Raw genomic sequence first — 72,089 nt, 5'->3', positions numbered from 1 at the left:
TCTCAGCACAGTCGGCTCTTTGTGAATTACTCTTTCTCTGTGGCAATTCCCATCTTTATACATCGGCTCTGTCTAGGCGGCAGGCAAGGTGAACCCATTGGGCAGTTATAGAACCTCCTATCAAAAGGGGTTATGGGTTATTCTGTGGAGGGGCATTAAATGATTACCAAGATAAAAATGAATGTGTATTTGGGAGAATGAATGAAAATTGCGAACAGAGATAGACTTGTAAATGGTTCTCTTTGGAAGCTGAATGAACCAGGCAGACAGGTATTATTTTGTAAAATGGTTAGGCCAGATCTGGCTACACTCTTCCGTTCCTTTCCTGCAATAATGAGACAGCAGAGAAGAGAAGGATAAAGCAATCGTGCTTCTTGATGGGCCCAGCTGATCCTCATGAAGATAATGGAAAAGTCTTCCCCAAGACCTGTGGATTTCAAAGGGTTTTTCAAAATATTCATTATACCAGGGAGCCATATTTGGGGATGAAATTCTCATTGCTCCTTCAATTCGATCTTTGTCAATTAAATATTTGAAAAGAAAATGTTTTAAGAGATTCTATCACACAGGTCTTTGCGGGTCTTGCCTCGGAAGCTGAGCCTGTTTCCTTGCAAACCCCTCGCCGGCTTTGCCCACAGCTGTAGTTCACACTCTTTCCTACCATATTTTGCTTCTTTGCTCTCAAAGCAGTGAACACGCCTCCCTGGCCAGTGACACCACCTTAATTGAGGTCACCATCATTCTCTCACCTGGATTATTTCTAAAGCCCTCTCACAGTTTTCTACTCCAACTCTTGACCCCTCCGTGTTTCTGCCAGTGATCTTTCTACAAGCAAAGCTGATGGTTTCACTGCCTGCTTAAAGCCCTGCAGAGCTTCCTACTCTTCCCAGTGCTGAGCCCAGGATCCTCACTGGCTGTGCAAAGCCCTCCTGGCTCTGCTCACCCTGGGCACATGCATCTTTCCAAGCCTTGTGCTCCATCCACTGTGGACCATTAGCATGTCTATAAATGCTCTGTAATTTCTTCAGCCACTGGACTTTGTGTATGCCACCCTCCTATCTTCAGCCAGATCAAAGTGCCATGATGGGAAGAAATATTGTTAGACAGAGTGAATTCCAAGTTTCTCTTCCTTGTAGTTTGCCTATCTTCAGCAAAAATCCTGTTACATCAGTTGAGCCAAAACTCCCCTTACCCCTGATGTTTTCTCTTAGTGAGTTTCTATCTACTAACTCACACTCTGCTCTGTGGCTATATATGCTGCTTGTTCCTACTGGATTTGGAACTGAGCCAGTCTCTCCCTTTCACTGCAAGTCCCTGTTGCAGTGGTCTTCTTTGCAGGGGACATCTTGGTGCCTTGTTCAGTGTTGAATGAAAGCCATGAAACAGGTGGGGGTCCAGCACTATTGCGATGGTCCTAAATAAAGTCTTTCTTATTATGCTTTAACAAGTATCACTGAATAATTTTTCTTTAATAGTCCATAGCATAATGGTCTGAAGACTTCACTGCCTCCTTCTCCTATTTACCTTTTACAGGTAAAGCTCTTGTCTTTCTTTTCTTTCTCTTTTTTTTTTTGAGACAGAGTCTCACTCTGTTGTCCAGGCTTAGAGTGCAGTGGCGTGATTTTGGCTCACTGCAACCTCTGCCTCCCATGTTCAAGCGATTCTCATGCCTCAGCCTCCCAAGTAGCTGGGATTACAGATGTGTGCCACCACACCTAGATAATTTTTGTATTTTTAATAGAGACGGCATTACTCCATGTTGGCCAGGCTGGTCTCGAACTCCTGACCTCAAGTGATCCACTTGCCTTGGCCTCCCAAAGTGCTGGGATTACAGGTGTGAACCACTGCACCTGGCCCAAAGCACTTGCATTTCTAACTACATCTTGGCACCTGCTTCCCAGAGGACCTGAACAGATACAGTATCATTTACAGATTAGGATACTGAGATCCAAAGAGACTAAAGAACATGCCATAGGTTGCTATCCAAGATAATAGAGAGCAGATAGAATTTATGTCTTGAGAGATGAATATCATGGTCTAATGCACATCAGCTTCCTCTCTGCTAGAGGATGAATTCTTTAAGATTCCAGATAAGGACAGTGGATACTGGACCTCGTGCGGTTTGGGCTGAAAAGACATGAAACCCAGAAATATTCAGGCCAGTGCCAGAAATCCATAAGCAGGCAGAAGGCCCAGTCTGTCACCCTGGGATGAAAGAGTCAGCACCGGTTTTAGGAGATCAAGATCACCAGTATTAGGACTCGTCAAGAATCAGGCAAGGAAGGCTTTGAAAATCCTCATCTGTAGCGACAGTCTAAAATAAGAAGTAGGAAATAGCAAAACAAGAAAACGGGCTAGCTACATGTATGCTTCTAACTGGGACTATCGGCCAGGGTCTTTCTCATCTCAGGCTGCTTTTGAGAGGCATCCTGGCTGAGCCAGTTCTCACCCCATGTCAAAACAAAGGCAGACCTGACAGATGGGATCAGAGAAAAGCCAATTTCCCTCTACCTTAGTTCCTTCCAGTTAGAGCAGCAGGATTCAAAAGCACAATGTGGATTACCATGGCTGGGCAGACATTTCTTGGCCATTTTCCAAGTTGAAGGACCTCTCAGAGAAGTGTATCATTTATAGGCTCCTGGACCATGCAGAGCAGAAAAGAGACTGGCTTTAATCTTTAAAGTCAGTCTCTCCCACTGTATCTTCAATGTCTCCCTAAGTTTCAGAGTATGGTGTGCCATTCTGATATGGTTTGGCTGTGTCCCCACCCAAATCTTATCTTGAATTGTAGCTCTCATAATTTCCACATGTTGTGGGAAGGACCCAGTGGGAGGTAACTGAATCATGGGAGCAGTTTCCTCACTACCCCTCTTGGTAGTGAGTAAGTCTCCTGAGATCTGATGGTTTCATAAAGGGTTTCCCCTTTTGCTTGGCTCTCATTCTCTCTTGCCTGCTGCCATGTAAGTGTAAGGGTGGTTGCCTCGCCAAGAGCTCAGAGGCACACTCCCCTCCTTTTTCTTTTTTTCGAAAGCTCGGACATGCTCAGACATGTTCCCTTCTCCCCTTCTTGCACAGCCTGGCCTTCCCTTAAAGAGCCCAGTATGCAAACGAGGTCTTGTACCTCTAGCCAATAGCAGCCAAGTTCTGTATGCAAACAAAGGCTTGTAACCCTACACAATAGTAGTCCTGCTTTGCCCACACCCTGCTCTCCCACAACCAATCGAGCTTCTTCACTCCCTATAAGACCCCACGTCTGAGAAGAGTCTGTGCGACTTCTCTGGCCCCTCCTGTTGGACCGCAGAACCTCACCTGGGAGCCTGAATAAACCCTTCACATTGGATCTTCTTGTGCTGGCCTCAGTTTCTTCGTTTTAAACTCGGCGAGAACAAACCTTACAGTAAGATATACCTTTTGCCTTCCACCATGATTATGGGGCCTCCCCAGCCATGTGGAACTGTGAGTCCATTAAACCTGTTTTTCTTTATTAATTATCCAGTCTTGGTTATGTCTTTATCAGCAGTGTGAAAATGTATGAGTACACCTTTCTATTACCAAATGAATCTAAAAGACCTTCTCCCCCAAAATAGTAGCAATTACACTTTTCAATCCATTTTTGGAGGAAGTGAATAACAGTTTCTATGAAAAGATACAATCAATGAGCCGATTCCTTAAAATAAAAATGTATGTTATTAATCTCAACGTCTTCAAATATTAGAAAATGAATAATACATATATGTACAAGACGTCTTACCTATTAGGTTCATAAGACAAGGCTTTTCTAAATGTGATCTTTACACACATGGTGTCAAGCCTGATCCTGAAAATCCCCATTTTACAGAGGGGTTCTGATGTCCTCAAATTTCAAAGTTATTTTCACTCTGCCAGATTGGCACAGTGTGTTTTTAACTCCTTTCTTACCTCATGTGTAGAAAGAAATAGAATTTCTATTGCCTTAAATTACATTCTCTGAAATCCTTTTTCTTTTCTCTTCTTTCTTTTTTTGAGACAGGGTCTTACTCTGTCACCTAGGCTGGAGTGCAGTGGTGCCATCATAGCTCACTGCAGCCTCCATCTCCTGGCCTCAAAGTATCCCCTACCTTGGCCTCCTAAGTAGCTGAGACTATAGGTGCACATCAGCACACCCAGCTAATGTTTTGTTTGTTTTCTGTAGAGATGGAGTTTTATTATGAGGCCAAACTCCTGGCCTCAATCCATCCTCCCACTTTGACCTTCCAAGGTGCCAGGATTGCAGGCAAAAGAGACTGCACCTGACCAACATTGTGTAGATTCTAAATCAGAAAATGGTCAATTTCCAAAAAGGAAAATACCCCAAAGTCTCCCCATCAGCCTCTCCTATTGCCCAAGCTGTGTTGGCCGCCTGCTCTCGACTGCCTTCCTCCATCTGTGTCTCCATGCAGCTCAGACTTCTGCCAAAGCCCCAGTGTGAGCTCCCAAACGTTAGCAACGGTGGCCTGTTTCTCTCCATACCCTTAGTGTCTAGCACAGAATAAGAACTCAATGCATGCATCTTGACTGCGTAATAAAGAAGTCTGAGGAATAAAGTCAGGAGAGAATTTCCACGGAAGGGGACAAATATGCGGGGTAAATCTTAGACGTTAATTAAAAGAACCAAGGCAGAGACTCCTGCATTTTGCTAAGACAGAAACCGGGTGACCAAGCAAAAGAATCCAATCCCTGGCTATGAGTCGATCAGTCGATCAGTGATTGTAAGACGAGAACCCGATCTCATCATGATCAAAACTACAGCGGATTATGTTCTGCATACAACAGCAGCACCAACTTTTTTTTCTTTTAGATGGAGTCTTGCTCTGTAGCCCAGGCTGGAATGCAGTGGTGCAATCTCGGCTCACTGCAACCTCTGCCTCCCAGGTCATGGTTCAAACAATTCTCCTGCCTCAGCCTCCCGAGTAGCTGGGATTACAGATACCCACCACCACGCCCAGCTAATTTTTGTATTTTTAGTAGAGATGGGGTTTCATCATGTTGGACAGGCTGGTCTCGAACTCCTGACCTTGTGATCTCCCTGCCTCGGCCTCCCAAAGTGCTGGGACTACAGGCATGAAGCACTGTACCCAGCCAGCAGCACCAATTTTTAAAAAATGATTTGCAAACTCCCTGCAATACTGGGCTATGCCTACCAAATGCCAAGCAATAAATAACAAAATAGAGGGGAGAAGCATCAAACAAATGGGTGTTTGAGCACCATACAGAAAAAGTAATTAGATCCAGCCATATCCATCTGTGTGTTGAGACACACCAACCCATTCTGTGCTTTCATTCTGAGCAAAGAGTACTGATTAACTGCCAGGTTCTCAAACAAGTCTGTTTTTAAACTCAAAGGTCTGACATTTCAAAACATAAATGTTATGGGTTTTACACATCGTGGCCTGGTTGTGTTTGTCATGCACCAATTCCAGATGCATCAGCAATCCCCCACAAAAGGCAAAAATGGAAGGCATGGCTTTCTAGCCAAATGATTCCGCATTCGTGTGCTGGCCTTTGGATGGAATATATATATATATATTTTTTTTTTTTGAGATGAAGTCTCCCTCTGTCACCTGGGCTAGAGTGCAGTGGCATGATCTCAGCTCACTGCGACCTCCACCTCCCCAGTTCAAGCGATTCTCCTGCCTCGGCCTCCTGAGCAACTGGGATTACAGGCACGCACCACCAAGCCTGGCTAATTTTTGGAATTTTAGTAGAGATGGGCTTTCACCATATTCACCAGCTCAAACTCCTGACCTCATGATACACCTGCCTCTGCCTCCCAAAGTGCTGGGATTATAGGCGTGAGCCACCATGCCTAGCCGGGATATACTCTTTACTGGAGGGTTTAGGAAAGATGAAGCCACATGATCCCCTGTTGAGGAGGATGCAGAGGCAGGACTGCCACCTGGACCCTGGAGAAACATGGCAGCTGGGTTCACTTCTCTTTACATTGTCCTCTTGTTCCCCTGAGAGCTGAGTCCTAGGCAGGGGACTCTGATCCCAGCAAGACAGAAGCTACAGTTCTCTCAAGACGAGTTGTCACGAAGAAAGATGTTCACTTGTCAATGCCACAGAGAAATTTTCATGGGGATTACAATTAAAATATGCCATCCAGTGTGGATCGGCTTCTCTTTAGCTGTTAAGCTTCCATGCCCACTCTCTAACCGACACACATTCAAGTGACTGAACTTTATAGAAATAGAGCAGCCAGTTACATTGATAATAAAAATAGCTGACATTTATTGGGTACTTACCAACTACTGAATTCCTTCCGCCATCTCTCCGCTGCATGCAGCTCAGAAAGCAGCCCATGCCAGGCAGTGCCATTGTGGGAATTAAATAACGGGAAACTAGATATGACGCTTGGAAACTGGGAGATGAGCTGTCCCAGAGACCACAGAGAGCAGGAAGCTGCTGTTCCCTCTGACTTTTTCATTCAATCCCTCCAGCCACACTCAGAGTAGATCAGGCCAATGGTGATATTACCAGCTATGATCTTTGTGCTGTTTGCAGTTCAATATCTTCCTAGTCCTGGCTGCTCCTTCTCTGTCTGGAGAAATTCTACTCATTTGGTTCCCCATCTCCTGCTTTCTTACATTGACTTAGTTTGTTTTCTCTCTGTGCTACCAAAACTCCCAGAGAGGCAAAACTAAGTTAAAATTCAGCATGGGGTCTTCCCACCAGAATAGAAGCTCCCTGAAGGTAGGGACCTTGGGTAAGTTATCTCTGGTTCCTTGAAGAGTGTTGCTTTGTTCAAGTCAGGTGCTCACTAGTGAATGAATAGATGAACTAAGGCCTATGGTATGTGACTTTACTGATTATTTTAGATGTAGAAAAAGCATTCCTCTGACTTTTTTTTTTTTTTTTTTTTTGAGGCAGAGTCTCGCTCTGTCCCCCAGGCTGGAGTGCAGTGGCACAATCTCCACTCACTGCAGCCTCAGCTTCCCAGGTTCAAGGGATTCTCCTGCCTCGGCCTCCCGAGTAGCTGGGACTACAGGCATCCACCACCACACCCAGCTAATTTTTGTATTTGTAGTAGAGATAGGGCTTCACCATATTGGCCAGGCTGGTCTTGAACTCCCGACCTCATGATCCACCTCCCTCCGCCTCCCAAAGTGCTGGGATTATAGGTGTGAGCCACCATGCCTGGCCTCCTCCAACATTTTTTAGGCTCCAAAGCATTGCCTAAATATATGCTAATAAAACTTTAAATTAATGCAATAATGCTATAGTAAACAATTCGTTCTTTTTGTACCCTTCATCTTTTATTTTATTTATTTGTTTGTTTTTTTTTGTGGTGAAGTCTCATTCTGTCAGCCAGGCTGGAGCACAGTAGCATGATCTTGGCTCACCACAATCTCTGCCTCCTGGGTTCAAGCAATTCTCCTACCTCAGCCTCCTGAGTAGCTGGGACTACAGGCATATGCCACCACACCCAGCTAGTGTTTTGTATTTTAGTAGAGACAGGGTTTCACTGTGTTGTCCAGGCTGGTCTCGAACTCCTGAGCTCGGGTAATCTGTCTACCTCGGCCTCCCACAGTGTTAGGATTACAGGCATGAGCCACCACACCTGGCCTCTCTTCCTCTTTAAGGTGTGAAAAGATGCAACTCAACAACTACTTTATATGTCAAATTGCTCCTCGGTGTTCTTTTTCTTACCTTTGCTACTGTCCTAGTTATTCACCCACATAAATTTGTTGGAAAATTCCAGAATTCATTGAAATAGGCTAACAGCAAATAACCAGTTAATAATGGCTGTTAGTAGTCATTTAAAAAGAAAGTATAATTTTTTTAAGCTATTTGAAACTATTATTTGGCTTTTTGAGTTTCTTTTAAATTTTTTATTTTTTTAGAGAATTATCTCACTATGTTGCCCAGGCTGGTCTCAAACTCCTGGGCTCAAGTGATCCTCTTGCCTCAGCTTCCCAAAATACTGGGATTACAGACATGAGTCACCATGCCCAAAAAAGAAAGCCATTGTTAAGCCAGTATTAGTTCAGGTTTTGTTGGATTTCCTTGCTGTCTGGGGAGGCAGTCTGTACATATGCATGGCCTCTATAATTATTCTCAAATGCAATCACATTTCCAAAGGGAAATCCTTCTCTAGCCTCGGCATCTGGACCAGCAAGTTCATGGGACACTGGGTGAGAAGGTCGAGAACTGGTTTCCATCACAGTGATGACTGTAAAGTGAACATATGTTCCAAAATGTTAATTGCAGTGGGATTAGAGCTGAGCTGTTTCTTGTTTGTCTAAATTTTCCACTTTGCATATTGTGCTATCTTGATTATAGATCTGATCATAGATTATACTACAGAAATAGTATCCTGTAGTATATTACGGATACACTATGTACATAGATTTGCTTGTAGATTTTACTACACCATGGTTTATACTATGTATTTTCAAATTTAAAACATTATTTGTAGTTGGGTGCAGTGGCTCATGCCTCTAATCTCAGCACTTTGGGAGGCCAGAGTGGGAGGACTGCTTGAGACCAGGAGGTAGAGGCTGCAGTGAGTTATGATCATGCCACTGCACCCCAGCCTGGGCAAGAGAGTGAGATCCTGCCTCAAAAAAAATTAAAATTAAAATTAAAAATCATTTGTAAAATCAAGAAAAATCACACTTAAAACATTTTTCTTTTTATGTCAGAAGCAAGACCCAACATTTTTCAAGTGTAGGTAAGAAAGACAAACCAGAGTCAAAACTTAAATTCAGGACTGAATCTTAAACACACAGACCCCCAGAGACCATGCATGTGCTCTGAGTGGGTCATATATTTGGCTCTAAGGTTTCAGCAGCCAAGTGAAAAAAAGGATCCCTGAGTAGTTCCACCACTCCAAGCGTCAGACAGAAACAGACCAATTATCCCAGAGAGGTGTCTCGACTCTGGGCCCAGACAGAAACTTATCTTGTAAACTCTCAGAAGGCAGATTCTGGTAGTAGCAGGTTGCATTGTTCAAATCGGCTGAGCTTACGGGCCAAGTTGCTCAGACACCATCTCACCATTGCCCCTTGGGTTTGCCAAACCAAGGCAGAGCTGCTCCCGGGGCCACCTTCTCCATCACTGGTACCCCACCCTGTTTCCTGTTGTCCTTATGCTGACACTTGATCCTTCTCCTGGCTCTCTGCTGCTCAGTCCTCCCACTTCCATCCAACACTTAGCTACTTCCCCAGCTCAACGTGGTAGGTTTGGTTCTCTGAACTCAATGGAGTCTTTTTCCTTTACAGTAGCAGCTCTGAAAATCACCTGTCTTCAAATTCCCTGTGCCTATGTATGGCCTTCATGCCAGCTCACCCCAGGCAGGGCCCTATTACCTCTGCCCTCTTGGCCTTCTAACCAGTCACCCATGGGTGAAATCAGAGAGAGCAAACAGCTACTGCCCAGCATGATCAGATGGCATCCAGACCAGTGCCAGTGCCCCTCACAGCTGGTGCCAATCCACGATTGCTTGTTATTGGACCACAAGAAAAAGAGCAGAAACTGACGGCAAGTACGTCAAAACTGTGATGGCATTGCCACCATCGCCGAGCGCAGAAACACCAGACTTGCCTTGTTATGCGAGGTATCGACAATTTCAGGTATGGCTGACTCAAGGAGGAGTCATATGTGGGCTGAGCTGCCTGCCAGTCACATCCAGCAGGACCACGTATCGGTGGCTGATAGACTGGAAATCTTTCACCAAGTTGGCTTGGGAAAAACCATCTAGAGTCCTGCAATCACAGACCGTCTCTTGTCTCGGTATAATAGCTCTATTAATTATTGCCTTCCCATTACTCTCCAGGCATTGTACTAGACAAATAGCATATGTCCTTCCATGTAATTACACCAAATCTCGAAGATAAATACTACAGAAAATCCCATTTCATGATTAACACAATGGAGTCCCGGGGATGTTCCGTAGGTTACCCTAGATCTTGCAGATGGCAACGTGGCGAATCAGGAATTCAGACCCAAGAGTCTGTTTGAACCCAAAACTCATGCATTTACTATTGTCCTTCACAGAGTCGCACGGCAACATCTACTGAATATATGGAATTGGCAGGAAACCCCAGGCTATTTTCCCCTAACCGGGAGGAAGTGAGAGGTAGCTTCTCCCCTGCCTTCTCCACCTTAGCTCTTAACCGTCAGAGCCTGTTATTCCCGATTTTAAAACAATTGTTCCCATGGCAACACCCTGGCAGCTTCTCTTAGCAAGCATGGCTATCTTTCACAATTTTAACAAAGTTGGTTCAAACACAAAATTGCCTTTAGAAAGAATTGGCAGAGGCGAAACCAAAATGACCAGTTAACCAGCGCTGAACTTTTCATACCTCTTAAGAAATTCATAGCAAAGTTTGAAAACAACTAGAAAGCAGTTCTTCCAACCTGTATGAGGCATGAAAAGGGAAAAGTCCAGGCTTGCAGAGTCCAGGAGACAGTTTTGAATCTGAAAAGCAATAGTATGAAAGCTTTAAAATGTGAATTGACAAAAGATTCGCAAATCGAGCATATTTAAGGTTTTTGTTTGTTTGTTTTTGTTTGAGATGAAGTCTCGCTCTGTCGCCCAGACTGGAGTGCAATGGCAAATATCGGCTCACTGCAGCCTCCGCCTCCTGGGTTCAAGAGATTCTCCTGCCTCAGCCTCCCAAGTAGCTGGGATTACAGGTGCCCACCACCATGCCCGGCTAATTTTTTATATTTTTAGTAGAGGCGGGTTTTCATCATGTTGGCCAGGCTGGTCTCAAACTCCTGACCTCAGGCCAACTGCCCGCCTTGTCCTCCCAAAGTGCTGGAATTACAGGCATGAGCCACCGTGCCCAGCCAATTGTGTTGCTTTTCTATTGCCGTTGTTACCAACTGTCACCAACTTAGTGGCTTAAAAACAATACCAACTTATAAAGTTCTATAGATCAAAAGTCTGCCTTGCAACTCACTAGGCTAAGATCAAGGTGTTGGCAGGGTGCAGTGATTTCTGGAAGCTCTCAGGAAGAGTCCTTTTTCTTATCTTTTCAAGTTTCTAGAAGCAGCCAGCTTTCCTTACCTCATGGCCCCTTCCTCCATCTTCAAAGCAAGTAATGTTTAGCCGAGTCCTCAAACCGCCATCTCTTCGACACCTCTTTGGATTCCCTCTTCTACTGTTAAGGATAATCTCTCTATTTCAAAGCCTCCCAATGTGAGATGCTTTTTTAAAAAGCCAGAGGAGTTTGGAGGGAGGCAGGGGTCCCTGTGGCCTGGGGAGAGAGGGAGAGAGGTCAGCAGAGACAGGTGAGAAAGCAATAAGGCATTAGGGGTAGGCTCTGCACTCACCAGCTATGTGACTCAGGGCAAGTGACTTAACCTCTCATGCCTCAGATTTCCTCTCTGTGGAGAGGCAATGATGTTAGGACTCTCAGGCAATAGCTGTGAAGCAAGCCTTGTGCACAGTGCCAGGAACATGTTAAGCATACTCCATGTCAACTTTTAGGCTACAGTTGTCACTCTGAGGACACTGAAGGCTTTGTGGAAAGAGTGGCATTGAAGCTGGGACTTAGAGGGTTGGCCAGGCAGGGACGAAAGCAAAGGCCATGACAAGCCATGAGATGCATTCAGGCTCAAGAACAGCCCAGCTGGCATATATGGAGGAGCCTCAGAGCCTCTGTTAAACAAGGAGGCTGGAGTCAGATCATACAACGGTCCTAACGGCTGCCTAAAAATCCCCCCGAGAGTCTCCAAATGGATGGGATCAAAAGAGAGACAGCAGGCCATTTGCAGCTTGCAGGGAAATATTCTGGAATGTGTTGTTTTCTAGAAACAGATCAGAGATCCTGGGTCTCAATCATGCTTGATAACACTCTGAGCCTATTTCCTCACTTTTAATATAAGGGTGACGGTCACCTTCCTCCAAGAGGAGTGAGGAACAAATAAGGAAACGACTTTGAAGTGCTCAGCACAGTGTCTAGGTATAGTAAGGGCTGGAAAAGTATTGCTATGATTATTCCAAAGAAGCCATTCTCATCTTTCTAGTGGTTTTCCAAATGTGTTTCTGGTGGTTTTAACAGAGAAACATTTTTTTCTTAAAGAAACCTTATATGGTAAAAGAGGCAGGTCTGGTGGATTTGAGGGTTCAAAGCCCAGAATCCTTTTGTGCTTAGGCCTCTCTCTCCTCTGTGTTAAAAGAAAAACCTTAGCCAGATTAAATGCAACGGAGTTTAGCTGAGAAAAGAGTGATTCATGAATCAGGCAGCATCTAAAGCTGGAGTAGGCTGAGAGAGGCTATAGTGCAGCCACGTAGTGGGAGATTTGTGGACAAAACGGGAAAGTGAGGTACAGAAACAACTGGATTGGTTACAGCCTGGTGTTTGCCTTGTTTGAACACCGTTTGAACCATTGGCTGCATTTGATTGGCTAAAACTGGTTGATTGGCACAAGAGTAAGTTACAGTCTGTTTACACCCTCATTTAGGTGATAGTTCACTATGTATAGAGAAACGTTTAGGCCAAACTTCAAATATGTAAGGAGGCAGCTTTAGGCTAAACTTGACTTAACATCTGTAAAACAAAAACAATATTCTAAGAACCTGCTAGCTGACTGAACAGACGCTTTCTGGGCTAAGAGGACTGCAGAGAAACCTGAAAAAATGGAATCCCCAGCCATGGGGTAAGATTGGACACAACTCATTACACCCCCTCCCTTTGGACTTTGGGTGTAACTGTCTAGCATTAACATTAAAATAGAGATCATAAGACTGACAAAATGGACTCTGTGGCAATAAGATACCAAATTCCAACCTGATTCTGATACAGCATCGCATGTCACATAGCAGATCCTGAAGGAAATACAAATGTTTTACCCCAAAATATATTTCTTCAGCATATTTTGAAATAGCCATGCAAAGCTGTCTTTGGTGGAGGAAATTTACATCTGTAGAGAATCTCCATTAATGCAACCGGCCCTTTCATGGGTCTAGGAGACATTAACTAAGATCCTGACACCTTTTTAAGTCCAAAAAGAGACATTTACCATCCATTCTCTCTGATGCCTGCTACTTGGAGGCTTCATCTACCTAGCAAGAACCTTGGTCTCCACAACCTCCCTCATCTTAATGCAAACATTTCTTTCTACTGACTTCAAGTCTTTAGATAAAGCATAACTCATCAAACAAAATCTTTGAATCTACCTATAACCTGCAAGCCTCTGCTTCAAGATGTCTCGCCTTTTCAGGCCTGAACCAATGTAAACCTGCCATGTATTGATTTAAGTCTTCTTCTACAACTTCTGTCTCCCTAAAATGTATAAAACAAAAGTGTAACCCAACTGCCTTGAGCACACTTTCTCAGGACCTCTTGAGACTGTTCCCTGGGGCCATGATCACTCATATTGACTCAGAATAAGCCTCTTTAAATATTTCATGGAGTTTAGATTCTTCATCAACACCCCCAAGGAGCCTCCCTGGAGAAAGGCCTTCCAGTGATCTTCCAATCTGGTCCAACTCCTGCACTGAGGAGGTCCATAGTGGAGGATGCATTGGCTAGAGCCACATCTTGTGGCCTCTTCACCTGGGACCAAATCTGGTTTCTGAACCACCAGTTCAACAAATAGCCACTTCACTAAGTCAGTTTAATGAAAATCAATGCATGTTACATTAGTTTACTGAATGCCAAGTCACCAAATGACTAATTTCTGAGTTTTCCAAATCATCAATAACTTGCTATTTAAACTCTTAATTATGTTTGCCACAATTCATGTTGGACCAACGGGCAGGAATACAGGGAGCCTGGACTCAAGCCAGATACTTATAACCCAAGGGGGTCGTTTGCCTGCTGCCCAGATAAAGCCAATTTATCAAGACAGGAGAATTACAATAGAGAAAGAGTTTAATTCATGCAGAGCTGGCTGAAAAGGAGACCAGAGTTTTATTATTATTCAAACCAATTGACTTGAAATGTTGAAGACTAGCCTTTTTAAAAAATAGTTTAGTGGGCAGGGGTCCAGGGAGTGGGGCATGCTGATTGTTTGGGTCAGAGATGAAATCCTAGGGAGTCAAAACTGTCCTCTTGCACTGAGTCGGTTTCTGAGTGGGAGCCACAGCATTGGTTTGTGAGTCCAGATAGAACCATCAGTCATCAGAAATGCAAAAAACCCGAAAAGTCATCTCAAAAGGCCAATCTTAGTTTCTGCAATAGTGATGTTATCTGCAGGAATAATTGGTAAAGTTGCAATATCTTATGATCTCTGGAATAATGGCTGGTAATCATCTAAATGTACTTACATCTTAGAGAATTTAGGCCCTTCTCATCCTCCTGACTTAGTGGCCTTTCATTAGTTTTACAAGGGCAGTTTAGTTTTGGGGATTGGCTATTTTATAAACTATAAACTAAATTTACCCCAAAGTTAGCTTGGCCCATGCCCAGGAATGAGCAAAGATGGCCAATGTGTGAGACTAGAAATAAGATGAAGTCAGATTTTGCTTACTGTCATAATTTTGTAAAGATGGTTTCACACCTTCACATCCTTGGCATATCCCTTGGGTCTCCCTCTCACTGCCCCCAGTTCCCACCCACTCTACCATTAGTCTGCCTGTTCCCCCACCCCAGTATCTTCCTCTACCCCTCAAAGTGCTGGGCTCCTCATTCTATCCTCCAGCCTCTGTCCTCTCCATTTACCCTGCCTTAGCCTGTGATACTATGATATAATAAAAAATAGATATTTGGTCTTTGTCTCTGGTTCTTGGCACAGATCTTATAAAACCCTTAGAATTTTCTGAATGATGAGGGTAGGAGGAGCATCTTTTGTTATTCTTAGCAAGCCCATCAATCATACCTGAGTTTATGCTAATGAGGTGACTGTTAGATGATGGGAGCTGGTTGTCAGAGAAACCACCTATGTGATTAGAAGGTTGGAACTTTCAGCCCCACTCTCCCATTTTCCCCCAAATCATCAATAACTTGCTATTGGAAGTGGAGAGTGGCTGGAGATTGAGTTCAATCACCAATGGCCAATAACTTCAGCAATCATGTCCACATAATGAAACTGTTATAGGACCACCAGGTTCGTATGCCCACTGCACAGTAATGTACTAATACACTGAGACAGAAGGGTTTGCAGCAGAGAAAGACTATGATCACAAGGAAGCCAAATGAGGAAATGGGAGGAACCCTCAAATCCATCTCTCCAAGGAGTTCTGGGCTGGGAATGTTAAGGGGACCATGACAGGCAAGGGGCTGGAAAACTGGGGTCATTGATTGATTGAGGAAAGAGGGATTAAATTATCAGGAAGTGGAAACTGCATTCTTTGGTGAGTCAGCTCCTTATGGGAGCTTCAGACCAGCTGATGTCAGTAGTTTCATCAGTATGCAAGACCTGAAAGAGTATCTCAAAGGGAAAATGTAGTGTTGTTTCACCGTGCTTAAGTTGTTATCTATAGAGCAGTTAAGAGGAACTATGATTTTATGGCAGAGTCTGTGTGATTCTGGGGCAATAGTCACCAAGTAACTATGAGGAAGCAGGTCAGAGAGCAAGGTGACCTAATGATGAATGCCAAAGATGCTACAAGCTTGGTTTAGTTTTACTTGTTACCCTGTCTTCTTTCCTGATTAATGTTACAAAGTGCATGGGGATGGTTTCAGAACTTCCATAAAAAACCCCAACGAACAGGAATCAGAGCTTCTGGACTGTTGAACTCATTTCAATACTGAGAGGATAGTGTATCTGAGAGGGTATCAAAGCTCAGCAAACCTTCCGTATACCTTGCTCTATGCACCTCTGCATCTGCCTGTTTATTGGTATCCTTTATAATAAACCATTAATGTAATTGAAGTGTTTTCTTAAGGTCTGTGAACCTTTATAGCAAAGTATCAAAACTGAGGAGAAGGCTGTATGAGCCCCAATTTGTAGCCAGGTCAGACTGGAGGCCCAGTACTTGCCATTGGCATCTGAAGTAGGGGCAATCTTGTGGGACTGAGCCCTTAACCTACTGGGTCTGCGATAACTAAAGGTAATTAGTGTCAGAATTTAATTAATTATAGGATACCAGCTGGTGTCTGGAGAGTTGGAGGTTTAGTTGATGTGGAAGGGAAAATCTACACATTTGGTGTCAGATGTATGTGCAGAAGCCAGGTGTGGTGGCTCATGCTTGTAATCCCAGCACTTTGGGAGGTCAAGGTGGGTGGATTACCTGAGGCCAGGAGTTCAAGACCAGCCTAGTCAACATGGTGAAATCCCATCTCTACTAAAAATAGAAAAATTCTCCAAGCATGATGGAGTACACCTGTAATCCCAGCTACTAGGAAAGCTGAGACAGGAGGATCACTTTAACCTAGAACGCGGAAGTTGCAGGAAGCCGAGATTGCACCACTCAACTCCAGCAACAGAGTAAGACTCTATCTCAAAAAAAAAAAAAAAAGTGTGTGCAGAGAAAAAGTTTTCTTTGGAAATTTTGTCTCTGCTTACTCTATGGTTTCTGCTCTTTAGTGACTTCCTTACTGGATCAGCAGCCAGGCTGTGTTCTCAGCTGAACTTTTTCTCTGCCTTTCTCCATCAGAGCGTCCCCTCTTTGATCCTGACTCACTAAACTCCAGCCATGGGGAGGTGGGATGAAGGCAAGATGAATTGTTTTTAAAATCTTATTCTGAAGGCAAAATGAACGCTGATCACCTAAAATGTCACTGATATTTTCTAAAGCTTAAGAAAGAAAGAAGAAAAAAAAACTTTTGGTCAGGCACAGTGACTCACTCGCACTTGTAATCCCAGGACTTTGGGAGACTGAGGAGGGCAGGATCACCTCAGGTCAGGAGTTTGAGACCAGCCTGATCAACATGGGGAAACCTCATCTCTACTAAAAACTGCAGCCGGGTGCAGTGGCTTATGCCTGTAATCCCAGCACCTTGGGGGGCCAAGGCGGGCAGATCATAAGGTCAAGAGATCGAGACCATCCTGGCCAACATAGTGAAACCCTGTCTCTACCAAAAATACAAAAATTAGCTAGGTGTGGTGGCAGGACCCTGTAGCCCCAGCTACTAGGGAGGTTGAGGCAGGAGAATCGCTTGAACCTCAAAGGCAAAGGTTGCAGTGAGCTGAGATCGTGCCATTGCACTCCAGCCTGCAGCAGAGTGAGTCTTCATCTCAAAAATAAATAAATAAATAAAATAACAGCAATCACTGTCACATCACATTCCCCCTTGAGCTAAATAATTACTTCTTGAAGCCATTTGCTCTGTGGTCTCTAACTGATGCCGAATACCACACAGTGTCATAAACTGGACACCATTAAACTTACCCTATAGTTCAATAATACATACCCCATCAGGAATCAATGTTATTTCTGTAAACCAATGAGAATTCCTGTTAAACGGCTTCTGTAATCACCCCCTCTCCTGAATTGTCCTTTTATCTCTAAAGACTTGAGTCTCTTTTGTTCACCGTTACACTCCTCTAGGCAAATTGAAAGTGTGTCCCTGGCTGCAGTCCTTAACCTTGGCCCGAATAAACTCCCCATATTAATTTTCCATTTGCATCTTCCTTTAGGCAGATATAATGTTAAAAAACATTTTATCCAACAGTTTAAAATAAATACTATTGTTTTGTAAATTTAGTAAATACTTTGAATTTGTTATTTGGCAAATGGACCGTATTGTGACTCAAATGACAGCAAACTGATTTATGGAAAACTGACCTAGAACTAGAACTCAGACCTCAAATTTCTAGTCCAATTTCCTTTCTTTGAAATAACAATTCTCAGTAATTCACTGTAAACCAAGTATGTCTTTCATAAAATGGTTACGTTTGGTTTCTCTTCTCTATTTTTGGCAACTTTTTTTTCCAAACATTCTGAAAAAAATTTTTACTCTCCCAATATTTTGCAGACTTGCTTTCTTTTTAAAAATGCACTGTATTTAAGATGTTAATGGCCTCATTTTAATTTGCATATATTCTTGTTAACGATGAAATCTACTTAATGTGAGTTGAAACTAAAAGCCTGTCAGGGTAATTCACAAACATTTAAAAACTCTGTAGCAATTCTAGGAGGATTCCCTGTGAATATTCTTAAGGACTTTCAATGGATATATTAAGTAGGTCTTGGTATTAACAGAAATAGCAAACAAATTAAAATTGGACTCTCGGTAACAATTGGGAAAAACGAATACTCACACACTTCAGCATGAAATTGAATCTAGTTGTTCGGGTGCCTCTTGCACATTCAAGGAGAACATCTTTATTGAAGAATCATCATGCTAAGTGTCACTTAAGACTAGTATGGAGTCACCTGACTTCAGTACATTTCTTTCAGAAATGCGCAAGAGGACAACACCGATCGAATTTAAAATAATACAGTAAAGAGCGGTGGCTCACACCCATAATCCCAGAACTTTGGAAGGTCAAGGCAGGCAGATCACCTGAGGTCAAGAGTTTGAAACTAGCCAGGCCAACATGGTGAAATCCTGTCTCTACTAAAAATACAAAAACATTAGCCAGGTGTGGTGGTGCACACCTGTAATCCCAGCTACTTGGAGGCTGAGGCAGCAGAATCTCTTGAACCTGGAAGGCAGAGGTTGTAGTGAGCCAAGATCACGCCACTGCACTCCAGCCTGGGCAACAGAGCAAGACTCCATCTCAAGAAACTAAAATAATAAAATAATATAACCTTCATTTGCCATTGATGTTACTACCAATGTCTATTTGGAGTGTGTAGCACATTTTCATGTGGGCAAAGTAATTTATAAGGAATATACATTTTATTGTAATTCCAGCCCAGGAGACATCTCAAAAGCCATTCTCAGGCCTTTGAGACTGTCCTGAGGATCCAGGAGAAATGTCTAAATGATCCCCTATTTCCACACTGGATCACAACTTCAAGAACAGTGCCCACCGCTGTAAGGATAAATCTCTCTTCAGGTTTAATCTCTTTGAGAATTTAGTTTGTAGTCAAAGAAAAACACTTTGCTATGTATTTATACATAAAAAAATAGGACGTAGAGTGGAGCTTTAATATGTGATTCTGTTTAATCTTCACAGTCTTTGGCGGTAGGTATCATAATCTCCACTCAGGGATGAGGGGCCTGAAATCTTGGAGAGGAGAAGTGATGTTTCTAAGTCCACACAGCTAATGAAAGGGAGACAGGCATTACATTCGTCTCCAGGCTCTGAGACAATCGTCAGTAAGTTCAAGCAACAAACGTGCATCACTCGTTATACACACAGACTCTCCCCGATTGGACTTTCTGTAGGGAAATGGGAACTACACTGACTGACATTGATTTGACACCTCATCTATCACTGGAATCATTTCAAAAACTCCCTAACATGTCGCCTTCCCTAAACCATCCTATTCACCCCTTGGTGCAACATCAATCTCTAGGAAATGCTCATGTCACACCCCACTTAAAATCCCTTAAAGGAATCGCAATCATCCTTAAGATCAAGTTCAGTTGTCCCAACAAGATGTTCAAAGCCATTTGCAATGTAACCCCAGCCTCTCACCCTTCCTACTCCTTAGCCCGCTAGAGTTCTGCCAGGTCTGGTTTCCTCTACCTGAGATGGTCTTTTACCCAAAGCCAACTCACAGTTCTCTCTGTGAAGCTTTCCCAGATATCCCACTCATGGGCTCAGACAGAATGTGTCTTCCCCTTCCTGAGTGACCACCTGTTATAGCACAGCCACAGTGCTTTATAACCAGGTCTGTCGTCCATCTCTCCAACAGCACCCTGAGCTTCCAACTAAATAAATCAATAATTTAATTCATTTTTACATGTATGAGTATGCTCTCTTCCTCCCAACCCATAACCCACTTGTTTTTTGGAATGCTAGAACAGAGGTCAATCAACTACACTCCGTATACCAAATCTGGCCCGAGGCCTATTTTTGTAACTAATTTTGTGTTGGAACACAGCCATGCTTACCTGCTTACATATCGTCTATGGCTGCTTTGCACTACAAGCCCAGAATTGGATAATTGCAACAGAAACTATAGAACCTGAAAAACTGAATATATTTATGACCTAGATCTTTATAGAAAAGGTTTACCAGGGCCGGGCGTGGTGGCTCACGTCTGTAATCCCAGCTCTTTGGGAGGCCGAGGCGGGTGGATCACGAGGTCAAGAGATTGAGACCATCCTGGTCAACATGGTGAAACCCTGTCTCTACTAAAAATAAAAAAAAAATTAGCTGGGCATGGTGGCGCACACCTGTAGTCCCAGCTACTCAGGAGGCTGAGGCAGGAGAATTGCCTGAACCCAGGAGGCAGAGATTGCAGTGAGCCGAGATCGCGCCATTGCACTCCAGCTTGGGTAACAAGAGCGAAACTCCGTCTCAAAAAAAAAAAAAAAAAAAAAAGAAAGAAAGAAAAAGTTTACCGTTCCCTGTGCTGGAAATAAGGTCAAGAATTAAAGTCAACATGTAGCACTCTTGAGTGGAGGAAGATAAAGACACACTGGGGTACTGGGGACTTGAGTTCTCATCTATGTTCTGGGACGAGTTTACTATTTTATACTGGATAAATCATTTCCCCTATGTGGAGCTCAGTTTCCCCATCTGTAAGATAAGAAAGGTAGATGAGACCGGTGGTTTTTAAACTTTTTTTTTTTTAGCCGAGAACTTTTTCCCCCGAAAGCAGACTATGGCAAACTCCATGCATAAAGCAGATTAAAAAAAAAGAGCTATTCTGATAAGGGATGGATGGGAGGTATATTAGTCTGTTCTCATGCTGCTAATAATGACATACCCAAGACTGGGCAATTTATAAAGGAAAGAGGTTTAATGGACTCACAGTTCCACATGGCTGAGGAGGCCTCACAATCATGGCTGAAGGTGAATTAGGAGCAAAGTCACGTCTTACGTGGCAGCAGGCAAGAGAGCATGTGCAGGGGAACTCCCCTTTAAAAACCCATCTGAGCTTATGAGACTTATTCACTATCATGAGAACAGCACAGGAAAAATCCACCCCCATGATTCAATTACCTACTGCCGGGTCCCTCCCATGATATGTGGGAATTATGGGAGCTACAATTCAAGATGAGATTTGGGTGATGACACAGCCAAACCATATCAAGAGGCAAGAGTGCTGCCCCACCATCTCACTCTTTTCCTTGCTCCACAGGAGATCTTAGAGGAGTCCCTTAGATTTTCCAACAGTCTCAAGCATAAAGGCCACTGATCTAACCCCTTGCCTCTAGTCCCTTCCACAACACGGTCTACAATTCTGTGTCTAAAGCACCATATAAACTTCCAAGATTCAAAACCACTCAAAGTCAAATCCATCTTTAAAAAAATTTTTTTTCATAACCAAATCACAGCTGAGAACTGTCAACCTGAAAAAATTAAATATTATCAGATATTTCCCCCATGTATTCACAGGAGAGCCTAAAGTATAGCAGAAAGTTGCTGGAATGAACTGGCACTTTCTGTGATCTATCCTGGGCGTTTTAAAACACAAACACAGAGTGTCAGCTTCTGGGAGATGTACAGCATGAGGGACTGTCACTCCAATGATGGAGCACTCCTGGGAATGGTGCTGCTTCAAAAGACATCAGGCAGGTAATGACATTGTGAGTTATTTGTTGCCAGAGCAGGGAATATTTTGAGTGACTCAGGTGTGCATTGGGGCAGCATCAAAGAAGATTTGGGTCCCCAGGCAGGAGGCTTCCAAAAAAAGACAGCTGGTCAGAGGTCTCAGCATTTTATGCTCTGGGCCAGGAGTCATGGAATTTGGACAGTCTTCCCTCTGACACCTTGTGTGCCTGTGACAAGTCCCCTGGGTTCTCTGGGGCCTGGTTTCCTTCTCTGTAAAATGATTGGGTTGTACCAGATAATTAATGAGCCCTTAATGTGTGTCAGGCTCTGTGCCTAGGGGCTTTGCAGACAATAAGTCAGTTGATACTTACATGCTCTACCCATAGAGTCTCCATTTTATGAAAAAGGTACATGCTAAGTCTCAGAGGTGTTGAGTTACTTACCCAGAATCTCACGGCTAGTTAATAGGATGACAAGGCTTTAAACTAGCTATAGAAACATTCTTTCAGAATGATTAAGGTATGGCTCTTAAGTCAAATAGCTTCTGTTAAAGTCTTGGTTCTGCCACTGATAGGATATGACACTAGTCAGTTTGTTTCAGTGCTTTAAGTTCGATCTCTTTATCTGTAAAACGGGTATGATGGCTCTGCTTCTACTTACTTCACAGAGTTGTCTGGATGGTTAGATGAGACAGTTTTCATAAAACATCTGGTAGATTCTGAGTCATAATTAAGGGTAGATATTATTGTCAACTGGCTGGCTAAATCCAAAACCCATGTTATTAGCCACTCTGTAAAAACCAGGGTTTCCCCCGACCTTTACTCTGTTAGAATTCCTGTCAATGTCACTGATGACCTATGTCAGATCAAAGCCAGTGATTTTTTGTTTGTTTGTTTGTTTTGTCTTCATCACACCCCTTAATCTGTCAGTAGCATGTAACATTGCTGACCACCACTCCGTGCAATATCTTCTTCTCTAGGCTCTGGGAAACCACATTTTCCTGGTTTTCTTCTATCTGTTCCCTTGCTATGTTCTCCTCCTTCCCTAGACTCCTAAAATTAGGCAATCCCAAGGTCCTATTCTCATGCCCTTCTCTTTCCCATCAATACTTTTTTCTTACATCAGGTGTTTGGTCCTACAACTTCCAGTGAACTCACGACTCTCAAATTTCTTTTCCAGCCTTGAACTTGCTGCCTCTGAGCTTCAGATGTCCTCATGTAAAAACAGGAATGACTCAAAGGTTTTTAAAATGTGACACATCCCAGACAGAATGACTGGCTTCTTCTCGATGCATATTGCCTTCTTCTTTCCAACTCTTGTTCATAAATAGCACCACCAGTTACTCAGGCCAAAAACCTAGGTGTTATCTCCTATTTCACACACCATTTCAAATTCGTAAATAAGTTATTTCTGTTCTTTACTCTTTCCTTTTCTTTCTTTCTTTCTTTTTTTTTAGACAGGCTCTCACTCTATTGCCTAGGCTGGAGTGCAATGGCGTTATCATAACTCACTGCAGCCTTGAACTCCCAGGCTCAAGTGATCCTCCTGAGTAGCTGGGACTACAGGTGTATGTCATCTTGCCTGCCTAATTATTTTATATTTTTGCAGAGATAGGGTCTCACCTTGTTGCTCAAGCTGCTCTCAAACTCCTGGGCTCAAGCAATCCTCCCACCTAGGCCTCCCAAAGTACTGGGATTTACAGGCAAGAGCCACCAAACCCAGCTTGTAAAACATATATTGACTCTAAAACATGTATTGCCTGTGACATTTTTCACCACGCTCGCTGCTGCAAGCCTAGTCCAAGTCACTATCCCCTACTGCCTGGGTGACTTTACCAGTCTACTCCTAACCCAGCTACGCCTACTTTTAAGTATTTAAATACAATTTTGTTTGTTTCCAAAAAGTGTACTGGATTTTAACCCTAAGTTTCTTTAAGGGCTCAAGAACTCTTGAATCAATAGAGTCAAGCCGCCACTTTATTTTTCTATATTGAGATGTAACGAGTCACAAATGAGGTGACTTTGTCACATCTTTTTCCAACTGGAGGAGAATCTGAGGTCAGCTACAATTCCATCTACCTCCTCCTCATTCTGCCTTAACTACCTGACTCTAATGAACCAAGTTACATGTTGAGCTTTCCTAGACTTGTGGGCATTTGGCTGGTCATAAATGATGAATCGTGATAGGCCATGATAGAGGCTCTGGCCCAGGAAAAAAAAAATTAGTAAATTGGACTTAAGCAAAGACTAAGCCAAGACACAGAAATGGACCCAAGTGGAAGCTAAGCTAACGAAACGCCAGGTCTACTGAGGTATGACAAACTCAATTCTTTCTTACTTTTTTTTTTTTAAGACAGAGTCTTGCCATGTCGCCCAGGCTGGAGTGCAATGGTGCAATCTCAACTTACTGCAACCTCTGCCTCCCAGGTTCAGTGATTCTCCTTCCTCAGCCTCCAAAGTAGCTGCAACTACATGCGCATGCCACCATACTAGGCTAATTTTTAAATTTTTTAGTAGAGACAGGGTTTCACTATGTTACAGGGTTTCACTATGTTGGTCAGGCCAGTCTTGAAGTCCTGGCCTCAAGTGATCCGCCTTCAAGTGCTGAGATTACAGGCATGAGCCCAGCCAACAAACTCAATTCTAAACTAGGAAAATATGAAGAACCAGGGGTCCTATCAGAAAGGCTGGGAGCATAGTGATTCTGGGTTTTCACGGGGTAGTGATTCTCTGTGTTAATGCTCATTCAACACGTATGTTAAGGATTTACTATGGTTCTTTTGAAATGAAACTGTGAACCCAACATATCTGAGACAGGTCTCAACCAATTTAGAGAGTTTGTTCTGCCAAAGTTAAGGACACATCTGTGACACAGCCTCAGGAGGTCTTGATGACATTTGCCCAAGTGGCTGGGGTACAGTTTGCTTGTATACATTATAGGGAGACTTGAGACACCAATAAATATGTGTAAGATACGTATTAGTTCAGTATGGTAACGTGAGACAACTCGAATTGGGGGCTTCCAGGTCATAGGTAGATAAGGGACAAAATGTTGCATTCTTTTGAGTCCTTGATCAGCCTTTCACTGAATACACACCATTCAGTCTGACTTAGTGAATCTGCATTTTTACATAAACAACAGGACAGAAGCAATCAGACATGCACTTGTCTCAGGAAAGCAGAGGGATGACTTTCTGTCCTGCTCCTGTGAAGATAAGCTATTAGTTTACATTGCCAGGATGAAATTCAACAGAACTGTTTTAGGGTAAAGATCTTAAGGGACCCAGGGAATTTCCTTGTGGGCATATTGTGGGGGAGGGATGTATCTCTATCCTTTTAGTTATCTTATTTAGGAATTAAAATGGGAGTCAAGTTTGCCTGATGTAGTTCTCGCCTTGACTTTTCCCTTGGCTTAGTGATTGGGGGTTCCTGAGATTTGTTTCCTTTCAAAAACTGTTTTCATCTCTCTAGTTGAAACAAGAGCATGCATATTGCAGAATGAAGCCACATCAGGCTGAAAGAAGACTAAGTATCAAACCACATCAAAGATCTCATTTGAGGCCCAGATCTCTAGTTGGTCTGCGAATTATTTTTTAATGCATTTCATAAAAACATAGCCAAACCGATGCAATGACTATTGCAAAAGCTAACTGGTTTAAATTTCTTTACTTTTGTCTGTAATTGAATCAATTCAGCTACATATCATTGATCACATTGGGATCCCTTATTCTATTTCTGAGATTAACAAAAATAAAAGGCAAATATTTATTTGTTAAAGTATAGTCTTCAAAAATGTTTACTCGCAATTTATGCAAATATAAAGTAAACACTTGTCAACAATTTTTTTTTCTATACACTAATTGCTGAGGGCAGCCGTAAGATCCCCTTTAAATCCCCTGTTGAAATTTGATTCCCAGTGTTGAAGGTGGTGCCTGACGGGTGGTGTTTTGGTTCTGGGGGTAGACAGACTCTCATGAATGGGTAGGTGCCATCCTCAAGGTAATGAGTGAGTTCTCACTCTCTTAGCTCCCTCAAAAGCTGATTGCTGAAAAGAGCCTGGCACATCTTTCCCCCTCTCTCTCTTTCTTCCTTTCTCTTGCCATGTGATGCCAGCCCCACTCTGTCTCCTGCCTTGATTGGATACTTCCTGGAGTCCTCACCAGAAGCACATACTGGCACCATGCTTCTTGTACTGCCTGCAGAACTGTGGGTCAAATAAACCTCCTTTCTTTATAAACTACCCAGCCTCAGGAATCTTTTTACTGCAACATAAATGGATTAAGACACCAAACAAATAACCAGAGTTAACTTTCCCTCATCAATCTATTCAGTCCTACATAATTAATTCTCATTCTGCTGGGTTTGGGGTGCCGTCTGATTTCATGACATAGACTAAAAAGCATTACTGAAATGCTGACCCTGTCTGCTGAAGCAATTTGAAAATTGTTTAAGCTCTGTCAGCTCAGAAGCCTCTACCCAAGAGTTCACTCTTTTTTTTTTTGAGACAGAGTCTTACTTTGTCATCCAGGCTGGAGTGCACTGGTACAATCTTGACTCACTGCAGCCTCCACCTCCTGAGTTTAGGTGATTCTCCTGCCTCAGCCTCCCAAGAAGCTGTGATTACAGGCAAGTAGCACCATGCCTGCCCAGCTAATTTTTTAATTTTTTGTAGAGATGGGGTTTTACCATGTTGGCCAGGCTGGTCTTGAACAGGTGATCCGCCCACCTTGGCCGCCCAAAGTGCTGGAATTACAGGCACTACGCCTGGCCCCAAGAGTTTACTCTTAGACATAGCAATAGTTTAGGGTAGTTGGTACTGATGGGAGTATAGGAAACATTACCCTAAAATATGGCGCTTTGGTGTACTGAGTATTGTATGCTAAAAGAAAGATCACTCTGACCTTCTCTGACCTTCTCCCACCTTTCTTCCCTGGAGCCATAAAAAGAATTCTTTGACCTAACTGCCCTGAAAGTAAGTCCTAAGAACTTTATTCCTGAGGAGTCCTACTCTATACTCAGGAAGGCTGGGATATCATAAGGTGACACATAAAAGAATCTGAACAAACAGGCCTTGCTAAGTTCCCTTCCCCCTGCCACCAAGCTTGTTACCATTAAATCATATAGCTTTTTGTCTAATCATGTTTCTCCACAGTTATCTGCTTCTTTCATCATCCTTAATATAAAAAATGCAGTTTTCACTGGGTCTATAGGTCCTTATTTCTGAAGGCTCCTGGGTCACGTAAGACATATTAAATAAATTTGTTAGGCTTTTCTCTTATTAATCTGTCTTTTGTTATAGGAGTGTCTGCCATGAACATAAGATTGGTGAGAAAAAGATATTACTTTTCCTACCATACAGTGCTGTCCCTTTCCAAGAGGATCTGAGGCTGACCTTCCTGCCAGAAACCTATTTTATTATGAAACTGAATGTCTGTGGTTCATTTGTAAAATAATCAACAATATCAGAATGGAGGAGAAAATTTTATACTGGACTAGAGTGAGTGACTACTTCATCAGGGTTTGATCACTGCTCCCCCTGAGGGTAAGAACCTATTATACTAACCTGTGGATAGTATGGTAATGACCAGTCTCCAGAGGCATTTCTGGAACTTGTACAATTTCTGAAATATTTAAATTAATATTTCAACTATAGAAGCCTAACCTAGGAAAAGCTGAACATCTCTTTTGCTTTGACAATTTTTTCCCATGAAGCTATAATAATAATGCTGAGTTAATTTGGAGATACGAAGAAAAACAAAAGAAAAAAACTCATTTTTTCTGGCATATGTGTTTTCATAAGGTGAAACAGAAAATCTTTATGACATTCAGGGGACCTCTTAAAAATCTAAAATACAGTTTTAGGTGTATGAAATATTCTGAAAAAGTTGTTTTATTTTTCTTAATTTAGGATCCAAATTTGGGCAAAATCAAAAGAGTTCTTAAATCAGATTTGGTCACTTAATTAACAGAGAATCATGAATGTCCATGGAAAACCATTTGGTTGTGTATTTCATCACAGTGATAATAAAATATTATAAAATGTTTTAAGAGCAACATAAGTGTAAGAAATCTGGGCTTGTTTACAGTGAAGCTCTTTGGTTCTTTGTGGTTATTTTTAAATAATCAAAGATGTGATAAAGTCAACATAAAGACCAGAAAATTATTTTAGTGAGACACAGACCCTACTATCTAGGCAAGAAGAGCTGTAAACACAATTCATCATTTTAACAGTAAGAAAGCCAGATTCAAGTTATGAGTTAAAATATTCGTTAGCAAAAAAGATTTCATGAGCCTTCTTTTTTTTTTTTTTTTTTTTAGATAATCTTGTGAAAAAGTCCATCAAATCAAGCAAACTTTGCCAAATTGTTAACACATTTTGTATCTTCTTCTCAGACTCTGGTGTTATGAGCCTGAACGAATAAATTTCATTTCCTTCAAATCCTCTGTATCCTGTTATACATACCCACCAAGCCCTTGTATTCTCAAACAAACACATTTCAGGACAAATCAACTCTACTTTTCTTTAAAAACAAAACCTAATCCCATTATCTTGCATATGTCATTGTATTTCTTTATCATGATGGTTCCTCATCTATCTTTGAAAACTAATATTATTTTATTGAGGTATAATTTACACATAGTTAAATTCACCCTTTTTAGTATACAGTCCTGGAGTTTTGGCACATGCATTCAATCAGGTAACCACCACCACAATGAAGGCATAAAACATTATACTACAACTTCAAAATCCCCTAATTCAGCAGTCCCCAACCTCTTTGGCACCAGGAACCAAAAACTGTCTTCTGTGGAAGACAATTTTTCCAGAAACCAGGAGTTGAGGGATGGGTTCAAGATGATTCAGTTACATTACACTTATTGTGCTCTGTATTTCTATTATTATTACATTGTAACATATAATGAAATAATTACACAACTCACCACCATGTAGAATCAGCGGGAGCCCTGAGCTGGTTTTCTTTCAGCTAGATGGTCCCATCTGGGGATGATGGCAGACAGTGACAGATCTTCAAGGGTTAGATTCTCATAAGGAGCCGGCAACCTAGATCCCAAGCATGCGCAGTTCACAACAGGGTTCATGGTTCTTTGAGAATCTAATGCCACCGCTGATATGACAGGAGGTGGAGCTCAGGCAGGAATGTGAGTGATGAGGTGCAGCTGTAAAGAAAGATGAACCTTCACTCTCTTGCTTGCTGTTCACCTCCTGCTGTGCAGCTGGCCCGGTTCCTAATAGGCCATGGACCAATACCAGTCCAGAGCCTTAGGGTTGGGGACTCCTCCCCTAATTCCCTTTTTAAATCAACCCTTCACCCCATTCCCAGCCCTTTCAATCACTGGTCTGTTTTCTGTCCTGTATTGGTCTGTTCTTGTGTTACTATAACGGAATACCTGAGACTGGGTAATTTATAAAGTAAGGAGGGTTATTTGACTCACAGTTCTGCAGTCTGTACAGAAAGCACGGTGCTGGCATCTGCTTCTGGTGAGGGCCTCAGGAAGCTACAATTATGGCAGAAGAGAAGGGGAACTGGTGTACCACTTTGCGAGAGAGGGAAAAGGAGAGAGAGGGGAAGTGCCACTAAAAAACCAGATCTCACAAGAACAAACTCACTATCATGAGGACAGCACCAAGACGTTCATGAGGGATCCACCCCCGTGACCCAAACCCCTCTCACCAGGTCCCACCTCCAACATTGGAGATTACATTTCATCATAAGACGTGGAGGGGATACACATTCAAACTGTATCATTCTGCCCCTGGCCCCTCACATCTCATGTTCTTCTTTTATCAAAAAATACAATCATCCCTTCTCAATAGTTCCCCAAAGTCTCAACTTGTCCCAGCCCCAACTCAAAGGTCTCAAGTCCAAAGTCTCATCATCAGAGGCTCAAGGCAAGTTCCTTCCCCTTGTAAGCCTGTATTTGCTCCTAAGTTATAATGAGCTATTTACACCTAAGATACGAATAGTAGTGCAGGCATTGAGTATAATATTACCATTCCAAAAGAAAGAAACTGGCCAAAAGGAAAGGGGTAATAAGCCCCACACAAGTCTGAAACCCAGGAGGGCAGTTATTAAATCTTAAAGCTCCAAAAGAATCTTCTTTGACTCCATGACTTACATCCAGGGCAGTGGTGCAAGGAGTAGACTCCCAAGGCCTTGGGCAGCTCTGCTCCTGTGGCTTTGCAGAGTATGGCCGCTGTGGTTGCTCTCGTGGGTTGAAGCTGAGTGCCTGCAGCTTTTCCAGTTGCAAGGTGCAAGCTGCTGGTGGGTATACTATTCTGGGTCTGAAGGCAGCAGCTCCCTTCCCACAGCTCCACTAGGCAATGCCCCAGCAGAATTCTCTATGGAGCTCCAACAACACAGTTTCCCTCGGCACTGCCCTGATAGAGGTTCTTTATAAGAACTTTGCCTCTGCATTAGGCTTCTGCCCCATCGCCTAGGCTTTTCCATAAGCCTGAAATCTAGGTGGAAGCTGCCAAGCCTCCTTCACTCTTGCATTTTATGTATCCACAGGCTAAATACCACATGGAAGTCACCAAGGCTTATGGTTTATGCTCTCTGGAGCAGCAGCCTGAGCTGTACCTGGGACCTTTTGAGCTGCAGCTATAGCTGCAGTAGCTAAGATGCTGGAGCAATGTCCTGAGGTTGAGCAGGGAAGCAGCATCCCTGAGGCCTGGCCCCTCCAAATGGCTATGGGGCCTTTTTCCCATTGGATATTAGTACTTGGCTCCTTTTTAGTAATGCAAATCTCTCTAGCAAGTGGTTGCTCCATAGCCCGCTTGGATTCTTTCTCTACCACATGGCCAAGCTGCAACTTTTTCAAACTTTTATGCTCTGCTTCCCTTTTAAATATAAGTTCCAATTTAAGTCATTTCTTTGCTCCCGTATCTGATCATAGGCTGTTATAAGAAGCCAGGTCATCTGTTGAATGTATTGATGTTTAGAAATATCCTCTGCCAGATAGTTTTTAGGTCATCACTCTGAAATTCAAACTTCCACAGACTCCTAGGATATGAACTCTAAGAAATTACTGCCTCACTCAAGATGACAAAATTATTCTATGCTTTCTTCCAGAAGTTTTGTAGTTTGGTCTTTACATTTAGTTTTATAATCTATTTTTGTATACGGTAGAAGGGTTGAATTATGATTCATTCTTTTGCGCGTGGATATCCAACTGTTCTAGCATTTACTGGAAGTACTATAATTCATTATTGTCCTTGCATCTTTCTTCAAAATCAGCCGGTCATATACGTCAGTCTATACCTGGACCTGCTGTTCTGTTCCACTGATGTACGTGTCCATTCTTTTGCCAATACCACACTATTTTGACTAGTGTAGACTTATAAGGTGTTGAAATTAGGTAGGCCAAGTCCTCCTACTTGATTGCTTTTATGAGTAAATGTTTTAACTCTTCTATATTTATTTTATTTATCTATATCAATTTTAGAATAAGTGTGTGACAATTTCTACCAAAAAAACTCACGGGGATTTGATTGGCATTACATTGAATTTATAGATCAGTTTGGAATACATATCGAGTCCTCCAACCCACAAATATGTCTCCATTTATTTAGAACTTATTTCATTTTACTGATCATTTTTGTGTATTGTTGGCATACAGTTAGAATACATATAGAAGAGTAAATGATTTAACTCTTCTATATTTATTTCCTTTTTCTATATCAATTTTAGAATCAGTGTGACAATTTCCACAAAAAACCCGCTGGAATTTGATTGGCATTATGTTGAACTTATAAATCAGTTTCAGAAGAATTAGCACCTTGACATATTGAGTCTTCCAACCCATGAATATATCTCCATTTATTTAGAGCTTATTTTATTTTACTGATCATTTTTATGTAGTTGTCAGCATTCAGATGTTGCAAATAATTGGGTAGATTTATACCTAAATAGTTCATGGTTTTGGTGCCATTGTCAATGGTACTGGGTTTTTAAGTTTTCATTTCCAAATGTTCATTGCTTATATATATATATATACACACACACACACACATGCATCTATATATATATACATACATATATATAACCTTATGTATTGCATTATTTCTAAACTTACTTATTGGTTCTAGCACTCTCTTTGTATATTCTTCGGGATCTTCTAGGTAAACAGCCACATCATCTGAGAGTAGGGACACATTTCTTTCTAATCCACATGACTTTTATTTCTTTTTGCTGCATTTTGCCTTGCTGGGCTGACCTGGACATCCAGGATAATGCTGAATGGGAATGGCAGAACATCCACCCCAAAACTAATCATAACTTTTAGCCAGAATAAAGCACTTCTATTTCACAGAGAAAACTGGAAAGAAAGTAGTTGAAAACTCACTGTCATGCACAAACATTGTAGTAGACTGTCAAAATTCATGAATACACATAACAGAATTTTCTTTTTTATAAATGTCATTTTACTTTAAGTTCTGGGATATATGTGCAGAATGTGCAGGTTTGCTACATAGGTATACACATGCCATGGTGGCTTGTTGCACCCATCAACCATCATCTAGGTTTTAAGCCCTGCATACTTGTCCTAATGCTCTCCCTCCTCTTACCCCCACTCCCCAACAGGTCCTGGTGTGTGATGTTCCCCTCCCTGTGTCCATGTGTTCTCATGATTCAGCTCTCACTTATGAGTGAGAACATGCATTGTTTGGTTTTCTGTGCCTGTGTTAGTTTGCTGAGAATGATGATTTCCAGCTTCATCCATGTCCCTGCAAAGGACAGGAACTCATTATTTTTTATAGCTGCATAGTATTCCATCGTATATATGTGCCACATTTGCTTTATCCAGTCTATCCTTGATGGGCATTTGGGTTGGTTCCAAGCCTTTGTTATTATAAATAGTGCTGCCATAAACATACGTGTGCATGTGTCTTTATAGTAGAATGATTCATAATTCTTTGGATATATACCCAGTAATGCGATTGCTGGGTCAAATGGTATTTCTGGTTCTAGATCCTTGAGGAATCGCCACACTGTCTTCCACAATGGTTGAACTAATTTATACTCCCACCAACAGCGTAAAAGCATTCGTATTTCTCCACGGCCTCACTAGCATCACATAACAGAATTTTCTGTAACACCACACTTTTTTTCACCTTCTTATGTAGTAAAATGAACAAGTGTCCTTAATAGTAACAAGTTCCCAAACATACAGCCACTCTGTAGCATATAAAAATAATAAGTCAAGTATAGTGTTTGGTAATCAATGTTTCATTATTCATTCTTTTTCAGAAATTACCTAAGTTATCAATAATTATCAATTAATTAACTCAATTTAATATTAATTCAAGGTTTCAAATTACCTGAGGATGTTGGAAATTACCTACTAACAGAGCTAACATACTACAAGGCATACATATTGCTAGAAAACATTTTTCAGAATTATTCATGTCACCTGAAATTTACATTTTTTATAATCTCAAATGCTATGTAGGAACGTTAGTTTATTTGAACCAATATGAAACTAATATGAAAAAGATAGGACATTTATGAGAAAAGAAACTAAAATCTTCACACTTTAATAAACTCAAATGGAAAGACATATAACTATTACTTAGGTTTGAAACCAAAATTATTGAACCAGTTTTTCCAAAGATTTACCTTAACTATGTGAACTTGGATTCTTATATTAATGTTTCTAAGCTAACATTTTTAGTAAGAAGGATTTTTTTAAACTTTGTACTTTAAAGTGGTCGTTTCCTTATTTTCTGTAAAATTGAGAAATAAGAGATTTATATAAGTATCAATTTTTGAAAACTCATCAGATCATTGCTCCTTTGAGATATTTAATAATATAACCTAGAGGTAATAAAACATATCATATTTGTACAATGAGATATCAAGGGGGTTGCTGAATCACAGACACGCAGCCCTCCAGACACAGAGAGCTCATAGCTTCAGTCTCAAGTTAAAAATAATCCCAGAAACATATTTTAAAAATCACTGGTTTAGATCTCAAAGGGCTGTCTTTCTAGGGAACATGAAATTCTTGCTTTTGCATGTAATTGATTCATGATCACAAACAGACAAACATACAAACAATAAAAAAAGACTATCAAACCAGAATCTCTGTCTCATCCAGCAGAAAACAGACCTGTTACCCACCTACGGGAGATCACCAAACGGTCAGATCATAAAACCAAATCCCCAATTATTACTAACGCCAGTTAGAATAACAAACCAAGAACAAAACAAAAATACAAAGTCTGTAGACATGAAAAAAAAAAAGAAAGAATCTGGAGAAACAGAGAGCTGGCAAGCTTAGAGCACTTATTACTAACTGGGATTCTCTCTGGAAGCCCAAAAAAGACCTGTGTGGGCTTAAGCTGTCCATAAAATGCATTTCTTTCTTTCTTTTTTCTCTCTCTCTTTCTTTCTTTCCTTTCTTCCTTTATTTCCTCTTTCCTTCTTTCTTTTTCTTTTTCTTTCTTTCCTTCTTTCTTTCTCTCCTTCTTTCTTTTTTTCTTTCTTCCCTCCCTCCCTCTCTCTCTCTCTCTTTCTTTCTTTCACAGAGTCTCACTCTGTTGCCAAGGCTGTAGTGCAGTGGTGTGATCTTGGTTAACTGCAACCTCCACCTCCCAGGTTCAAGCAATTCTCCTGCCTCAGCCTCCTGAGTAGCTGGGACCACAGGCGCGCACCACACACAGCTAATTTTTGTATTTCTAGTAGAGACGGGGTTTCACCATGTTGGCCAGGATGGTCTCAATCTCTTGACCTTGTGATCCACCCGCCTCAGCCTCCCAAAGTGCTGGGATTACAGGCATGAGCCACCGCGCCCGGCCTGAGCCACTTGGTGACTTTTTACAAGGGGAACATCCTTATATCCACCCCCCAGGCCAACAACTGGAACTTGGCCCCACTAGATCAGAAATCCACTTCCTTTCTCCAAAAGTTACCAGCTAAATCAGTTTCAGTGGAACAGAGTGGAAAATATCAGCAGGCATCAAATGGAGCCAACAACGGTTGTATTCTGCCGTTTTTCTTCCATTTAACTTTTATGTTAATGTGTGTCTGTGTGTGTATTTGTGCATATGTTACTGAGTCACAATTTCTCACTGTTGGTCACAATCAAACAAGTGTAATAGGCCAGGTGCAGTGGCTCATGCCTACAATCCCAGCACTTTGGGAGGCCAAGGCAGGTGGATCATGAGGTTAAGAGTTCGAAACCAGCCTGGTCAACATGGTGAAACCAATCTCTACTAAAATTACAAAAATTAGCCAGGCGTTGTGGTGTGCACCTGTAGTCCCAGCTACTCGGGAGGCTGAGATAGGAGAATCGCTTGAACCTGGTCAGCAGAGGTTGCAGAGAGCTGAGATCACACCACTGCACTCCAGCCTGGTCGACAGAGCAAGACTCCATATAAAAAAAAAAAAAAAAAGAAAGTTAAATACCCACTGCATCATACTGAATCGTAGGGGAGGGGAAATGGGAGGAAATTCCATGATTTTGTTTATTCCCTAAAAACAAAGGCAGACTCAGGCTCAGTGTCACGTGTTTCACACTTTGTAATGACTACAGCAGCTTCCTTTCTCACCTATCAGAACATTTTAGAAATCATAAAATATTTTTAAAGAAGATGAAATATCTGTCCACATCATGAAAAAAAATGAATATGGAATATTATAAAGAAAGCAATTAATCTACACTTAAAACTAATTGCCTAACCCAGTGGGTCTTTAAATTATTCATTAGTGCTATTTAAAAATAATTGCAGTTTATGAGGAGAACCCATTATGAATTTCTTTTAAGAACTAAAAAGAAAGAGTTTCCATTTTTATTATTTACCAACTGCTTACAGCTCTTGAAACCAGACCCATTTTTAGACCAGCTTAATACATTCATTTTCCCCCTGCCCCAAATGAATCACGTTTAACATTTATCATAAGAACATTACATGAGGTTCTCTGTCATGAATTCTGAACTCACAGAGAAGACAAAAGTATCGTCCTAAAAGAACATAAGCAGCTACTCAGGAGGCTGAGACAGGAGGATCATCTGAACCCAGGGGGTCAAGGCTGCAGTGAGCTCCAATCGTGCCACTGCACTCCAACCCGGACAACAAAGCATGATTCCGCATCAAAAAAAAATATATATGAAAGTATGTTCAAAAAGAAAAAAAAACAATAAGACTTTCAGAGAACAAAGCAAGAAATCACTACCAAGATGTAAGAATTTCCACAGATTAAGTTCATGCTGTTTCTCCATCTCCGGCTGAGTAACCTGGGATTTCCTCATGAGTTTTGCTCAAATTAGGCAAGACTTCTGAATTCGCTGCCTACTGTCTTCATTTACTTTATGCCACCAAAAAACAAAACTGAAAAAAATAAAAACTAAAAGGCACATGGACAAGTTCACATGAAACGCAACAGAAGGGTTCACGGCCAAATGTATCAGAACCAAAGCCCATGTCATTTCATTTTATTTTTTGTTTATTTTTAGAAATGGAGTCTTGCTCTGTTGCCCAAGCTGGAGTGCAGGAGTGCAATCATACCTCACTGCAGCCTAGAACTCCTGGGCCCAAGTGGTCCTCCTACCTCAGCCTCCTAAATTGTTGGGACTGTAGGTGTGCACCACCATGCCTGGCAAATTTTCAAATCTTTGTAGAGTGGGGATCTTGCTGAGTTGTCCAGGCTTAGTCTTCAACTCATGGGCTCAGGCAATTCTGCTGCCCTGGCCTTCCAAAGTGCTGGGAATACAAGTATGCACCAACATGCTGAGTTAATGTAAAGCTTGTGTCGTGTTCTTGGTTTCTCTACATTTTTTTTTTTGGAGACAGAGTCTCACTCTGTCACTCAGGCTAGAGTGCAGGGGCCTGATCTCAGGTCACTGCAATCTCCACTTCCTGGGTTCAGGTGATTCCCTGCCTCAGCCTCCCAAGCAGCTGGGACTACAGGCACCATGCAGGACTAACTTTTGCATTTTTAGTAGAGATGGGGTTTCGCCATGTTGGCCAGGCTGGTCTCAAACTCCTGACCTCAAGCTATCCACCCGCCTTGGCCTCCCAAAGTGCTGGGATTATAGGCGTGAGCCAATGCACCCAGCCACTTTCTCTGCTTCTTTGGTTCCTTCAAAGAATGCTCAGAATTGTAGCCGTGAAATGGTGGAACCTAAAAAATCTTCTGTCTAGTTTCATGGTTTTCTAATTTAGTGGTTTTCAAACTGTGTCCACAGGCATGCAGGAGCTCCCCAGTGTGACTGAACTGCCAAGTTGGCAGACATGGGGGTCCCCAACTCCACCTCAATGCCTATCCCCAAGTCTCCATCACCGGAGTCTACTTTTAGTCTTTCTTTTTTTTTTTTGAGATGGAGTCTCATTCTCTTGCCCAGGCTGGAGTGCAGTGTTCGCGATCTCAGCTCACTGCAACCTCCACCTCGCGGGTTCAAGCAATTGTCCTGCCTCAGCGTCCCAAGTAGCTGGGATTACAGGCGCCTGCCACCATGCTGGGCTACTTTTTGTATTTTTAGTAGAGATGGGGTTTTACCATGTTGGCAAGATGGTCTTGATCTCTTAACCTTGTGATCTGCCCATCTTGGCCTCCCAAATTGTACTTTGAGCCTTTTTAAGATTTTGTTTGGGTTTGGTGTGGTGGCTCACACCTATAATCCCAGCTACTCAGGAGGCTGGAGAGGAAGAAGAATCACTTTAACCCAGGAGGCAGAGGTTGCAGTGAGCCAAGATTGTGCCACTGCACTTCAGCCTGGGTGACAGAGTGAGACTTTGCCTCAAAGAAAAAAAAAAAGATTTCATTTGAAAAAGGCATTCTTCCCCTACAAGCAAAATTCAAAATTTACTCTCATGATGTAGATAAGAACACCAAGGCCCTACCCTTCAGCGCCAGGGTGGATGGACAGTTATTAGCTGATGCCAATAGACTGTATCCCCTACCCCTGACAACAGCAATTGGTTCTGTGATGGGACCTTACTCAGTCAAGGCCTGGAAAACAAACAGATGTTTGCTGAAACTACTGGGAAAAGCCATCTCTCTTCAGCTGACTCTGATCTTTCCTTTAAATCTTCCCCTTAAAGCTTCCCAATAAATCTTTTCCAATTTGAGGATCACAGATTTTTTGCATCAGTTTTGTTTTTTACATATAGAATCAAAATATTACTTATGATTTTTATTTACTTTTTTAATTTTTAAAATCTATGTTTATTCATTTTGGGGGTGGGGTGGGGGTAGGGATGAGAGCTCACTCTGTCATCCAGGCTGGAGTGCAGTGAGTGGAATGATCCTAGCTCACTGCAGCCTCCAGCTCCTGGGCTCAAGCAATTCCCCTACCTCTGCCTCCCCAGTAGCTGGGACTACAGACATGTGCCACCATGCCCAGCTAATTTTTTAAATTAAATATTTTGTAGAGATGGGGGTCTTGCTGTCGTTAGGCTGATGTCAAACTCCTGACCTCAAGCAGTCCACCCACCTCAACTTCCCAAAGTGCTGGGATTACGGGCCTGAGCCATCCCACCTGGCCAAAATATTATTTATCTGAGGTTTTCTTGGCAGCTCTCCTGTTAAATTTTGCATCTCAGACAAGTGTTTCAATCCCCTAGGCTTACTCCCTGCCCTGTGGGGATGTGGCACCCACAGTTGCCACAACATTTTTTTTTTCACTTTGAGGAGACACTTGGGAGTTGATATGGAACCACCACATAGAGCTTTCAGAGGAACTTGTCATTATATGAGACCAACACCAGGTCCTAGTTATTTCCGCTACTAGATCAAGCCTTGCCTGAAGCCAGCCATACCACTTGATGATTTACAAGAATCAGTGAATTCTCTTTACTCTGTAAGCCAACTGGAATTGTTTTCTTTGACCTATAACCAAAATAATGCAAACTGACACAATGGCCAGTTACATGGGGTTAGCCCTTGAATGTCTTGTTGCTTTCAAGGTGTGGTCAATTAAATAGAGCCAACATATCCTTGATGGCTATGGTCAATTTTCAGCAGCTTTCATGGTAGAGTAGAATTTTGTTCTATCATTTATTAGGGCCCTTTTATGTACCAGGCACTGTGACAAACACTCCATATGTATTATATGAAATATTGAGCTCTCATCAAAAAATATATGTATCAGCTGGGTCAAGCACAGTGGCTCATGCCTGTGTTAGATATAGCGAACCCCAAATTTCTCTTCAGAGAATCAGTATGCCAGTATATTCAGCTCTCTTTTTCTTTCATAGTCTCCATTTTAAAGTTTAACTTCCTTGTACTTTCAGTAAACAACCTTTTCCACCAGTTCTAATCAGTAGTTCACCTCTGTTCCCCCTGTCCCCTGCTCTGTCTTGACTCATCCTGGATCACCTGTTCTGGTCACCTGCTCTGGTCACCTGCTTTAACCCCTGGCTACTTACTCTGACCTCTCTGTAACTACCCAGCCTGTCACTCCAGCTTGTACCCCTGCTCCCTTTAAAATAGTCAATTGGAATTAGACTAGACTGTGCTGTCTACCCCTAGGCAATAGGGGAACGACACAGCAGTAGGGATGACCTCCGTCAGGAATAAGTACCGCTTCCCCTCCCTTGCCCAGGTGTGCGCTCACCATTGTTCCATCTGTGAGCTGCACCCTTCTATAAACTGCCTTGCTGAGGAAATTTATATTCGAGTGCTACTTCTTTTGTTGCACTGAAAATTTTACTTCTAACACCTGTAATCCTAACACTTTGGGAGCGGGAGGCAAGCCAATGGCTTGAGGTCAGGAGTTAGAGACCACCCTGGGCACAGTGGGGAAATCCTGTCTCTACAGACAAAAACCAAAACAAGAAAATTAACCAGGTGTGGTGGTGCACACTGGAGGTTCCAGTTACTTGGAAGGCTGAAGTGGGAGAATCACCTGAGCCCAGGAGGTTGAGGCTGCAGTGAGCCATAATCAAGCTTTTCAGCTTGGGGATTGGAGTTACACTCTGTATCAAGAAAGAGGAAAAAAAGATGTCAGTTAGTACTATTATTACCCACATTTCAGAGGAAGGAAAATGAATGAATAAAGAAAAGAGTAACATGTACAAGGTTACTTGAGCAGTTGCAGAGAAGGAATTCACAGCCAAAACTGTCTGAACCAAAGCCTGTGTTCTTAATGATTCAGGCAATCTGGTCTCAAGATTTTAGCTATAGGCTAGGTGCGGTGTCTCACATCTATAATCCCAGCACTTTGAAAGGCCAAGGTGGGCAGATCACTTGAGGTCAGGAGTTCAAGATTGGGCTGACCAACATGGTGAAACCCTGTCTCTACAAAACATACAAAAATCAGCTGGGCATGGAGGTACCTACATGTAATCCCAGCTACTTGGAAGGTTGAGGCAGAAGAATCGCTTGAACCTGGGAGGCAGAGGCTACAGTAAGCTAAGATCATGCCTCTGCACTCCAGCCTGGGTGACAAAGTAAGACTCTGTCTCAAAAGAAAAAAAATATTAGCTATAGATGGAAGAGAATACCTGCTATGTAATAGATGCTCAGTGGGTATCTGAAGAATGGAGTGAGTGAATAAATGAAATCAATTAATTAATTGAAAGGTGAAGTGTTAGGCATTATGGACTCACTTCATTTGCATTAACCACTCTCTATAGGCAGGGTGCAAAGATGCAGCCTCTTTAGGTTAAGCTTCAGTTAATGCAAGTGTTTTTATTAAAGGACATGGTTCTCAGGGGTGCACATTATCAACATGGTTAAAAACAAATTTATGAAAAAAAAAACAGAGATAAAATAATAACTATCCATCTGAAAAAGTCCCATAGCAAATCAGGTCTCCTGACTTCAAAGGGCTTGGAAAGGAATCAAATGAGATCAAGGACTTGAAGATGCCTTGCAAACAATAAGGCAATACACAACAGATTATTAGTCTGCTCTTAGGTTTATTGTCTTCATTCAAAGATGTACCATACAGGCCAGGAGCAGTGACTCAAGCCTGTAATCCCAGCACTTTGGGAGGCCGAGGTGGGTGGATCACGAGGTCAAGAGATCGAGACCATCCTGGCCAACATGGTGAAACCCCGTCTCTACTAAAAATACAAAAATTAGCTGGGTGTGGTGGCGTGCGCCTGTAGTCCCGGCTACTCAGGAGGCCTAGACAGGAGAATTGCTTGAACCCAGGAGGCGGAGGGCGGAGGTTGCAGTGAGCCGAGATTGTGCCACTGCATTCCAGCCTGGCGCCTGGTGACATAGTGAGACTCTGTCACAAAAAGAACAACAACAAAAAAAGACATGCCATACAAAAAGCCTACACTGAATGCTAAATTTCTTTTACTATAAGACCTAGAGCGATCAGTTGATGAGTATGTCTGTAAGACAAAATCAATACAACGCTAAGCCTTAAATTTATGACAAAGGTAAATATCACAGTACAGAGTTCCAGGTTTTTAGCATTCTAACCCAAAGCAATAAATAAACAGACTCCTCCCAAAGTAAAGATGGAAATATAATTATTCAGTCTCTTCATGTTAGATTTGCCCAGAAATTGAAATATTGTTAGCAAACACAGATTTAAATTTTGTGCTCCAATGAATTGGTAGATCTCTTAGTTTATTGTTTTGATTTCTCTACATTCTACCACAGGGAAATTATGCAGACTCTTAGAGTACATGAAAAGAATACTGATAATTATGGAATTTGCTGCTTAGCTTGAAGATAATTTCATGAACCTCTTCCGAGCTATCGGCATGGTGGCCCATGTGTGGTTGTATCACTGTTATTCTTAAGACCTGCAATCTGATGCATGTTCTAAGTGCATTTTAAACTCTGCAATGCCAAGCTAATTATTCAATTCAGCAAATAAAGTCAGCCCAGACAGTTTAGCCTATGGGGCTGGTTGTTTAACAGATTTAAGTCATCCTATAGCCCAAGGCTGGGGGTCACAACGCAGTCTGCTCCCAATCCCACTGGCAGGACAAAAGTGCCTGGAAAGCTTCATAAAATGGAAACCCCAAAGGTCCACCCTAGATCTGTAGGATAAGTGTCAGAACTCGGAACCCGGGGAATCTCTATTTAAATGAGTCCTTCAGGTGCCTCTCCTGCATAGCCAGGTGAAGAAAGCCCTTCTATGTTCATAACAGCACAGAATCCAGTAGGGACCAAGATAATTCAATCCTTCGTTTTGTCTGCATGATACTCTACATAACCACTTTCATCTTACATTTTGTTTATTTTTTACAAAACCTGTTGGACCCCCTAGCTGCTATAATGTCACAGAGCGACAGGCTCAGAGGCTTTGCTTCAATCTGGAAAAACTACCACGCTTAGGATCTGAGAGAATTGTATTTATCACAGAGTCTTAGAGTGTGTCTGTTTCAGGGATCCCATCTGCATTCTCCATAGCAGTTCTCCCCTGCTGAGGTTCAAAGTCGTCTCTCTGTTATAAATAACAACCCTTCAATTTTATGAAGACAGCAAGCATCTCGGTGAGAGGCTAAACACCTCTTTTCACCTGACCATCCAGACAATGAAAAAAAACAAACCAAAAAAAAAAAAAAGAACTAATGGAGGGCAATGGAAAGTATACAGCTTTTAACTAAAAGTACAACTACTATTTGATCCAGCAATCTCACTACTGGGTATCTACCCAGAGGAAAATGAGTCATTATACAAAAAAAGATACCTGCACATGCATGTTTATAGCAACACAATTCACAGTTGCAAAAGTGTGGAACCAGCCCAAATGTCCATCAATCAACAAGTGGAAAAAGAAACCGTGGTATATATCTATGCATAAATGTACATATATATATATGTATAAATGATGGAATACTACTCAGCCATAAAAAGGAATGAATTAATGGCATTCACAGCAACCTGGATGGGACTGGAGACTATTATTCCAAGTGAAGTAACTCAGGAATGGGAAACCAAACATTGTATGTTCTCACTCATAAGTGGGAGCTAAGCTATGAGGATGCAAAGGCATAAGAATGACACAGTGGACTCTAGGGACTCGGGGGAAAGGAAAGGGGGTGAGGGAAAAAAGACTACAAATTGGGTACAGTGTATACTGCTCAGTGATGGGTGCACCAAAATCTCACAAATCACCACTAACAGCTTACTCATGTAACTAAATACCACATGTTCCCCAATAACCTATGGAAATAAATTTTTTTGAAAAAAAGAAAGTATACAGGCTTTTAATCCTGTACTTACTAGCTGGTAGATTTGGGGCCCGTGCTTGAATCCCATTGAGCCCCAGTTTTCTCATCTCCAAAATGGGATTGATGGCATTCTTGTAATAGATACCGGTTAGTCTGTTTTCACACTGCTATAAGGAACTACCTGAGACAGTGTAATTTATGAAGAAAAGAGGTTTAACTGGCTCACAGTTCCACAGGCTGTACAGGAAGCATGGCTAGGAGGCCTCAGAAAACTCACAATCATTGTGGAACAGTGAAGAAGTAAGCCATTGTAATTTGTAGAGAGAGAGAGAGAGAGAGAAGAGGGAGGTGTTACACACTTTTAAACAACCAGATTTTGGCCGGGCATGGTGGCTCATGCCTGTAATCCCAGCACTTTGGGAAGCCAAGGCAGGTGGATCACTTGAGGCCAGTTCAAGACCAGCCTGACCAACATGGCAAAACCCCATCTTTACTAAAAATACAAAAATTAGCCTGGCATGGTCCATGTCTAGAGTTCCACCTACTGGGGGGTAAGGGGAGAGGCTGAGGCAGGAGAATCACTTGAACCCAGGAGGCAGAGGCTGCAGTGAGCTGAGATCGCGCTATTGCACTCCAGCCTGGGTGACAGAGCAAGATTCCGTCAAAAAAAAAACAAAACAGATTTTGCAAGAACTCTATCACAAGACAGCACTAGGGGGATGTGCTAAACCCTTAGAAATGACCCCATAATCCAATCACCTCCCACCCAAGCTCCAATAACCTATGGAAATAAATTTTGAGATTTGGATGGGTACACAGAGCCAAACCCTATCAGATACCTATGTCGTGGAATTATGAAAATTAAACAAGATAATCCACATAAAATACATGTACTAGATAAACAGTCGCTGTTATGAGCATCAGTATTACTAAACAATGTTCTCCAGGATGCTGACCACTCTGAAACTTTTATATTTTATGTGGTCTTAGCTACCATTTTCTTACAGCAAGTGTGAATAGACTTTCAGATATGATTTGGCCAGAGAAGAACTAAATAAATATATTATTTTGGGTTTTAAAAATTCATTTTATTTTTGTTTTTATTTACTTTATTTTTGTTTAAGATATTATTTTATTTTTGTTTAAGACTGGGGAGGTCAGCCGGGTACGGTGACTCATACCTGTAACCCCAGAACTTTGGGAGGCCGAGGCAGGCAGATCACAAGGTCAGGAGATTGAGACCATCCTGGCCAACATGGTGAAATCCTGTCTCTACTAAAAATACAATAAATTAGCTGGGCGTGGTGGTGCGTGCCTGTAATCTCAGCTACTTGGGAGGCTGAGGCAGGAGAAGTGCTTGAACCCAGGAGGCAGACGTTATAGTGAGCCGAGATCTCACCACTGCACTCTAGCCTGATGACAAAGCAAGACTCTATCTCAAAAAAAAAAAAAAAAAAAGGTTGGGGAGCTCAGACTTCCAAAAGCTTTTTCCTCTAGTAAGGCAACACCTGGAATATTGAGATTATTGCTAGACATCCCACTTTACATACGTACATATGTACATATGTATGTATTATTGAGACTGGGTCTCACTCTGTGGCCCAGGCTGGATTGCAGTGGTGCAATCAAGGCTCACTGCAGCCTTGACCTCCCAGGCTCAAGGGACCCTCCTGCCTCAGTCCCCATGTAGCTGGGACTGCAGGGATATGTCACCATGCCCTAATTTTTGTTGTTGCTGTTTTTTTTATAAAAATGAGGTTTCTTCACATTGCCCAGGCTGGTCTAGAACGCCTGGGCTCAAGTGATCCACCTGCCTTGGCCTCCCAAAGTGTTGGGATTACAGGTGTGAGCCACTGTGCCTGGCCAACACCCTACTTTAAGAAGAATGCAGGAAAACTTGGGGAAAAGTGAGGAGGAAAGTTCTGGAAACCAAGACAATATCGTGTGAGAAATTGTTTTTAGAAACTGGTGTTCTCATGGCTGGGGGGAGTGGCTCACGCCTATAATCTCGGAGTTTTGGGAAACTGAGGCAGAAGGATCATTTGAAGTCAGGAGCTGGAGACCAGCCTGGACTGTTTCTACAAAAAAGTAAAAATGAAAAGAAAGAAACTGGCGTTCTTAGTTAAGAAAAGAAAAGTCATGGGGAAGGTAAGATGGTAGTCTTCAAATATCTGAACAGTTGTTGCATAGATGTAGAATATGACTTACAGAGATGGCCCTAAGTAACAGAATTAGAACGAGGGCACTCGAGATGAACTATAAGGCCTCCCAGTACTAACCATCTAAGGTGATTGAGTCCAGGAGTTTCCTTGAACTGAGCACTCTGCTTCTACTCAGACCGTCAAGAAAGGTGTGTTAATTTTTAAACAGTCGTATTACAGCACTGTTCTTTCTGAATATTCAAATGTGGCTGGGATTCTTGCTGGAAATGGGTAGCCTGCAAATTAGAAATGAACCGCTGTGATTCACATGAGGAAAACAGCCCCAAAGACATAGACCTAAGAGCAGCGACCGCCGGCTGCCTCAGTCAATTATTTAAAGGGGTCTAAAAAACACCATTTTCAGGCATCGGGCTCTGCACAGCCTGTTTAGAGCTTTTACATGATTATCAGTAAGATGCCGGGGAGACCCAGACACAAACGGCCCTGGCTGCTCATCAAACCCCGCTTCACAAACTGAAATGCAGTCCAGAGCAGAGCAGGGATTTTCCTTAATCCAAAAAGCAGACAAGCTGGGTGCAGTGGCTCATGCTGTAATCCCAGCAAGATGAGAGGCTGAGGCAGGAGGATCCCTGGAGGCCAGGAGTTCAAGACCCAGCCAGGAGCCCAGGTTGGACTGGCATTTTGGCCACCACTGCCTAATAGCACTCCTTTAGACTTTTGGCTGCCTCAGGAGGCAGACCAGCCTGGGCAACATAGTGAGACACCATCTCTAAGAAAGAAAAAAAAATACAAAAAGCAGACAATTGTTTAACAAACAGCAAATCACCTTTTTATTAAACCTGATTTTCATGATGCATGATGCAGTAGATAGGGAATCTTGAAATCTCTAAGTTTATTTCATAGACACAAAACAACTTGTGTTTTGCTTGGTACTAATGCCACTGCGTTAAAACACAGCTTTGCTGAGAAAAGCAAAGTCTAACAAAATATTTTTTATCCCATACTCTAAAAATAAACTAGTGGGCTCATCTATTTACAGGGAATGTAAACAAATTTACAAATAAACTTATGACTCTGTGACTACCACTTTTTTTTTTTTTTTTTTTTTTTTTTGTGAGATGAAGTCTCACTCACTCTGTCGCCCAGGCTGGAGTGCAGCGACATGATCTCGGCTCACTGCAACCTCCACCTCCTAGGTTCAAGCAATTCTCCTGCCTCAACCTTCGGAGTAGCTAGGATTACAGGTTCACGCCACCATGCCTGACTAATTTTTGTGTTTTTAGTAGAGATGGGGTTTTGCTATGTTGGCCAGGCTGGTCTGGAACTCCTGACCTCAAATAATCCTGCCCACCTTGGCCTCCCAAAGTGCTGGGATCACAGGCATGAACCACCGCGTCCAGCCTCATTTCATTTATTTTCTAATGGCAAACCATTCACAGGAGTGCCATTTTTTGGAGGAAAAACGTGGGGTGCAGGGGGGTTACACTCCTTGTCTGGATCATGCAATAAAAGTGGCAGAGGTGGCACTGAAACTCCAACCTGCTTCTCCTCCTCCTGTGGCAGCCAAATGTCTAAAGGAGTGCTATTAGGCAGTGGTGGCCAAAACGCCAATCAAACCTGGGCTAACCCAAGGCAACAGAAGAAACTCGAGGAGGGTAGCATGTTAAGAACCAGGCTGGGCCTGGCGCAGTGGCTCACACCTGTAATTCTGGCACTTTGAGAGGCCAAAGTAGGCAGATCATGAGGTCAAGAGATCGAGACCAGCCTGACCAACATGGTGAAACCTCGTCTCTACTAAAAATACAAAAATAGCTGAGTGTGGTGGTGCACACCTGTAGCCCCAGCTACTCAGGAGGCTCAGGAGAATTGCTTGAACCTGGGAGGCGGAGGCTGCAGTGAGCTGACATCACACCACTGCACTCCAGCCTGGGTGACAGAGCAAGACTCCATCTCAAAAAAAAAAAAAAAAAAAAAAGTACAGGCTGGATATAGTGGCTTACACCTGCAATCTTCATGCTTTGAGAGGCTAAGGCTGGAGGTTCACTTGAGGCCAGGAGTTTGAGAACAGGCTGGGCAACATAACGAGACCTGGTCTCTATAAAAAACCAAACAAACAAACAAACAAAAAAACATTAGCCAGGCATCGTGTCACTCACCCGTAATCCCAGCTACTTGGGAAACTGAGGTGGGAGGATCCCTTGAGACCAGTAGTGGTAGGCTGTAGTGAGCTATGATCGTGCCACTGCACTTCAGCCTGGGCAACAGAGCAAGACCTTGTCTCTATAAAAAAGAGAAAAACAGTCAAGAAAATCTAGGCAAAACCATTCAGGACATAGGCGTAGGCAGGGACTTCATGACCAAAACACCAAAAGCATTGACAACAAAAGCCAAAATAGACAAATGGGACCTGATCAAACTCCACAGCTTCTGCACAGCAAAAGGAACAGTCATTAGAGTGAATCAGCAACCAACAGAATGGGAAAAAAATTTTTGTAGTCTTCCCATCTGACAAAGGGCTGATATCCAGAATTTACCACGAACTAAAGCAGATTTACAAGAAAAAAACAAACAAGCCCATTCAAAAGTGGGCGAAGGATATGAACAGATACTTTACAAAAGAAGACATACTTGAGGCCAACAAGCATATGAAAAAATGCTCATCATCACTGGTCATTAGAGAAATGCAAATCAAAACTACATTGAGATACCATCTCACACCAGTTAGAACAGCGATCATTAAAAAATCTGGAGACAATAGATGCTGGAGAGGATGTGGAGAAATAGGAGCACTTTTACACTGTTGGTGGGAGTGTAAATTACTTCAACCATTGTGGAAGACAGTGTGGCGATTCCTCAAGGACCTAGAAATAGAAATTCCATTTGACCCAGCAATCCCATTACTGGGTATATATCCAAAGGATTATAAATCTTTCTACTATAAGGACACATGCACACGAATGTTCATTGCAGCACAGTTTACAATAGCAATGACCTGGAACCAACCCAAATACCCATCGATGATAGACTGGACAGGGAAAATATGGCACATATACACCATGGAATATTATGCAGCCATCAAAAACAATGAGTTTGTGTCCTTTGTAGGGACATGGATGAACCTGGAAACCATCATTCTCAGCGAACTGACACAAGAACAGAAAATCAAACACCACATGTTCTCACTCACAGGCAGGTATTGAACAATGAGAACACATGGACACAGGGAGGGGAGCACTACACACTGCGATCTGTTGCGGGGAAATAGGGTAGGGGACAGCAGGGGGTGGGGAGTTGGGGAGAGATAGCATGGGGAGAAATGCCAGATATGGGTGATGGGGAGGAAGGCAGCAAATCACACTGCCACGTGTGTACCTATGCAACAATCTTGCATGTTCTTCACATGTACCCCAAAACCTAAAATACAATACAATACAACAAAATAAAATAAAAATAATTAAAAAAAAACATTAGCCAGGGATTGTGTCACTCACCCGTAATCCTAGCTACTTGGGAAACTGAGGTGGGAGGATCCCTTGAGACCAGTAGTGGTAGGCTGCAGTGAGCTATGATCGTGCCACTGCACTTTAGCCTGGGCAACAGAGCAAGACCTTGTCTCTATAAAAAATAGAAAAAGAGCCAAGACTAGATGGAATAGTCTCAGTACTGAAAATACCAACGTTAAAGTGGAAGCTGCGATAAAGGCTGTTTGGAGAATCAGGGATGTTCCAGGTACTATTCAGAACATTAACCTTGGCATTTGCAGAGTTAACCTTGGTTTCTGAATCTCGTGCACAATCCGGAAGGCACACAGCAAGGTCACCCGTTAGACACGCACATAGAGGGGTAGCCCCACCAGTTTGCACAACTCCAAGGCACATGATTGACAAACACTGCAGCATGCATACTACCTTCGAGAGTCATACGGTGTAGTAGCCCTGTAGGGGTGGCTGGCAAATTAACAGATGCCACAGCTAGTGAACAAGTCTGGCTCACTAGCATCTGTATCTTGATGTGCACTTGTTGCTTTCTCTGTTCAAGCCAAATAGGTCATGGCGCTTGCAATGTGTAAGATATTTCACGTCTATTTTTTTCTTTTGAGATTGGATCTCACTCCACTGCCCAGGCAGAAGTGCAGGACCGCAACCATGGCTCCCTGTACCCTTGACCTTCCGGGCTCAAGCGATCCTGCCACCTCAGCCTCCCAGGGAGTAGCTGGGACTACAGGCACACACCACCACGCCCAGTTAGTTTTGTAAACTTTTGTACAGATGAGGTTTTCCTATGTTGCCCAGGCTGGTCTCAAACTACTGAGCTCAAGCAATTCTTCCACTTCATCCTCCAAAAGTGCTGAGATTACAGGCATGAGCCACCACATTGGACCCTCATATCTTTTCAGGGAAAAAAGACCCCATTTATAATTGCAAATACGAATAATAGGAATAAAAAGAAAGTGAAGTATTAGATAAATCCAAGGGTAAAGTATCAAATTTGGTAATTGCTTGAAGCCACCAAATACTCTATAAGGAATCAAGGGAAAGTAATTTCTGAAACTGTTCAATGAGTGTTTCAGCAAGAATGTATTTTAATTGCTTTATAAATTGCTTTAATCCTATATTTAGGGAATCATTAGGGGCCTAAAAGGGTCACTTAAAATTTTCACTTATGCTTAACTAAATTTTATGGAGAAAATTACATGTTTTAATAGTATTCACAGAATTGTGAACTTGCAAAGGTCTCAAGACATGTTCTTCTAAAATAGCAAAGGTCTGTGACTCAGTATCACTTAATTTTCACAATAGCCCCATGAAGGAAGTGTAATTATTCTCATATTATGGATGAGACAGCTGACCCTCAAAGAGTTTGAATTACTTGCCAAGTAAGCAATTTGAAGGAAATATCCTGCCTTATTCATCTTTCTATTCCCAGGGTATGGCAGAGAACAGACATTCAACGTGTTACTTCAGGGGTTCTCAAAGCCTGGTCTCTGGCTAGGCATTGTGGTTCAAGCCTATAATTTCAGGTCTTTGGGAGGCTGAGGCAGGAGGATTGCTTGAGCCCAGGAGTTCGAGATCAGCCTGGACAATGCAGCCAGACCTTATCTCTAAAAAAAAAAAAATATATATATATATATATATATATTTTTTTTTTTTGACTGTTGTCTCCCAACCAGAAGCATCACTATCACCTGGGAACTAATTAGAAATGCAAATTCTCAGGTTCACTCCAGACCTTCTGACTCAGACATTCTGGGTACAAGAAGACATACTTGGATTTTTATTTATTTATTTATTTTTTGGAGATGGAGTCCTTGCTTTGTTGCCCAGGTTGGAGTGCAGTGGCACGATCTCTGCTCACTGCAACCTTTACCTCCCACGTTCAAGCGATTCTCCTGTCTCAGCCTCCCAAGCAGCTGGGATTACAGGTGCACACCACTACACCCAGCTAATTTTTGTATTTTTAGTATAAACGGGGTTTTGCTATGTTAATCTCGAACTCCTGACCTCAAGTGATTCAGCTGCCTTGGCCTCCCAAAGTGCTGGGATTACAGGCAGCCACCACCACACCTGGCTAATTTTTGTATTTTTAATACAGACAGGGTTTCACCATGTTGGCCAGGCTGGTCTCGGACTCCTGACCTCAGGTGATCCACCTGCTTTGGCCTCCCAAAGTGCTGGGGTTACGGGAGTGAGCCACCACACTTGACCTTGCATTTTGTTTGTTTTATTTTTTAGAAACAGGGTCTTGCTCTGTTGCAGAGGCTGAAGTGCAATGGTGCAATCATACCTCACTGCAACCTCAAACTCCCAGGCTCAAGTGATACTTTCTACAGATTTGTACCACCACACCTAGCCATTTTATTTTATTTTTTGTAGAACTGGGGTCTCACTAGATTGCCCAGGCTGGTTTCAAACTCCTGGACTCAAACAATCCTCCCTTCTTGGCCTCCCAAGTAGCCAAGACTACAAATGCATGCTATTGTGACTGCCTAATTTTTTGTTCTTTTTAGTTTTTTGTAGAAACAGGAGTCTCACTATGTTGCCCAGGTAGGTCTCTAACTCCTGGCCTCAAATGATCCTCCCATCTCAGCCTCTCAAGGCTCTGGGATTGCAGGTGTGAACCATCTCACCCAGTCAGCAAGGTTTGTTTTAACAAGTCCTCCAGGCGATTCATGCATGCAAAATTTAGTCTTAATAATGCATCCTAGATTTAATGGTATATACTAAAGTATGCAGGAACCCATGTGTTAAATGAGTGCTGAATGGAGATCATGAAAGTAGGAAGAGGTAGATTCAGGATTCTTGGAGCCCAGAAGCCAAAGTCAAAAGGAAGATCTAGGAAAGTAACATCCCAGCTATGACTGACCTTTAATGGTGTCTCCTCATGGCCCAGTTTTTTAAAAAGCTCTTTGTCCTCAAGACATTGTCTGCCAGGATCTGTACACCTCTGAGTGCCACACTACACCTCTCTGCCAGCAGTGTTTATGGAATCTGGGTCCCTCTCCTGCAGTGAATACAATCAGTTAAGTTTCTATGTTGCTTCCTCCCTCCAAAACCCCTCATAGCCAGGGCCACCTGAGGAAAGAAAATTTCATCTTGCAAAAAACCAGATTTAACTTCATTCTTTGTCCAACAATACCATGAAAGCCCAAATGATTTTTCCACATTTGGTAGCACTTAGAAGCTTTTCATCAGTGCAAGAATAAAGAGGAGAACTATTTTCCTCATTTCTGTTTACTGCAGTGATACAGCTGAAAGAAAACAATTTGAATCTATAAACCACTGAGATGCTTTTGACTTAAAACAAGCAGCAAAGTCTCAGTCTGGATGAAGTTTATCCAGAATCACAGCTTGTCTGAGATGAAAGGGATCTAAGCGATCATCAAGTCAGTGAAACATGACTGATAAGGGAACCAGGTATTGCTTCTTTTTAGAGTTACGTATATGGGTTTGTTTGTTTGTTTCGTTTTGTTTTTGAGACAGAGTCTCATTCTCTCAACCAGGCTGCAGTGTAGTGGCACAATCATGGCTTACTGCAACCTCTGCCTCCCGGGTTCAAGCCATTACTGCCTCAGTCTCCCGAGTAGCTGGACTTACAGGTGTGTACCACCACACCTGGCTAATTTTTTTGTAGTTTTAGTAGATACCAGGTTTCACCATGTTGGCCAGACTGGTCTCAAACTCCTGATCTCAAGCGATTCTCCTGCCTTGACCTCCCAAAGTACTGGGATTATAGGCGTGAGCCACTGTGCCCAGCCCATACGTGTTTTTGTTTTGTTTTGTTTTGTTTTGTTTTTGAGACAGGGTCTCACTCTGTTTCCCAGGCTGGAGTGCAGTGGCACCATTTCAGCTCACTGCCACCTCTGCTTCCCAGGTTCAAGCAATTCTCCTGAATCAGCCTCCCAATCAGCTGGGATTACAGGCACACACTACCATGTTGAGCTAATTTTTGTATTTTTAGTAGAGACAGTGTCTCACCATGTTGACCAGGCTGGTCTCGAACGCCTAACCTCAGATGATCTGCCCACCTTGGCCTCCTAAAGTTCTGGGATTACAGGCGTGAACCACCACGCCTGACCTGTATGTGTTTTAATGAGTATTAGGATAAAGTATTATTTTCATGCCAAACCCAGGATTTCTTGTATATTACAGTTTAGGATAATGCTATAGTCATTTGTAAAAAACAAAAGTGAAGTGACTTTAGAAAAAGTAAATAAGCAACACCCCAAGTGTCATGCAGATATGACAAAAATCATGAAAGCGATACATGAAGATTGGCTATTAGCTATCACTCCTACCAGGGTCCTGGTAGGAAAGACAATTCACTCCCCCTGCCCACTTCCAATGGTTCAAATGAAGAGACTTCAATGAAGGCAATATTTAGGGACTTGTGGGTGGGATAAAAACAAACGAACAAGATAGTGCAGCACCCAGAGACTAGCTAGAGGAAGGAACTGTTACTACCCCTAAGGCTGAAGGGGCAAGAGAAGGAAATGGTGTGACCAGAGAGCTATGGAAGAGAGGTGGCCTGGTAAGAGCTCAGAGCACTGGCAAGAAGAACAGGGAAGAAATGGCTCAACCTCTCCTCCTGCCCTCCCATCTCCCACCTGCTCTTCCCATTGGCCAAACCCAAGCAGAAAACAGAGACAAAGGAACCAGGCAAGCCCACTGATAGGAACCAGCCTCCAATAATGCACTGCTCACTGCCTCCCATTCACCAAATCTAGCAGGAAGCTAGCTTGCAAGGGAGCCTGGGAAATGTAGTTTTCAAGGGCCAGTCCCTTGTTACCCAGAGCAGAGCTGGAGAAGAGTGGGAAGTAAACTTGACAGCAAACAGGCACACGTGGGAATTACGGGAGTATAATTCAAGATGAGATTTGGGTGAGGACACAGAGCCAAACCATATCACCAGGTAATCAACATATTACCTAATAGGTAATTTTCCAATCTTCATCCTCCCACCACCCTCTACCCTCAAATAGGCCCCAGTGTTTATTGTTCCCTTCTTTGTGTCCATATGCAAAGAATGGGAGAAAATATTTGCAAACTATGCATCCAACAAAGGTCTAATATCCAGAATCTATAAGAAATTTAGACAAATCAACAAGCAAAAAACAAACAACCACATTAAAAAATGTGCAAAGGACATGAACAGACACTTATCAAAAGAAGATATACATGCAGCCAACAAGCATATGACAAAATGCTCAATATCACTAATCATTAGGAAATGGCATATCAAAACCACAGTGAAACCATCTCACACCACTCAGAATGACTATTATTAAAAAGTCAAAAAATAACAGATGCTGGTGATGTAGCAGAGAAAAGGGAATGCTTATACACTGCTGGAAGGAATGTAAATTAGTTCATCCACTCTGGAAAGCAGTGTGATAATTTCTCAAAGAACTTAAAGTAGAACTACCATTTGAGCCAGCAATCCTATTACTGGGCATCTACCCAGAGGAAGAGAAATTGTTCTATCACAAAGACACAGGCATGCAAATGTAAACTGTGCTTGTGGTGATGAATTTTATAGTATGTGATTTTTATTTCAATTTTAAAATATTTAAGAAATAAACAACATGTATAGCATATCTTTGGATTAATGCACTGAGCCAATTTCCACAATTCATAACATGATCGTACAAGAGCTCCATTAAAGAAAAGGATAGATGTTAACCTAGCAGTTCATAATATGGTCACTCGGTGTTCTGAAGCAAGGAACCCAAAGATTTTATTATCATTTCTTTGTAGTACTTCTTGTCACAATCATTACTATGTATTGAGCACAGACTGGGACTGCATTTTAAATAGTAAAACACACTAAATTCTCAGAATGCTTAAAAGACACTAAATTCTCACAACAACCCTCTCAGGTTGGCATGAGGATTATCTTTATTTTAGAAATGAGGAAAAAATGACATAAGGTGGTTATACATCCCAAATCATAGAGCCAGGACATATCAAAGCAGAACAGAACCAAGCAAGTCTGGATCCAAGTTCTCTGATTTTACACCCACACTAGACTGCCTTTCAATACAATAAATCCTGCTACTATTATGATTCTACTAATGTTTTAAATTTGAAGTGCTTCACAGTTCACAGAATATTTTACCATAAATAATGGAATAATTTATTGAATTCCATGTTGAAATGCATTGAATTCAGATTCAACAGGCGTTTATACACTCCCTAACTCATTTGAATGTTTTACCGCACGTATAATTCCACAAATACCACTCAAGACGATGAGTGTGCTCCATTGTTTGACTAAAAGGAAGAATGAAAAAGGTGTTCATCTTAATACCCACTTCACCCCATCCTTTATCATTTTCAGAAATCTCCACATACATTATCATATTAGGTCTTTACAAAACTCTTTGAAGTGGAAAAAAAGAAAAAGAAAACAATTATTCCTTTCAGATGATAAAATCAAGACTCCAAAAAGTTAAGACAGGACTTGAACAATGGTCTCCTGGCTTGTAATCTTCTACAAAACATGCCTCAATTGGATCATTTGGGGGTCATATAGTCACAAGAATTTGGCCAAGTTGGCAAATACTGTTTTTTTTTCAAATCTCTATTGTAGAAGTCAGCATGACATTTTCCCCTGTCTAGCAATGACCAATGTCTATTAATACTCGCTGGAGTGCTAACTCATTATTTCCAATGTTGAAGCAAAACATTGATATGGCTGGTTTTATGTACGACACACATGCAAACAAGGTGGGAAATGAAACTCGATTTTCCTGACACTCTTCTTTTTACTGGGGGAGTTGGAATGGTCATATTCATGGGGTGAATCAGCGGACTGTGTCCCTTTATCCAGAAAACAGCACATTTAAGGCAAATCACTCTCGGGGCTGCTCTCCTCATTTAGAATTACCGGAAGGAAAGAGATTTCAGATCTCTTGTAGGCAATCCCATCCCAAAGATCATATTTCCCATTGTGTTTTCACAGCCAGGAAATCCTTCCTCAAATCCAAGTAAATCCCTCTTTCTCTTCTCTAAGCCTTCATCTTGTTCTGTTTTCTGTGAGCAGAGAGAACAGCTGGTCGTTTCCAGGAGAAGCAGCAACCCCTGAAAGCAGTCCACTCCAGCAGGCTGCAGGATTCTACATATTTTAGCGTCAGACGTCTGAGTGTTAATTACCTTACCAGGGCTCCCACATCGGTGCTGATGGGTGCAAAGCCAAGCCGGCCAAGCTAAGCATTACGGGAAGAGAAAGCAGAAAGCAGGCTAAGGCCTCCTCAGGGTGTCCTAACCTCACAGCACAGATTTTCACACAGGGCTCTTACCACTTCTCCCCCGACCCTTGTGCACTGCGCCCTCCCAGTCCCCCACCTGGACACCAACGCAGGCGCAGACACACATACAGAAACCCTTGGAGTCCGCCCTTATCTCCACTTTCTCAGCTCTCCCCGAACCACTGCACCCCACCCATGATACATTTGTTTTCTCTTGGGTGGTGGAGTGTTCCCACCTCCCTTAGTCCAAAACTAAAGCTTCTTGGTTATGACCACATTTCTTATCTATTCCCTTGCCCATAGCCAGGGCTTCCCAGGACAGCGCTGCACAATAAATACTTTCTCATGCAGTCCCCGGTATTTTTCCATGGTTTTGAATGACTGAAAGAAGCTGAGTCTGTATCACTCATTATTGACAAGAAGACCCAGCAAAGCTGGAGGCATAAGAAATACAGAATAAGCCTGCCATGGAGGTTTGGTACGCCATGACCAGGATGCAAAAGAAACCCTGGAGAGCCAGCCTGGTCACTGTGGCTGTTTTCACAAAATCCACCTTGAGTGGGAGGGCAATTTTCTAGAACTGGATCATAACTGTGATTACAGCTGGAGGTAAAAGAAGCAAAAGGAGGTAAAAGAAAATCTCAGAGCTGGCTTGTCATCAGCCTCTTACAGACTGACCCTCAGGCACAAGGGCATTGAACTGGCATGGGGTTACCAGATAGTACCAAATAGTTCTGTTGCATGTGCTAGCCAGGGCTGGATTCCCTATAGCATGTTGTTAAAAACTTGTAGTACCAGTCAGGTGCAGTGGTTCATGCCTGTAATCCCAGTGCTTTGGGCAGGAGGATTGCTTGAGGTTGAGAGTTCGAGACCAGCCTGGGCAGCACAGCAAGATCCTTTCTCTACAAAAAAAAAAAATAGCATATTAGCTAGGTGGGTGGCACATGCATGTTGTCCCAGCTACTCAGAAAGCTGAGATACTGGAGGGTCGCTTCAGCCCAGGAGTTCAAGGCTGCCGTGTGCTATGACTGCCACCACACATCAGCCTGGGCAACAGAGCAAGACTCCGTCTCAACAAAATGTGATCATAATAAGATAAATATATCATAAATATGTGAGTTAACTGTATAATATTTATAATGCTCTAATAGATACAGATCATAAATACCAAAAGCTAGATTATTCAAAAAGCAGTCCAGTTAACCAGAGATAGTTCCGGGCTATAGCCACTATTACCACTAGGTAGATGAAGGTCTCTTGAGGACCTGAATTTATATAACCTGGTCCCCATGGTATACTTGGGCCCTCTGTGAATCTTTAAAAATCTCCACTCAGCTCCTTCTTCTGCAAATGAAGCACCATCAATAGCACCAGATCCATCTCCAGGCCATATCACCTGGTTCCTCACACACTCTCGATGAGGGGTCTAGAGCTAGAGACCTGCAAAAAGGACTTCTAATAAGGTTTCAGCCATTGCATAGAACGCAGGAAGCATCACCTTCCTGTCCTGTACACACGAACTCTTAATGGAGAGGGAATTCCCCGGTGAGCCACCAAAACCTTTCTATATCACCAACTTGGGCAATTACTTACTGTTTTGCAATTAAATTCACTCAGGAAAATAGAATCATTACTGTGAGGAGTAGCTAACCAGCAAAGGGTGAAACTGTGCTTTCAGCCATATGGCAGGCAATTCCCAAGGATGTCAACAGAAAATTGCACATGAGTAACGGTGAGGCAAGGTGCATCCCTGGGAGAGGCTCTGAGGTTTTACTGTCATGAAGGGAAGTGGTAAAGCACAGGAACCGAGCGTGGCTCTGTAATGCCATCAATTTCAGGCAAACATGGACAGACTTTCTGAATCAAGTTGACCAGTACCAGACAGGTATAGCCCATTCTTCCATCCTTTCTTTACTGACTATATTAATAATTTGTGGGGAAAATTTTGAAGATTAAAAATAAAGACCAAAGTTGGAATAAGGGATATGGGCATTGTTTTCAGTTATCTAATAATATATCTACTGTCTGGAATTAAAATCCCACCGGGAGCATCCTCCCACCTCCTCCCTCCACACACATACACACATTGTCAACATACCGTACAAAAGATTTTCATCATCAATTTCCTTTCTGCCCAAATTGGGAGGGACATCGAGAATAGTCTCAGCTACTTAGGAGGCTGAGGCAGGAAGATTGTTTGAGCCCAGGAGTTCAAGGCTGCAGTGAGCTCTGATTGCACCACTGCACTCCAGCCTGGGGAACAGTGAGACCTTGTCTCAAAAAAAAAAAAAAAAAAAAAACTTGCAGAATCCAAAAGTATCTTTTAATCTTTATCTTTATCCAAAATAAATCATCTTTTTGCAAAATGCTTCATTTTTCAGTGTGCCTTTTCTTTTTTGCACATTGAGATTCTGCACATAACAGAGACACTCAATAAAAATATGTTTTGAGTTAGTGAATACAGATGTTCAGTATGCTGAAAATGATGCAGAAAAATGCTTAAGGTCTAAAATGCGAAATCTACCGTGATATGTTTATGTTAGAGGTTTCTTTTCTTTTCTTTTCTTTCTTTCTTTTTTTTTTTTGAGATGGAATCTCACTCCGTCACCCAGGCTAGAGTACAGTGGCACGATCTCAGCTCACTGCAAATTCCACCTCTCAGGTTCAAGTGATTTTCCTGCATCAGCTTCCCAAGTAGCTGGGACTACAGGTACATGCCACCACGCCAGGATAATTTTTGTATTTTTAGTAGAGACAAGGTTTTGCCATGTTGACCAGGCTGGTCTTGAACTCCTGACCTCAGGTGATCGACCCACCTCCGCCTCCGCCTCCGCCTCCGCCTCCGCCTCCCAAAGTGCTGGGATTACAGGTGTGGGCCAATGCACCCAATCGAGGTTACTGAGATGGAGAAGCAGCACACTGAAAGCAACGAGCACAGAGTACATCTTCAGAGTGTTGTCACTTCCTCAACAAAGAGGTAAAAGAAAATCTCAGAGCTGGCTTGTCATCAGCTGCTCACAGACAGACCCTCAGGCACGAGGACATTGAATTGCTTCGGGTCACCAGATAGCACCAAATAGTTACATTGCATGTGCTAGCCAGGGCTGGATTCCCTATAGCATGTTGTTAAGAACTCGTAGTACCAGCTGGGTGTGGTGGCTCACACCTATAATCCCAATGCTTTGGGAGGCTGAGGTGGGAGGATTACTTGAGGTCAGAAGTTTGAGACTAGCCTGGGCAACATAGCAAGACCCCATCTTTACAAGAAATTTAAAAAATCAGCCAGGTGTTGTGGCATGTGCCTGTAGCCCTAGCTACTTGGGAGGCTAAGGTGGGAGGATCACTTAAGCCCGCAAGTTGGAGGCTGCAGTGAGCTATGATCACAGCACTGCACTCCAGCCTGGGCAACAGAGCAAGATCCTATCTCACAAAAACAAGCAACAAAAACCTTGCAGTACCCAAAATAGGTAAAAGTGATCATTTGTGTTAAAACAATGAGGCTGAGGATGGATTGCAAATACAAAGAGAAAATACATTGCATCTCACTTTTATTTTACTCCTGTAGACTCAGTGTATTAGTCTGTTTTCACCCTGCTGTTAAAGATGTACCTGAGACTGGGTAAATTATAAAGAAAAAGAGTTTAATGAACTCACAGTTCAACATGAGTGGGGAGGACTCACAATCATGGCAGAAGGTGAAAGGCACATCTTACATGGCAGCAGGCAAGAGACAGAATGAGAGCCAAGTGAAAGCAGAAACCCCTTATAAAGCCATCAGATCTCGTGAGACTTATTCACTACCATGAGAACAGCATGGGAGAAACCATCCCCATGATAAATCTCTCATAACACATGGGAATTATGGGAGCTACAGTTGGAGATCAGATTTGGGTGGGGACACAGCCAAACCGTATCAGTTACTATGCAATTGCTTGATCACTCCATAAGAAGGAAGAATGTCAATGAGAAAGGAAGTGGAAGAGAGCTTAGAGTTATTTGAGAAAAGGTGGGAGGTTCAGGAGAATCATTCACTAGTTTCACCACAGAGTTGTTTGCTAGGAGGATAATGAACCAAACTAGGGTGATGTCTGTAGAAAGAATAATCACAACAATAAAAAACATGAGTAGCTAATACAGACAGTGCTTCCATGTGCAGATACTCAGCTAAACATTTTGCATGCGTTATCTTACTGCATCCTCTGAATTATCCCATGTGGACTTCAGCCTCCCAGATTCCCTCTATGGTAGGCACTACTATTATTCCCATTTCATAGATGAGGAAAGTGAGGTTAAATAATGTAGTAGAGGAGCTATAAAGTGACAAGATTCATTAGGAAGGGATGCAATTGGACAGGAATGGTGAGGCATGGTCACTGGATCAGTAGGGAAATCTGGCCCCAATTCCCCATCTAGGAGCCAAGGGGATAAGCCCCCAAGGTCAACTACGGCAGATGGCAGTGGGCAGGCACCAAAGATTTCAGCAGGCAGGTGCAGCCCAAAGTCTGGAATATTAGTGAAGGTGTGAATCAGCCGTGTGGTCCAAGTTAGAAAGCTCTAGCGAGGGCCACAGAAAAAAGCATTTGCTCAGCAAAGACTGTTTGACAGTTGCCACCAGATTTGAGTTTTATGACAACTCTGATACACAAATCCTGGGACAGAAGTTCAGAAAGCAGCCTGCCTGAAACTGCATCACTGGCAATCGGTACAGCATCGTTACTCAAGGCACCACTAAAGCCCCAGGATGAGTCTGTAAGCTCAGATGTCTCCCAGAGCACACAGGCCTGCTGCTTAACCCCCACCATGGTTCATACTGTTCTTAGAATGTTCATGTTTGGACCACTTTGAACATAAACCACAGTCCCAGAGACTGGCACAGAGGTCAGATGAATGTGTCAGCATTGTCTGCCCCGCTGGTAATTTGTACTCAGGAGAGGGATGGCCGTATCTACGATAGCTGGACTGGTACTTCCAGTGGGTGACCTATGGCAGGAGTAAAGAGCATGTTCACCCAGGATCACAGGAATCAGTCCAGAGGACAAGAAGGGCCAAGTCATAAAACCAAAGGGAGCGAGCCAGGAGCACGCCAGGCCTGTGCCCAGTCATAGAAGATGGTTGAAAATCAGTGGATCAGAATCAAACAAAGATCCTTCAGTAGACCCAAGGCATCCATGAAGGGCCTCAACTGAGCTGCAGCCTGGAATTGTGCAGTAAGCAACTTGCTAGCAAGAAGCTACACTGTGGGTAGAAAGGAGGGCGCTCTGGGCCAGGCACCATGGCTCACACCTGTAATCCCAGCACTTTGGGAGGGCAAGGTAGACGAATCACTTGAGGTCAGGAGTTCAAGACAAGGCGGGCCAACATGGTGAAACCCCCTCTCTACTAAAGATACAAAAATTAGCTGAGCATGGTAATTCCATGCTACTCAGGAGGCTGAGGCAGGAGAATTGCTGAACCTGGGAGGAGGAAGTTGTAGTGAGCCAAAATGGCACCACTGCACTCCAGCCCAAGCAACAAAGTAAAACTGCATCTCAGAAATGAAGGAAGGAAGGAAGGAAGGAAGGAAGGGAAGGAGGGAGGGAGGGAGGGAGGGAGGGAGGCAGAGAGGGAGGGGCTCTGTATAATGCCAGATATCAGGGCCACAGGTGGTGGCTCACACCTGTAATCCCAGCACTTTGGGAAGCTAAGGCAGGCGAATGACTTGAAGCCAGGAATTCAAGACCAGCCTGGGCAACAAAGGGAGATCTCATAACATTTTTTTAAAAAATTAGCTGGATATGGAGGCAAGTATCCGTAATCCCAACTTGGGAGGCTAAGGATGAAGGATCGCTTGAGCCCAGGAGTTCAAGGAAGCAGTGAGCTGTGATTGTGCCACTGCTCTCTAGCCTGAGTAACGGAGCAGGACTCTGTCTCTAAAGCATGAAAATAAATGCTCTCCTGGGCGTTCCAGATCCTGAGATTGTAGACAACAAAACTGAGCCTCCCTTGAATTCTTACTCATCTGGACGGTCAAGATTCACTTTGGCATCATTTTTCCTCCAATACTATCACTGCACTTAATCTGATTTGAATAATCCCAAGGCCTTATTCAAATATTCCTGTGTGATTTGGTGGGGGCGGGTATTTGCATTTATTTATTTATTTTTAAGGGTTCTTTTAGGCTCAGGGGTATATGTGCAGGTTTGTTATACAGGCAAATCCATGTCATGGGAGTTTGTTGTACAGATTGTTAAGCCTAGTACCCATTAGTTATTTTTCCTGATCCTCTCCCTCCTGTCACCCTCCACCCTCCCATGGGCCCCAGTGTGTGTTGTTCCCCTCTATATCCATGAGTTCTCATCATTAGGCTCCCACTTTTAAGTAAGAATATGCAGTATTTTATTTTCACTTCCTGCATTAGGTTGCTGAGCATAATGGCCTCCAGCTCCATCCATGTCCCTGCAAAAGACATGATCTCATTCCTTTGTATGGCTGCATAGTATTCCATGGTGTATATGTACCACATTTTCTTTATCCAGTCTACCATTGCTGGACATTTAGGTTAATTTCATGTCTTTGTTATTGTGAATAACAGTGTAATCAATCAATATCACTGATCGTTAGAGAAATGCAAATGAAAACCACAACAAGACACCATCTCACACCAGTCAGATGGCTATTATTAAAAAGTCAAAATTAACAGATGTAGGGGAAGGTGTGGAGAAAAGAGCAAGCTTATATACTGTTAGTGGGAGTGTAATTAGTTCAACCATTGTGGAAAGCAGTGTGGCAATTCCTCAAAGAGCTAAAAACAGACCTACCATTTGACCCAGCAATCCCATTAATGAGTATATACCCAAAGGAATACAAGTCACTCTATCATAAAGATACATGCACACGAATATTCCTTTTAATTTACTTCAGCATCCTTTCCTGGGAGTCAGTCACTGTAATACAGGTCTAAAGATCTGGGGCACTGTGTTGTGAAAAGCTTCCTCCCAGCAATATGTCCCCACGCCGCCAGGGGCTTCCTGCCTCTATCTCACCTGAGATGCGATTAGACACCTCTTGTTGAACTGTTGGGATTAATTAACAGTTCACTTTCTAACCCCTTTACCAATTAGGAGAAGATCTTCATTCCAGATCCTTTTTACTTCCTTGCCTCCCTTCTCTCTTTCTGGCTAAAAGAGAGATTAAGGTATAACAACAATTCGGTGCCAGTAACTAGGAGAAAGCCCTTTGATTAATTTTTGTAAAGATAAGAAAGAAACACTCCTCTCAAACAAGGGAACAGAAAGGTTTTCCAGAGGTAGCAGCTGGAAAGGTGACAACTAAATTGGAAAACAGGCACCCACAGCAACTCCACCGTGAAGCCTGCAACGAGGTAGGTCCCTTTGAAGCCAGATCTTCTGAAAGCACTGGTTTCTTTATGGAACGGAATGTTTGAAAACCAAAATTAAACAAGGATTTCGACTGTATGGCTTAACAAAGTTTGTGGTATTAGAATACAGAGCTTGGTTTAAAATAAGAAGAGAGCGATGACTGCTACCATAAACATTATTGGGGAATTAGAAATTTCCGTTAATAAAAGTGTCCTTTTTTTTTAAAGAATGGACACACGCAATAAATTGATGATCAATTTTCAAATAATTTGACTCTTTTTAAAATGCACTTATTCAAATCATACTTAACCTAATTTAATCATGTGTTGGCGTTTCAAAAGGCACTTCAGAATCTAGTGTGGCTGAAGATCTTTACTCTGAGTTAGAATTCTAATTCCACAATCAATTTGTCTCCTTGCTACTGCCTTTGTCTCTCCACCATGTTTCTACAATCCAGCAGCCAGAGTGGTCCTTCTGAAATGTGACAGCTTACAGCATTCTGGGCTCAAAATCCTCCAAAGATCTCCCTTTATCAGTCAAAGCAAAGTCACAAGTCCTGATTCTGACTTCCTGGGTTACCCATATCTTGCTCTCTCTCCTCCCTCCCCTCACACAAGCCATTTTGCAATTTACAATTGCTTAAAAAACCTCACCACCCATTGTGTTTGCATCCACTAGTCCTTCTTCAGAGAGACCTAAACACAAATATGCCCCTTATCAGTGAGGCCTTCTCTACCCACCCTACTTAAAACATCAAATGCCCCCCAGCAACACGCAAGAACATACATACACACACATGCACATGCATTCCTTGTCTCCCTGATCCTGCTTTCTTTCCTCCATAACACACACCAAACATTGTGTTCTTTTATTGCTTATTCATTCCATGAATTTCCCCTAAGAAGACAGGTGTTTTGTGTCCATCAGCTTTGTTCGTTGCTGAATTCTTCAGGACCTAGGACAGTGCTTGGAACATGGTAGATTCTACAGAAAACTTCATGAATCATGAATGGATATGCCTGGCACATCAAAGTTGCTCAGAAAACTCAAGTTCTAGCTTACTTTTCCAGGCTGATTGACTCAGGGTTTGGAAATTGGCTCAGGAGACAGGATAGACAATTCTAGTCACCAAACAGCCACCAGCTAGCTGCATAAACGTCAGAGCCCAGGCTCCCTCCCTCTATAAGCATGAGCCACTTCATATTTTAATGGCTTTACTCATCACTCCTCCTTAAGATAATGAGTTCTGGCTGGGTGCGGTGGCTCATGCCTGCAATCCAAGCACTTTGGGAGGCCAAGGCAGGCAGATCCCTTGAGGTCAGGAGTTCAAGACCAACCTGGCCAACATGGTGAAATCCCATCTCTACTAAAAATACAAAATTAGCCGGGTGTGGTGGTGGATGCCTGTAATCCCAGCTACTCAGGAGGCTGAGGCAGGAGAATCGCTTGAACCTGAGAGGTAGAGGTTTCAGTGGGCCAGGACTGCACCACTGCACTCCAGCCTGGGTGACAGAGTAAGACTCTGTCTCAAAAAAAAAAAAAAAAAAAAATCCTTGCATGCTTAAGCCTATCTTGGCTTCTGTTTCTTGGAGAACCTCAATCAATATACCCTCTTCCTAAACTCCCAACTCTAGCTTCAATTCCCTACAACATGTCTTCCCAAAGGGAGTGATACTTCCAACAGAAAAATCAGATCCTCCTTCTCATTTTCTCAACATTCTTTGCTGAATATCACCAATCCTAGGATAAAATCTGACCTGCTTAATGTGACATGTGTATAGGAGGACCTTCATTCTCTAGTCTTTGTGGACTTTTCCAGCTTCCTCCCTGGCCTTTACAGCCTTGTATTTTATGCTTTGGCAGCTCCAAATGACCACAATCTGCAGAGTAGCCATGCTCCTCTAAGCTGCTTAATTTCAGCAGGTTTTCCCCTCTTTCTGGAAAGTCATTCTATCTCAACCTTCCACTGCCCTTACACACTACACACACACACACACACACACACACACACACACACACACAAATGCATGAATGCATTTGCATCTCAGCTCTCTTCCCGTGGAGGCCCAGCTCCAGTGGGCTTTGCCCCCGTTAGGGCTCTCTGCACACTTCTCAATCTGCCCCAGGTTCTTGTACCCAGAAAGCCTCCTTTCCAGAACTCTTCACAGTACAGCACTTAGAGGCTTCTTTTTCACTCTACTTCCAGACAAGCTTTTTGAAGGCAGCAACTATGAAGAGGATCCTAATGGACTATCTGCCCAGCCCTTCCTTCCTAAGGGCTTCTCCACCATCCCAGTGCATGGAATGACTTTTCTGGGCCCTGGACACTCATATTATTTGATATGACTGGGCTCACCTCACCACAGTTGAGTGGGCCAGTTGTGAGTATGTAACATTTGAGACAGCTAAGAGTTTCCCCTCCAGGAATTTGGATTTGAAACCAACAGAAAGTCAGGCTATCTTTGGGCAGCTGGGTCTGTGATGTTACCTCCCACCATTTTGCACACAACAGAGAACAAAGCCAGTAGACAGGAAGAAGCAGAGATGAAAGGTGGTTCTTGCGAATTCAGGGGCGAAGAAGAAAGAAGAAAGAAGAAGAAGAAGAAGGAGGAGGAGGAGGAGGAGCAGGAGCAAGAGGAGAAGGAGAAAGGAAGAAGAAGAGGAGGAGGAGGGGAAGAGAGGGGAGGGAAGAGGAGAAGTGGTTCTAGTTCCTCACTACTTCCATCTTCTCACTTGCTATGCTGAGACCATCTAATATCCTTGTAAGAAACTTCTATTTCCTGTTAAGCTCGCTTGTAAGAGACAGTCCATCTTTTTCATCTCTGTATCCAAAGTGCATGTAGATCCTCAATAAATGCTGGACTAGAAAGAAAAAAGGAAGGAAGGAGTTAGCGAGTGAGTGAGCAGGAAGCTCGTGGTGGAGGGCAATGCTGTGATGTCCATCACCGATAGACCAGGGCACACTGGCTGAAAGACATGTAAAGATAGTTTTCTGGGACAAGACAGTGACGTTGGTATTAGGAGACCCAGAGAGAGGCTTGTGGTAACTATGATAATAACAGCAATGTGCAAGAGGAGAATCTGCAGTTAAATCTCATCAGGCAATACAGGCAGTCTCTGATGAGTCCACTAACAGTTTTCAGCTCACCCCCATCCTAAGTTGTAATCCCATCCTAAGTTGAGGAGCGTTTATAATAACTGTCAGCCTTTCCAGGATGTCCGTGAAGCCATCCATGCTGTCAGCTTGCAGGTGCTTGGACTACTGCACCAAGTCAATAAGCCCTGGCTGACTGCAGAGTTTCCCAAAGAAGTAGGAATTTCCCCATACTCCCATACTGGCTCAAATGTTCACTAGCAATTCAGGACTTCTTTAGATATTTGATTCCCACTTGTCTCAGTGCTCATGCCTTCAAATTCAGTAACCTGGTTCTTCGGGGGATAAGTGCCTTAGCAGCACTAGAAGTGAACTGTGCCTAAAGTTAGGAGGGCTCCTCCTAGCCCTCAGGTGGACCTTGTGGTGATACGTCAGCCCCATGATGTGAGTGATGTGCACAGTACATGAGGTACTACTTGTAAAGTGCTTTGAGCAAAGCCTGGCTCCTAACAGGTGCTCAGTGAAAAGTACGTAGTCTGTCTCAGACTCATTTTCCTGTCTGAAGTATGAATTAATTTGGACCAGATGTTTTATAAGTTTTTTTTTTTTTCAATTCTAAATATCTTTGATCAGTCCTAGCACGGTTTAGGGACACCACCTTGGAGCATTCTCCATGTCACCCAATCAAGCCTGCACCCAAATGAAAACCTGCCAAGGAAATAAGCATCCCATGAGGACTGAAGGAGAAACATCAGGGATGGTGACAGGGACGGCAATGTTCTTTTGCAGAGTTCATGGTTGTTAGCTGGTCTCAGAGGGTTCCCAGAGTACCTCTGCTGCTGATTAGGAACGAGGCAGTGAGAGGTCTCCTGGTCCCCTGGGCTCCTTCTTCATAATTTCTCAGGACTGCTACTTCTTTGTGGGTGATGCTCCATCCCATTAATGCAGGATGTTCTCCTTATCTCTGATTGATGGAAATAAAGACAAAGGCAGCCAGAGGAGCCAGCAAGCTTGGGTCCCCAGGCGATGCCCCAAGTGCCTCCCCTGAGATGTAAGCTCTTATCACTGGCAATCTCCAGGTAGAATCTAGATACTCACGTGGAGCCCTGAACTTGGCCCACCTTCCATCCCTCCATATTGATAAAGAGCCTCTCTATGTGCCAGGCATGTATAACCAGGCATCAAACTATTAACAAGCAATTAATGCAAACCATAGATCTGCAGTGCGTTGAAAGCATCTCACTCTTTGTCAAGCATCTGCTTGACAAAGTCACAAAGGTGGAAATTTATGATCAGAGCCAAACAGTCTGTCTGAGCACTTGACGAAAGCCAGCCCATGTCTCACTTCAATTTCACAATTCGTATCTCAGCTTCTTTTTTCCCAGTAGTTTCCATAAACAGAGGTCCCAGGATGCCTGGCATCTGAATAGGTAATAATTATGCGTTGGCTTTTCTCCATTTCCCCCTCTAGATTCACCCTCTTCCTTCTCCCAGCTCCCATTTCAGTTTGTAGGAGACTGGCCACTGTGGACTTCATCAATGGGTCCTCTGGCTCCCTTTGAGTTTGGGTCAATAGGAAGCACAAGAAACATATTGAAGGTATGAGGCACCCAAAAATGTAAGACAGGTCTCAGTTAATTTAGAAAGCTTCCTTTGCCAAAGTTGAGGATGCACACCCATGACACAGCCTGAGGAAATCCTGACAACACATGCCCACGTTAATCGGAGCACAGCTTGATTTTATACATTTTAGAGAGACATGAGATAGCAATCAATATATGTAAGAAGTGCATTGGTTTTGTCCAGAAAGGCAGGAACAACTCGAAGCAGGGAGGGGGCGTCTAGGTCACTGGTAGGTGAGAGACACGTGGTTGCATTCTTCTGCTGTTTCTTATAAGCCTTTCTAAAGGAGGCAGTCAGAATAGGCATCTATCTCAGTGAGCAGAAGGATGACTTCAAATAGAATGGGAGGCAGGTTTGCCCTGAACAGATCCCAGCTTGAATTTTCTGTTAGCTCAGTGATTTTGTGGGCCCAAGATAACTTCCTTTCACAAAGGGCAGAAGGAGACAGAGGCAGAGTATTCACCCCTAACCCCATCTCCTTCCCTGCGCTATGGTACAGTGAGGCTCTGTTCTTCCCCACAGGACCACAGTCTTATGGGGTAGCTCTTCCTATGGCATTCTTCCTATAGCTCTTTCTTATAGAGTTGATGAAACCACTCCCTTCCCTTGAGCCTTCAAGCCCAGGGGTGGTATCAGCCCATGGCACTTAACTACCTCGAATTGGCTCCCTTAACCCAGCCCACCTCCCTGTAAATAGTCACTACACTCTCTTCAGCCTTTCCTTTGGAGTGCCATCTGCCTCCTGCTGGGACCCTGCCTGAGACAGATGTTTACATAAATACTTTGAGACTAAAAGATTTACATCAATCCCAGAATTATTTCCCTAGTGAGCACAATATTTTATGAATGGTCTCATTTGTAAACTTAAGAAAGAATGGTATAAGTGAATATGTAAGAAATCCTTTTTCAGTGTCTTTTTCCCTCTAGGAGGCTTTCAGAAAGCTTAAAATCCCCTGGAATTGGAGCCTCCTGGATTTCTGGTTTGCAATCACTGCTCAGCAATTATTTAGTAACTGCAAATCCCTCAAAGAACAAGGAAGGAAAGTCTCACCAGGACATTCAGGGTTCATTGCAATTTGGTACTGAGCTGCCCCTCCATCCTCCCCTCCAAGTCTGTGCCCCTATAATCACAGCCACCAGAGCACTTCCTCTCCTCTAGGTTCATTCTGGATTCTTTGACTGGCATGTCCTGCTCCTTCCAAACACATCCATCTTCCATCTCTTCCTTTACTGAAGTCCTAGTCACTCCTCAAGGCTCAGTTCATATCCTACCTTCCCTCCCAGTCTTGCTTGATTCCCTACTCCTTTGGATCATTAGTTCATCTCCTGTTCTTTCCCTTCTTTGAGTTCCCAGAATCATTTTATTTTTGAAATTAATACTTAATAAAATTGGCTTTCTGGTGGCCATAAAATTCTGTAAATTTTAACATGTGTATAAAATCATGTAAACACTATCACAAACAGGAAACAAACAATTTCATCAACCATAAAAACTTTCTCATGCTATCACTTTGGAGTCATGTATATATATGCGTGTGTATACACAGGTGTGTGTGTATATATACATACATATATATTTTTATAAATATATGTATGTGTATATATATAAAGAGTATATATACATATGTGTGTAATTGAGTAGTGTGTTTATATATACACTCTCAATCTCTCCTCTCTCTCTATATATATGATTTTCTTCTATATATATATGATGTTCATATATATATATAGAGAGAGAGAGAGAGATTTATTGCAAGGAATTGGATCACATGATTATGGAGGTTAAAAAATCCCAAGATACACAAGATATATGTTCATCTATATGTATATAGAGATGTTCATATATATGTATATATATGTGTTTATCTATCTCTCTATATCTATATCTATATCTATATCTATATATAGATATAGATAGATATAGATATAGAGAGAGATTTATTGCAAGGAATTGGATCACATGATTATGGAGGCTAATAAATCCCAAGATATACAGGGTGAGTCATTGACCTGGAGACCCAGGAGAGATTAAGATAAATCTCAGTTCAAGTTTGAAGGCCCAAGAACCAGAAGGACTGATCATGAAGTTCTTGTCCAAAGGCCTGCATGTTCAAGACTCAGGAAAAGCCTATGTTTCTGTTTGAGTTCAAAGGCAGGAAAAGATGATGTCCCAGCTCAAGCAGTCAGGCAGGAGGAAGCCTCTCCTACTCAGGGGAAGATCAGGCTTTTGTTCTTTTCAGGTATTCAGCTGATTGGATGAGGTCCACTCACATAAGGGAAGATGATCTGCTTTACTCAGTCTACCAATTTAAATGTTAACTTCATCAATGTCAACATCCAGAGTAATGTTCCACCAAATATCTGGGCAGCCTGTGGCCCAGGCAAGTTGACACACAAAATTAGCCATCACAAGCATATAAATGGGATCATAGAATATTTAAACTTTTAAGAATGACTCCTTTCACTCCATAAATGCATTTTAAATACATTCAAATTATTGTGTGTATCAATAGTTCATTCTGTTTTTTTTCTTTTGCAGAGTAGTATTCATTGTGGGGACTCACCACACTGTTTATTGATATCCATTCATTCACTGAAGAATATCTACTGTAAACATTGGTGTATAGGTTTTTGTGTAACCATAAGTTTTAATGTCTCTAAGATAACCTAGAAGTGGGATTACTGGGATCATTTAACTTTATAAATAAATTTTGTAAGAAACTGCCAAAATATTTTCCACAGTGTTTTGATCATTTTATATTCCTACCAGCCATGCACAAGTGTTTCCAGTTGTTTCACATGTGAAGCACTGGCATTATTAATAATGTCCTCTTTTGGTTTATTATGGTTTGTTTTTGTCTTTGCCATCCTAAAAGGCACATAGTGATATCTCATTATGGCCTTAATTGGCATTTCCCTAATGTCAAATGATCTTAAATATCTTATATTATACTGATTTGACTTCCATATATGGTCTTTGATCTTTGCCTGTTCAATTCTTTTACCCATTTTGTAATGAGGTTCGTTTGTTTTATTACTGTTGAGTTTTGAGAGTTTTTTTAACACTCCAGAGACAAATCATTTGTCAGTTATGTGATTTGCAAATATTTTCTCCAAGTCTGTAGCTCGTCTTTTTATATTCTTCATGGTGTTTTTATAGATCAAAACTTTTAATGCTAATTAACTCAGGCTTTGCTTTCATGTGAAGAATTCTTACCACTCAGGTGATGAGTGCATCAAAATCTCACAAATCACCTCTAAGGAACTTACTCCAGTCAGGCGCAGTGTCTCACACTTGTAATCCCAGCACTTTGGGAGGCCGAGGCAGGCAGATCACGAAGTCAAGAGTTCGACACCATCCTGGCCAATATAGTGAAACCCCATCTCTACTAAAAATAAAAAAAAATTAGCCAGGTGTTGTGGCAGACACCTGTAGTCCCAACTACTCAGGAGGCTGAGGAAGAAGAATCACTTAAACCTAGGAGGCAGAGGTTGCAGTGAGCAGAGATCATGCCACAGCACTCCAGCCTAGGTGACAGAGCGAGACTCTGTCTCAAAACAACAACAACAACAACAACAACAACAAAAAACTTACTCATATAACCAAAGCATATGTTCCCCAAAAACCGATAGATTTTTTTTAAAAATTGGAAAAAGAAGTCTTGATGAATCCCATGTTACAAAGATTTTCTCCCATATATTTTTCTAAAAGATTCATAGTTTTACCTTTTACTTTAACTTCATGACCTTCTCTCTAGTTTGAGTTACTTTTTGCATAAAGTATACAGTTTAGATTGAGATTCATGTCTTGCCATACAGATGTCCACTTGTCCCAAAATTATTTGTTGAAAAGCCTATGTTTTTTCATTGAATTGCCTATGAACAGATGCCAAAAATCAATTAACCATATTTGTATGAATTTATTTCTGGACTCTTCATTCTTTTCTATTGACCTATGTATTGATTCCTTCACCTTTCTCGATTATTGTAGCATTGTGGCAAGTCCTTAAATTGAGTAGTGTGATTTATTCCACTTCATTTTTTTTGACATTGTTTCAGTTATTCTGATTTTTTTTTTTTTTGCCTTTCCACGTAAATTTGAGAATAAGCTTGTCTATACATACAAAAAAAAACCTGCTTCAATTTTTATTGCAATTGTATTAAATGTATGCATCAGTGTGGGGAGAAGTTTGCCTGGTGTGTCTCTTCTTTTATTTGGATTTACTTTGACTTCATTCACCACTGTTTTATAATTTTCAGCATGCAGATTCTACATATGTTTTTAAAGTATATAGCTAATATTTTCATTATTTGGAGATATTATAAACTGCACTTTTTGTTTACTAGTTTTCCATTTCTACTATAAGACAGATTTTTAAAAATGTTGACCTTGTTCCCTTATTTATTAGTTTCAGGAGGTTTTTCTAGATACCTTGGGATTTTCCATGTACAAAATCAAGTTATCTGTGAATAGAGACAGTTTTATATGTTTATTTCCCATCTATATTCCTTGTATTTCT

At 42.3% G+C, this 72,089-nt stretch overlaps 1 long non-coding RNA gene across 1 annotated transcript; it reads left to right on the top strand.

Annotated features, from left to right (window-relative positions):
* The first annotated feature begins 34,590 nt into the window (after positions 1-34,590).
* LOC135274588 (uncharacterized) lies at positions 34,591-54,806 on the top strand. Its single transcript, XR_010342377.1, has 4 exons — positions 34,591-34,665; positions 50,755-50,886; positions 51,488-51,661; positions 54,671-54,806. It is a non-coding gene; the product is annotated as an uncharacterized LOC135274588 (long non-coding RNA).
* Positions 54,807-72,089: the final 17,283 nt, after the last annotated feature.

This window comes from Aotus nancymaae, unplaced genomic scaffold (genome assembly GCF_030222135.1).
Source record: "Aotus nancymaae isolate 86718 unplaced genomic scaffold, 86718_ANA_hifiasm-v0.15.2.pri h1tg000012l, whole genome shotgun sequence".
Classification (NCBI taxonomy): domain Eukaryota; kingdom Metazoa; phylum Chordata; class Mammalia; order Primates; family Aotidae; genus Aotus; species Aotus nancymaae.
The sequence above is the reverse complement of the archived record's forward strand: the minus strand, read 5'-3'. Positions and strand labels throughout refer to the sequence as shown.